The sequence below is a fragment of the Cryptomeria japonica genome, chromosome 5 (assembly GCF_030272615.1).
Source record: "Cryptomeria japonica chromosome 5, Sugi_1.0, whole genome shotgun sequence".
Classification (NCBI taxonomy): Eukaryota; Viridiplantae; Streptophyta; class Pinopsida; order Cupressales; family Cupressaceae; genus Cryptomeria; species Cryptomeria japonica.
This window is the reverse complement of record NC_081409.1, coordinates 624,422,355-624,494,443: the sequence shown is the minus strand read 5'-3', so window position 1 is coordinate 624,494,443 and position 72,089 is coordinate 624,422,355.

Here is a 72,089-nt window from a genome sequence, read left to right as displayed (position 1 = left end):
GTGTTAGGGTTTAGGCAGATCTAAAGCAAATAAAAATTATCAATTACATGCAGATTCAAATACACAAAAAATGAAGATTCATACACAACACAAATAACACATAGATTTAACATGGTTCACCCAAGGTGGACGACATCCACATAACACATTTGTCCAATCTTTTCTTATTGTCTAGTAAAACAATACATCACCATTACCATGCCCTTTTCATTCCAGCCACTTATAACATACAATTTGTAGGGCAACATACAAAGTCATCTTTTTAGGGTTTTTTCCAATGTCAGTTTTTCAAAAAAGAAAAATTCCCAAAACATTTTTCTTAGGGAATACGCCTCTGAACCCCTGCACTCAGAGGTTGCTACCCTTGAATCCCCACCTAGGGCCTAACCTAGCCCTGAACCCCGACAAGGATACATTATGAATGTACAGTATTTGCATAATCATTTGCCACATACCAACAATCTCTCACTTAGAGACTGATCAGGCTCCACACTAAACAATCTACCACTTGGAGACTAATCTTGGATGATATTGCTGCACTTGTAACTCCCACTAGATAAAATACCTAGACTCACCTATTCCTTAATTCCAAAATTTTCAATCAAGAAGGCTAATAGAAATTGATGAAGAAACTATCTTCTCCCATGTGACTACCTTCGTGAACATAGCTATAGGATTTTCACTTCATGTGTGAATCTTTTCAAGCCGTAACTAACCATCCTCCAAAATGGACCATATGAAGTGGTACTTGAGATGAATGTGTTTTGTCCTTGAATGAAGAGAAAAAATCTTTGCAAGATGAATGGCTATTAGTGTACAATGGGCTATCCTCCTACGTCTTGCCCAATTCCTCCAAAAACTGTTGTAACCAAATCATCTCCTTGCTAGCTTCAGTAGTAGATACATAATCAATTTCAATGGTTGAAAGTGCAACAACCTTTTGTAATCTAGAAATCTAACTAACTATAGTTCCTCCTATAGTAAAAACATACCCTTTTAAAGAAGAGTTTTATCATCTAAAACATAATGCCTTGGTAGTAGTAGCTCTCAAATACCCAAGAATCCATTTGACAACATTCCAATGTTCCATTCCCAAATTGCTCATATACCTGCACAAAAATCCCACTGCATATGCAATATATAGTAGTGTGCATACCATCGCATACATTAGATTGCCAACAGCTGATGAATACAAAATAGATATTTTATTTACCTCTTCTTGTGTTTTTGGACACATCTCCTTAGTCAATTTAAAATGACTAGTCAAAGGTGTAACAACTGCTTTTGCATTTTGCATGTTAAATATTTTCAACACCTTCTTTATATAAGTTCACATTGGGACAAAGTTAATGCTCTATTTTTCCTATACCATTGCTGAGGGTGCTTGATTTAGATCATACAAACTCTTATTCAACCCACACACTAACTCCTCCTTACCTTTGACCTCATATCCAGGTGAACTCACAATGCTAGTTCCCACTTTTTCATGCATCCCGATTTTTGTTGAAATCATACATTTTTAAGAAAATATAATGATTTAAGCTTTAAGAGGTCATATTTGAAGTAATTAATTGAAGAGAGTTAGATAAAAGGATCTTAGATCAAAATTTCTTCGATAGAACCTCTTTACTTCTAAATCATACTTGCAATAGAGTCTCCTTTGCATCTGTCAAATGCTAATAAAAAACCAATTTTACATTAGCTTTTGGGGGGTCAAATGAATTCATTTAGAAGTTTTATTTTTTTAAGTATTTAGCCCTTTATATAATCTTTCCAAATAGTATAATTTTTAATATATTTAATTTAATTTAATTAATATATTATTATTATATTTTTTATGAATGTAGGGTTTTCACCGAACATGAACTTCTTTGTTCAATGCTTATAGAAAAATAGTAAACGTCACCCAAAAAATTCTGAAAAATATTTATGCACTAGTTATTGAAGTCCTCTTTCCAACCCCCCCAAAAAATTGATTTTCATTACATATGCAACAAGTTATGTAATATCAAATGGACATATGTCAAAATTACAATTAACTAGACTTCAAATCTTAATAAAATATGAAATATTAAAGATAATGTTCCAAAACCAATTGCAAACACTAGATAAGGATGTTACAAAACCAAATTCAAAAGTGATATCTATTATAGAAAAAAAGTTATGCTATATAGAGTGAGTATCACTCTTTAAAAATGTTGTTTTTTGAAAAAAACCTTATTTTTGAGGGAGATATAAAAATGAAAGTAAATTGATTCCAAAAATTATCAAAAAAATATTTTTAGAATCTACATACAAAATGACACAAATGACTAGTTCACATCATCTACAAGCTCCTTACGGTTTAGAAGTACTAGGTGTCTGAATCTGAAGTTTTTTTTTTTTTTTTTTTTTTTTTTTTTTTTTTTTTTCTGAAAATGAATATTGTAGTGTCAAAGTTGGCAAAAAATTGTAACCCACTATTGTGGGTTCACCCATCCCTGTGGTTGTTGTGTGTAGATTTACTCCTCCAAATCCCCATAGAGAATATCTATTTTAACATATATTTGTTCAAGATATAAGTCTTCTGTAGCCACAAGACTTAGAACAATTTTAATTGAAGTCATTTTTACCACTAGAGAAAATATTTCATCAAAATCTATACCTTTTTTATGTGCAAAACCTTTTACCATGAGTCCAGCCTTACTTTTTTTTCTGTCCTCCATCCTCCTGTTTCAACCTATAAACCCATTTATTTGGAAAGGCTCTTTTTCCTATAGGTAATGGGACTGAGTCCCAAGTCTACTTTTTGATCAAGGAATCTATTTCCTTTTTCATGTCTAGCTCCCACTGCTCTTGGCATCCACCTGCATTGTCTCATTTACAAGCTAGGGTTTCCGTTTCACCAAAAGATTGACTTGTCAATGCTCGATACAACCACTAGACTTATAGAATCCATAGGAGGCTGTTAAACTATGTCACAAAGCCCCATGAGAGATGTTGGCCCACTGCCAACAATCCCCCTCCCAGTGTCACTCGCAGTGGCCTACGTGATTCAAACCTATGACCAAGCTTTAATACCACTTGTTACAAGATAGGGTTGCTATTTCACCAAAAGATCAACCTATCAATGCTCGATACAAACACTAGACTTATAGAATCCACAGGAGGGTGTTAAACCATGTCCTGAATCCACGTGAGGGACACTGGCACACTGCTAACAACCTCTTCATATCCTTCTAGTTCACTAGAGTCAGTTAATAAAATAGAATACAAAGAAAGGAGAAAATATTCCAGGGGTCTACTTAACCTCGTAGAACGTCTAACACTTGCAGGAGCTTGTGGGATATTTTGTTGTTGTTGAGCATCAGGTACCAATGGCATTTTATTTTCAGGAATCTCATCCAGCACCAGTATTCCTTTTTGAACTTTTCATGATTCTTTTCTTGGATTTTTTTCTTTATACATGACCTTCTTATTGAATATAACATATCTACTTCTAATTATTTTCTGATTTTCAAAATCTCATAATCAATAACCAAAGTCATCTATTGCATATCCAATGAAGGTACATTTTTTAGATTTAACATCAAGCTTCCAATTATGTTTTCTTTATAGACATGGACAAAATATTCACAACCAATGGTTTTTAGAAAATAATAATTTACCTTTTTACCAATCCATGTCTCCTCTAGAATACCACCATCTAAAGGATTTGAAGGTCCTTTGTTTATCAAATAAACACCAATATGTACAACATCTACCCAGAAATTTAGGGGTGGTCCAACATGAAATCTCATGCTCCTTGCATGCTCCATGATGATCCTATTCATTCTCTCAGTCACACAATTTTCTTGTGGGGTTCCTAGAACCATCTTTTGCCTTTCATATTTCATTGAAAGGCCATTAATATTCAAATGCTTTGCTGCGATACTCACCCCCATTATTAGATCTGAGACACTTCAACTTTTTTCTTGTCTCATTTGTTAATAAGATGAGAGGGGGGGGGGGGGGGTGAATCATAAAAACTCACTATGCAATATATTTATCAGATTCAACCTTGATAGCCTTTACAACTATGCAAATACGATTGTAAATCATTCAAACTCATAAACATAACACATTTAACACTAGATTTAACATGGAAACCCAAATAGGAAAAAACCACTGTGGGATTTTCAACCCACTAAGAAATATACCCTTCTAGAGTATGCTCGGTTAAAAGCCAATCCTGTTATAGATTACATAAACACATTGCTAGATGTGACCCAGTTAAGGGATTTCCTTCAGACTTGTTAGAATATTGCACTTTGTTAGAAGTGACCTTGTCAAAGGATTTCAAACACTCATTCAGAATGTTACCTTGCTAGAGGATTTACAAATAAGACTGTTAGGTCCACTCGGTTAAGAGATTTCCTGTCACTTACAAAATAAATAATAGTATAAAATATATCTGCAACTTCACATCTGAAATGCTAAAGAAGATTCTATGTGCTCAAAATAATCTTGTCATAAGACTTATCTGGCTCCTTGCTGGGCTTCTCAATCTGTTCTTTAATCAGATATTCAATCTTCTGTGCTCAGTGATAACTACTGTAGTATCATTGTTCTTCTATTTTCCCGCATACATTGTTCATCAACAATTACTTATTTATAAACAATTCCTAACCACTTAATCTCCTTGATCACATTTCCCATGATCAATCTTAGCCATCAGATCTTTAAACTTGACTAGGCTCATTGTATCTTTTGATCTGAAAATGTTTTTATCTAACCTTGGAACTTGTATTCCTTCCTTGGAACTTGTACTAGGTTATGACCGTTCAATTTGCGCTGTAGATCTAACTCTTGTATTTTCATTGTCGTAGATCTTCTACAAACTTCTTTCATGACATACCAATCATCTATACATCTCTAGCTCATTGGCATCTTTCATTTAATAATGCTTTAATCCATCCAATGCATTCTTTTATTACTTGGTAAATACTGAACCTCACTCGGTAGATATTCTGCCTTCTTTAACCGATAGCGATAACCTTAGGGTTTACTGACTTAGCATCTTGCTCGATAACATAGAACAGTATCAAAACTTAACTCATCTAATGAATGAAATCTTTTCTTATTCTTAGAATATATATATATATATATATATATATATAAAATCTCATCATTGTCTAACTCGGTAATAGTTGCCTATTGAATAGCTTATTACTCCCCTTCATTTTTCATTTTTTCTGTGTCACTTACCGACATCTTTATACTTTTCAAAACATAATCATTAAGATATGGCAACATCATACTGAATCAAAAAATCAATTGCTTGACATCAATGACAAAATAATATTATTAAGACAGTAATCATCCTTTCTCAGTTATATCCACAATCTTCAACAACCTTCTCAATATCCTCATACCAACAAACTTACTAGAATGCCAACAATCTCCCTTTGTGAAATGCTAACAATCTCCCCCTTTGGCATTGATGGCAAAACCAACTTTTAATGGCCATACCTAACTTGATTTTATTTTAATTAATTTGGATTCAGATTGCTGTTAATATTCTCCTGTTATCCTTGAATTCTCCCCCAGTCATTAGTCTTCTCCCATATTCACCTATTAATCTTCACTAATTAGTCTTCTCCCCCTTTGACAATAATGCCAAAAAGTAAAACTAATTCATGATTCCTTCCATTGTGAAGTAATTTGCTTGCTAAAAATACAAATGTATCATCTCAGTCTTGGTCAGAGTAACTTGTCTTCAATCACTTTTTCTGTACAACTTTAGGTAACCTCCTAAAGTGTGTAAATCAACATCAACTCATAAATAGTTAATTTGTAGATTCATAGAATTGATGCTTTCATGGAGCTCTGTCAGTGAGTACTAGATAGGGGTAGGACCCCTAACTTACTTCTAAGATACTCAAAAGTGTCCCTTGGTAGTGGCTTTGTGAAGATGTCTGCTATTTGTTCCTTTGAACTAATATAGTCTAGCGCAACTTTCTTCTCTTGAACTTCTTCTCTGAGATAATGATACTTTATAGAGATATGCTTTGTCTTAGAATGCATTACCAGATTCTATGAAATGTTAATGACACTAGTATTATTACAGAATATAGTCACTAGCTCGGTAAATTTCTCATTCATACCTTCCAACAATTGTTTGATCCATGCTATATTGGTACAATTCAATGCTGCAGTGACATATTCAACTTCAACTATTGACTATGAAATGCATCCTTGTTTCTTGCTAAGCCAACTTACTAGTCTGTCTCCTAGAAAGAAAGCTCCACCGCTTGTACTTTTCCTATCATCAATGTTCCTTGCCTAATCAGCATCAGTGTAGACTTTTAAGTCAAAATCATTCCTCTTTTTATAAACTAAACCATAATCTTTAGTGCCTCTTAAATATCTGAAAATTCTCTTGACTGCTATCATATGGGTTTCTTTGGGATCTGCAGAAAATCTTGCAACTATACCTACTGCATGTGCTATATCTGGCCTGCTGTGAACCACATATTGCAACTTTCCAATCATAGATCGGTAAAGTGTCTCATCAATAGATGCAGATTCATCACTCTTTGATAGTTTACAATTGGTAGGCATAGGAGTACTTACAGGTTATTTTTGATAAAAAATGTAAAAGTACAAAATTTGCCTCCACCTCTTCTCTCTCTATTCTCCCCCTCTTTACATTTTACATCACACATATATATGTGGTTGAATGGTTTTCATACCCCTTTGGGTGAAAAGACCCCCCTTTTAAATAAAAATAATTCCAAATCCCGAAATTGCCTTAGTTTATGTAATTAATTGTCACTTTACTAGTTGTTTAGGCATATTAGAGGTATTTTAAGGCTATTTTATGGGTATATAATGGATAAATGGTCTTTAAATGATGTAAATACCCCCTTTGGTGCTTCACAATCCATTTTTTATGCCCATTATTGTGTTTATGTTATGGTTTCATATTGTGCAACAAATATAAAACATATCACTTGTACCTATTCAATATATATATATATATATATAGAATTTTTCTCATTTCTTATCTTGGAATCTGGAATTCTAAAAATTGCAAAATTTAGGGTTCCAATAGTGGCTCTGTCTGGGGATGCATGCCCAATGCGGGCATAGAAAGAGTCCATCTATCTCTGGTAAAGTAGACTAGATGTGTCAAATCATCTCCCTTATGTATATTATTCAAAACTGCATGTAGTGGCCCCAAGCCCCAAAAACTAAACACTAATTCTTTCCTCTATCAAACATCTGATTCTCATCATGAAGTAGTATAAAAACTTTGAAATTATTGATATCACCTAATTGGTAATTCCTGTCATAAGATGCATCATCCATCCTTATTTTATAGGGATTCTTTATTTCACCTGGATTACCATTATCCCCTATTCCATAGGAAATGGTATTTATACTTTTACAAAAGTTTGCTTCTTGTGGCATCCGCATATTCTTCATCTCTATTTTATTGGAATGCTGCATATTATCTAATAGGTACTTCTTTTCACCTTTTATTTTATCTCTATGTGATGTACCTTCCTTTTGTAACTCTGTTATTTTTGTGGTCCTTTTATCACGTGACTTAGTCATATTATTACCCATGTTGTCTTCACACATGTTTGTATTGTCCATACTGTCTACAATTTTTTCTTCATCATCATATAAAGGATTCGAGAATACATGAAAATCCTTTACACACATACCATGGCAGTAGGGAATATGATTTTCCTCTATCACTTCATCACATAAGGGGTTTGAAAATATTTGAAAGCCATTTTCAAATTTGCATACCTCTTCTTTATCAATTGTATCATCAAGGTACTCAAGTATGGATTCACTTTCCTCATGACTAGTACAATATTCTTCATCAATGTTAGCAACAATTTCTTCAGCTTCTGACTTGTACTCACAAACATCATCAATTGCTTCTTCATCAGATGGGACTTCCAAATGGATAACTGATTCTTTTATATATTCATCTTCATTTGCATCTCTTATATTGATGTTACTCGTCTCAACGCAAATCATGTAGTTTTTTATTCAATTCTTCAAGAATTGAACATGCTAATTCCAAATTGTCAGACCCAAATTCTCTCACGATCAATTCCTCCAGTATAGCTGAATTAAGTTGTATATTATCAGGCATTTGGAAATAAGTCAGCATTATTCTACCAATCAGTTTTTCTATAGATTCACCTTCCTTTCTTCTTATGTTGTATATTACATTGCCACAATCATAATCCGAGTGAATCTGATTTTGGTATGGAGAACCAATTGAAGGGCTAGCGGCTGAAGTGTTGTCCTCGATTACAACGTAGAATTCTTCCATGAACCACCACTCAAGTTCTTCCCATGATGAGATACTTTGTGGGGGTAACAAGCTGAATGACTGCTCTGCAACATCCTCCAATGTTAGCACAAACCATTTCATGATCATTTCTTCTGAGTAGATTCTGAAGGTCTCAATAAACCAATAAAATGATTTTAGATGCCCAATTGGTGATTCCCTTTCATCTCCATGGAACCTCGACATACAGATCTTCAACTCACAAGGAAATGCATATGGATACTCAGGGATGTTACTAAAATCCAGTGGCTTAAAACTTCTTACAATATTCTTACCTCTTTGTGGCTGTGGTTGCCATTGTGCATATTTTTCTGAAGATGCTTCTCCATAAAAATATGGATATTGAAACATATTGAATGCTACTGATCTTTTTCATTTAATTTTCCTTTTTAAAGAGTCACCACCTCTTTCATAGAGGACATAAGTTATTTCTTTCTTCTGAGTTCTCTCCCACAACAAAGTCTTAATAATTCTTCCCCAGCAGAGTCGCCAATCTGTTGGGTCTCAAATCAATAGATTGGATAGGTTCTAAGGAAATGCCAACTCCTATGATCAAACCCTCCAATTGACTTGGCCAACTTATAGAGTGAACCTATTGGTTACTAACTCTCTCACTTTAGGCTCTGCAAGACCTAGGCAGGTATACCTACTCACTAGTTGTTCCTTCAATTAATGCTTTTTATAGCAGATTTAGAGTCTTAATCTGATATCTCCTAGTCTCAGAATGGCATAAGTTTCTCAAACAGATTGATTTCAGATGTGTGTATTGATCTATGTATCTTACAAAGGTATATATGTTACACTTTGGCTAAATTACCTTACTATACCTACTCTACTAATCCTAATGCTTAAAAGTAAAGGCTAATTGGGATGGTTAAAGGGTTTGTTTACAAATGATTAGTGCCTTTCCTCTTATTTGGGCTACAGAGTCTTATATTTCTTCAGGACTTATTGTGTAAACTTATGAGAGAGTTTTTAAACCCACTCCCTCTCGACGAGTCTATCAGTTACTGTTTCTTATGAGCTCTACTTCAATGTCTATATTGTAAACTGCTTGAATGAATTTAACCCTAACTTTTAAGAGACCATCCAAGGAAGAAATACAAGGAACAATTACAATTCATGAGTAAATCTTTTTGATCCAAATCTACAATATGAAACACAAAATTTCACTGGAAGAACACAAATAACCTTATCTCCTTTAGATAATATCACAAGCAACTGCCTTTTGAAAATATGTTAACTCTCAACACATATGAGAAAGAAAATACAACTGGTTATTTTTGATAAAAAATGTAAAAGTACAAAATTTTCCTCCACCTCTTCTCTCTCTATTCTCCCCCTCTTTACATTTTACATCACACATATATATGTGGTTGAATGGTTTTCATACCCCTTTGGGTGAAAAGACACCCCCCTTTTAAATAAAAATAATTCCAAATCCCGAAATTGCCTTAGTGTATGTAATTAGTTGTCACTTTACAAGTTGTTTAGGCATATTAGAGGTATTTTAAGGCTATTTTATGGGTATATAATGGATAAATGGTCTTTAAATGATGTAAATACCCCCTTTGGTGCTTCACAATCCATTTTTTATGCCCATTATTGTGTTTATGTTATGGTTTCATATTGTGCAACAAATATAAAACATATTACTTGTACCTATTCAATATATATATATATATATATATTTAAAATTTTTCTCATTTCTTATCTTGGAATTTGGAATTCTAACAATTGCAAAATTTAGGGTTCCAACAGACCCCAAGCAGTTCGAGGATCTCAAGCGGTATGAAGGATCAAAGTGGCAGAACACATATTTCCCAGTCTTCTTTTTTATGAAACCGGGAATCGATATTTTTTATGAACTGGTAATACTCTGTGATGAGTTACCAACCGACATTTTGTGATGAGTTACCATCCATCGATTGTTTGATGATGCCGACACTTTAACGGTGCTTTTTGTGTCGTGTTACAGAATATGTCTAGATGCATTGAACCTAGGAAATTGTATTGTAATCCTATTGGACCAACATGAAATCAGATTCCTTTATAAGGACATCATGTCTAGGGTTTTAGTTGTTGCTAAGGTTTAAGGTGGTTGAAGAGTTTTTGTAAGAAAAAATATAGTAGAGAAGTTAAGGTCTACGAGAAGAGGTAGAGAGAGTAAATGTGTGGAAGACTGAAGTAATACTGGAATGCATTAGGAATGAGCTATCAAGGATCTAACCAAGTAATCTATGCTATTTGCTAGATCACTCACTTGTTGATTACTCACATCTTTGACAAGTCTGAAGTCCTTAATTGGGTAGGCCCAAAAGCCTTTTGTAAATCCTTTAACAAGGTGGTTAACATCTGTGCATCTAAAATCCTCTAGCAAGGTAGTCTTTAATTAGACTTATCTCCTGACAGAGATTGAGATTCCTAACAGGATCTATTCTGGTAAAGAACATTGTATGACCTTAACTGGTTTGACCTTAACCGGCCTGGTTCCTATTCTGCAGATAGTTACTTGTGAGTTCCATCTCACCGTGGTTTTTCCCATTTGGGTTTCCATGTCAAAATCTCTTGTGTTATGGTGTTTGTGCTTCTGTGGGTGAATGCATTATTTTCTATTTGGCTTGCATGTGTGCTAACCGATTTGTCTGCTAAACTATTTTACTAGTTTACTGCTAGACTAGTAAAGTGTTTAAGTACTGAGATTTTTGGCATACTAATTCACCCCCCCCTCTTAGTATTCATCAATTGGTATCAGAGACAACCTTTCTACAAGTCTAACCACTTGGAAAGAGATATGGGGGAATACACTATGAGGGAACTTACTCATCGGCTCACTATGTCTGAGCAAGCCTATGATGATCTTATGGTCAAATATAAGGCCTCTCAGGCAAAAAAGAGAGAACATGCTGAAAAAATGATGGAGCTATTTGAAAATAGTTCTTCTGATGAAGCAGACATGGAAGCCCTGATTCAAGAAGTAGAAAAGATGAATGAATCCAATTCCAATCTGAGAAAAGAGTTGGAAGGACTAACTATTCGAATGTGCCAAGAGCTTGAGAACCAGAGGAAATCTGAAGATCTGGTAAAAGACAAAGATCATGAAACCTCCAAGCTGAAGCAAGAGATCAGTACCCTAACTGCTCAACTCCATGCAAGCAAAGTGGAAAATGAAGACATGCGAGGAGAACTGAACATGTCCATCTTCGAGAATGTAAACTTGATGGAAACAAATGCTGCAATTTCCAAAGAACTCTCTGAGTCAAAGGAAATACTTGCTAAGTTCAACAAGAGTACTATTAAGCTAGAGCAAAAGCTTGAATCTACCAAACCTGTCAAGAATATTGATGGACTTGGTTATTCTGGTCATGAGGAAGGTGAGACCTCTAGTGCAAATGCTGGAGCATCGAAGAAACAACCGACATCAAAGGATAAAGGTAAGCAAAAGTTTAAACCTATTTGCTTTAACTGTCTTAAAGAAGGACATACCACCAATGTGTATAGGAGCAAAGCCTACAATAATTTTCCTTACTTTATAAACAATGTACCTAGATCCAATAAGTTCAATGGTAATTGTTATGCATGCAACAAGTTTGGGCATAGAGCATCTGAATGCAGGTCTGTTATGAACAACATTGGAAGATATCCTCAAAGGACTCAAGGAGTTGGTCTGGAACCTTTTGTGAACAGGAATTAGAACCGGTTTAATGCCTTTAATCATCAGTCAGGAAGCAATGGCTATCAAGCAACAACTGGATGGAGAGAAAACTGTTGGATTTGCCATGGTCATGGTCACACAACCACAACATGTAGAAGGAAGAATGGTAACATGAATAATAGACTTTGGAGAGCACCTGGAATGGTCTGCTATCATTGCAACAAACTGGGTCACATTGCCAGATTCTGCAGAACAAGAAAGAACATATTGGATGACCTGCCGGTCACTCCGGAAGGAAAAATTGATATTGAAACTATTCAAGCGGATATGAACAAAACCTGGAGAAAGAAACCAACAATGTTGCAAGAAGAACCAGTTTCTCCACCTAGTGTGGGAATCACGGAACCAACAAATTAAGCATCAGAAAAGCTTAGGGGGAGAAAATGGTAAAATGTTTCGAACCCCCGGTTTATACTGGTAAAAGACCTTAATCGGTATGTGATACCTGTCATTTGGCAAAAGATCAGAAATGGTAACAGGCAAATTAGGGTTTACGCCCTAATGGTGGAGCATTTATTACGGTAGGTGAGGAATATGTTTAAAATGAATTTTCAAATCATTTCTCACTATCATTTTTTGAGCGAAGAAGTTTTTCAAGTGCAGATCGAAGAAAAAGTGATTTGTGTTGCAATTCAAAGAAATTCTGAAACCCTGAAGAAGATTCAGAAGCAAATATCAAATAGTCAAGAGAAGAACTCAAAGCGGTGATTCAACAACCGACGAAGTGTGAGGCGAAGTGGAATTTGCAAGCCCTAAATTCTCGATTTCCAAAAGATATTTCTCGAGTTTTCTGTTTTATCATGGCTTATGCATCACATGCTAGCTCTAGTGCACCTATTGATTCTATGAACTTCATTCAACGCAAGTCCAAATACAATGCTCTGTCACAAGTACCTGTTGGTGTAATAGTGGAAGAAGGCATTTCTGATTATATAGATTGTAAAATTGAAGACCTAGGGTCTCTCGCAATCCATTCTCATCTAGGTCTATTTTGTGGGAAGGATAAAAAGATCAAACCAGAGTATAGCATCTTGGAGAAGAAGAAGCTTCACAATGCGGTTTACTTCCTAGAGGATTTCACAGATGACCACATTCGAATCATTCTAAGCAGAGTTCATGGTGACAAGATGTATCTTGAGAGAACACATGATATCACACCACAAGCTATTCATGTCGTCACCGGTTTCTGCAACGTCGGTGAAGTGCCAACCCTGAGGAAGGTCATCAAGACCAAAATGACAAATCTCACCAGTTCAGTGAGTGACTCATGAGGAATGACTGTCAATTCCATCAAGGATGACCTGGTGACATATGCGTGTATGGTGATAGGATACCAGACATTTCATGCTAGTAGAATTAACTCTGTATCTGTTGCAGCGGTAAATGTCGCTTACAGGATGATCAAGGAAGATGCATCGTTTGATCTGTGCACCTGCATGCAAAGACAACTTCTATTAATTCTCAAATGAATCAAACAAGATAATGCATTGAAACTTAAATTTGGACAACTACTGGTAGGGTTATTCTTCTACTTTCAAGGTTATTTCCCAGGAGTTGGAGATATTCAGTGTTCTGCTGACCAACCAGTTACCAAGCAGATCAAAGAGAGCCTGCAAGTAGTTGGAACCTGTTATCCTGAAGTTCTGAACAAGTACTTTGATGAGTTCAAAAGTAAGATGAGCCTAAGGTTGAGGATATCCAGTGACATTGTCAAGAAATATGAAGAGGACATTTGCTTTATCATCAAAGTGGATGAATGCTTAATGGAGGCCGTTGAGCCTAGGCAGGAAGAAGTAGAGCCTATGGGCTATGAGGTGATGTATGATATGCTGGATGGGTATGCCTCTACCCTACTTGCCTCGCCTCTTGATCTGAAGGAAAAGAGAATAGACACCTATCTGGAAAGGGTGACACCGGTTAAAGAACCCTCAACAAAGAAAGGGAAGGTAGTGCCTTCAGCATCGACATCGGTTACTCCATCAAGTCCCAAAGTGACCAAGTGGTCACCTGCAAAGAAGAAACTGGAAATGACACTTGCTAAAGTCTTCGAGAGGAAGAGGAAGACAAAGAATAATTCACCAGACTCAGAAGAAACTGTGTCTAAAGAAAAACCCAATAAGACAAGACAAGCAAGGAAAAAGACAAAGAATGAACCTGCATCATCGGCACCAGTAAATATTGACATTTCTTCCTACAAACCTTTGATACATTGTCAAAGAACTATTAAAAATATTAGGAGAAAGTTATTGAATGATTTATTAGATCATTTTGATGATTTCAATGATGAAGAAAAGGAAGAAGTTGAGCAGGAAATTATTAAGTATTTGTGTGCTAATGACCGGGCGGCTTCAGAAATTAGATCTGAGACACCAGATTCTTTGTATAAGTCTTTAGACAATAAATGGCACATTGCCATAGAGAAGGAATAGGAAATAAGGGAGAAATTTTTTTCCCAACACTTTCCTAACCTGTCCAATTCTGAGCTATTTGAAATCAACAATCAAAATAAAGGACTCTTCTTCACTAGAAGGAGAAGACTCTGGTTATTAGAAGGGAGAATTGATGATGTTGGAAAGGACACTCATCTGCATATGACAATTGTTGTACATATGCACAAAGTGCTTCAAGCCAACAAGAAGGCTGAGCAAGAACCAACAATAACAAAACTAGATGAAGTGTTTGATAATGAAGGAAACTCAGTTACTGAACCTATAGACACTATTGATGTCAATGCTTTGGATGTAGAGGATGTTGCTCAGGGTACACCATCAGAAGCAATAGGATAGAAGAAGCAGGTAGAATAGGTAGAAAAGAAAAAGGAAGCAGAGGACAAAAATGAGGAAGCAAAGAAGCAAGTGGAGGAGAAGAAAAAGGAAGAAGATGAGGAGAAAAGGAAAGAGGAGGAAAAGAGAAAAGAGGATGAGAAGAAAAGGAAAGAGGAGGAAAAGAGAAAAGAAGATGAGGAGAAAAGGAAAGAGGAGGAAAAGAGAAAAGAGGATGAGAAGAAAAAGAAAGAGGAGGAAAAGAGAAAAGAGGAAGAAGATAAAAAGAAACAAGAAGATGCAAAGAAGAAGAAATAAGAAAAGGATAAAGAAGAGGAGAATAGAAAGGAAGCAGAGAAGAAGAAAGCAGAGGAGGATAAGGAAGAGGAGAAGAGAAAGGAAGTGAAGAAGAAGAAAGAAGAAGAGGATAAGGAAGAGGAGAAGAAAAAAGAAGCAGAGAAGAAAAAAAAGGAAGAAGAGAAAGAAGAAGTGGCAAAAAGCACTCAGATGGAGACTCCAAAGGCAACTGGTAGTCAAGACAAACTAGCTGACCTCACCATTCCTATTGACCTCTAGTCTAAAAATGAAATGGAGATACTATAGAGCATTAAGGTTGCTCAAGAATGCCTTGAAGTGACAAGGAGGAAGAAGGAGCAAGATGTGATGCAAGCTGCGGTGGACACTCTTACTGGTTTGTTACCCAACACAAACCTCCCCAATACTGATTCATCATTGGCACAATTGAAGCTCCTATGCACCGTAGTGGATGATCAGGTGTAGAGCCTAGAAGAGGTAGTAGAGGTAAATGCCAAGAAAGAGCATCAAAAGGCTCTCAACATTGCCCTGGTGAAGAAGCTAAATGAGCTCCAGTCTGATATGCAAAAAGCTCAAAAAGATATAAGGGATGCTCTGGATGAGGGGAATCTACTATTGAGCAAGATTTTCCAACCCCATCTCTTCTGTGATGATGTGCTTGTATAGAAGCAAAAGCTACAATTTGACTTGCAATTATACATGAGCACCTTCAAGCCACCATATGACTCTTTTACAGCTTATGGGCAAACCATTCACCGGTTTCATATACAGTCTGCCAAAATAGAGTTGGAAATCAGCAACCGGACTCATGAATTGTAGGAACTAACACATATTTCCCAGTCTTCATTTTTATCAAGCCGACAACCGGTATTTTGTATGAACTGGTAATACTCTGTGATGAGTTACCAACCAACATTTTGTGATGAGTTACCATCCACCAATTGTTTGATGGTGGTGACACTTTAATGATGCTTTTTGTGTCGTGTTACAGAATATGTCTAGATGCATTAAACCTAGGAAATTGTATTGTAATCCTATTGGACCGACATGAAATCAGGTTCCTTTATAAGGACATCATGTCTAGGGTTCTAGTTGTTGCTAAGGTTTAAGGTGGTTGACGAGTTTTTGTAAGAAAAAATACAGAAGAGAAGTTAAGGTCTGTGAGAAGAGGTAGAGAGAGTAAATGTGTGGATGACTGAAGTAATGTTGGAATGCATTATGAACAAGCTATCAAGGATCTAACCAAGTAACCTGTGCTATTTGCTAGATCACTCACTTGTTGATTACTCACATCTTTGACAAGTCTGAAGCCCTTAACCGGGTAGGCCCAAAAGCCTTTTGTAAATCCTCTAACAAGGTGGTTCACATCTGTGGATCTAAAATCCTCTAGCAAGGTAGTCTTTAATTGGACTTATCTCCTAACAGAGATTGAGATTCCTAACAAGATTTGTTCTAGTAAAGAACATTGTATGACCTTAATCGGTCTGGTTCCTATTTTGTAGATAGTTACTTGTGAGTTCTATCTCACCATAGTTTTTCCCATTTGGGTTTCCACGTCAAAATCTCTTGTGTTATGGTGTTTTTGCTTCTGTGGGTGAATGCATTAATTGCTATTTAGCTTGCATGTGTGCTAACCAGTTTGTCTGCTAAACTATTTTACTGGTTTACTGCTAGACTAGTAAAGTATTTAAGTACTGAGATTTTTGGCATACTAATTCACCCCCCCTCTTAGTGTTCATCACATTTACATTAAGTGGTTGAAAGAACAAGTTAATAATATAAAAAAATGGAGAACACTGATTCACCCCCCTCTCTCAGTTCTCCTTGATTCCAACAAATGTATGCCCTTCTCATGGCTTGAGTGCTCGTTTAGGCTCAAGATGAGGTGGGAAGGCCTGAAATGACATGATCATCTACCTTGTCCTCTTGAAAGGTATGCTAGTTTCACATGAGACTTGAAGGGGGTCGGGGGTCGGGAGAAGCTACTAGTATAACCAAGGATGTGGGTCAGAGCCTATGGAGACTTGCTAGGATAACCCATATCAAGCTATGCGATGACACTCTCCCCTTGTGAGCACTAGTGTCTTGTCCTATGTTGTAAGCTTCTAGAGTATTCTTGTTATGTGATTCATCTATGTGTATCTTGATTGATTGGATTAATCCAGTGGGAGTGAGTTTAGGCCATATACTATTTATCCTTTGTTTGTGTGATTAAGGGCCTTATGTCTACTTGGAGGTTTAGACTATCAAGAGGTTCCCTATAAGGATTCTTGTAGATCTAGATGACAACATATGATGACACTTTCCCTATGTATGTGTCCTTGGTCTTAGCTTTGTTTCATGGAAGTCTCTAGAATTTGTCTTTGTTTTATTTGAGCCTATGTCATGTGTTGATATCTCTTTTCTATGTTATTTTGTTGTGTTCTGGGCATGGGGGTTGGTTCCTTTTGGTTCCACATGGTCGGGTGGTTGATGCCTTTCTTCCATTGGGATATTTTTTGTGCGTTGGATGTTCATGAGCATGCTGGATATTTCTATTATTCTTCAGTTCTTGTACTATGGATTCTTGGAGTAGTTGTGTATCATGATTTCCTAATTACTATAGAAGATGTATATTTGTATTGATCACTTGTACATGATGTAATATGTATTATGACTGATGTATTATTGAATAGGAATAAGTGGATATTGGTCTTAGTTATTTTAGGATTATTTGATGAATTAATAATAATGGATTCAATGTGTCAGAGGTGTTTAATGAAATTTATATGATTACTTTTCTATGTTGTTTATGGTGAAGTAATCGTGTTAGTAGAAAAAAATAGTCTTTGCTTGTTGTTGGTTGTAGTATATTATCTTAATTGTGATTTGGTAATGATGTTATGATGCCCTAGGGAAAAATAGAATAATGCAAGATGTAAAAGATTATCATATGTTTATATGATTATTCTATTTGTGCACTTATTTTCATATGCTCATATTTAATTTGTGTATGCAATTTATAATGAGTAATGATATAATGTAGTTGACATGTTGTTGTAATCTTTTAAAAAAAATTGTCCCTATTTTCCTTGATTAAGTGTTAGATTCTCTAGGGTTTTGTGGCGGGTATTACAGAAAAGATAATAATATTAGATAGAAAATACAAAAATGGCAAGAAAAAACCTTATTAGGACGTCCTCAACCCCCATGTAATTTTCTATTGAAATAGATATCATAGTCTAGAGCCTTCATGATTTTCTGCTTTTGCTTGAACCTTTTACCAATTGGTATCATGACTTTTGATGTCTTGAGACATAATTTTTCATATCTTGGGTTTTTTTGCTTCTATATCATGGGGAGACTTGCAACTTTATTATCAACTGTTCATATTCAGAGCATCATAAGTTTAAGGGACTATTTTTTGAATGCTTGATTTTTTTAAAAGTTAAAGTAATAGAATATAAATAAAATTTTGATAATTTTATTATTAGTATTGTAATATCAAATAAATATTATTAAATGTTGATGTGTGGTATATCTCAAATATTATTATAAGCATTGTATTTTTTATGTTATGAAGTAAAGATATGACTCAACTGGTTGTTCTTATACATAAGTATTATTGATATTGAACATTTCCAAAATTGATAGAGGGAGAGTAATTTTTTTAACAATTTATCTCATATTCTCAAAGGAAAAATTTCTTTGAAAAAAAAAAGTATCAAATTTTTACCTCTTGTGTGCAATCCCAATTTTAGCTTCTTTGCTTTCAGAAAAATGTTCTTGTAATCATGTTTCTCAAATAATGTAATATATGACACATTTTATTCCTTAAAATAGAGTAGAAATGAATGATTATGTCACTTACAAATATTTGTGGCATGGATTGTATGGATTTGGATAGAAAGGTTGTCCATCAAATTCAACATATCTTTGAATATAACCTGCAAAAATGATTAGTGTAGCCTAACCTACTTTAATACCATGTTAGAAATTAGGATCTTAGGATACTAATCATTATAAACAAGATATAAAATAAATGCACTAAGAATCATACAACCATAAATTAACACATTATACAAGATATACATAGGGAAAAACCTTTTGGGTATAAAACCCAATAAAGCGTCATTTTATTAAAACACTTACAAATGCAGTCTATCATAAAATAGACTAGAACCTAGGGACATTCCTCCTATAATTCCATATGGCCAATAATACCTCTTGTGCATAGTGATAAAATGCACCATAAAGCTTCAAATTCACACAAATCTCAAATGAGAGATAGACTCCTTAAATATAGGAGGAAGGGTGAATTCACTAGTCACACCTTTTCAATAACCCCCATTCACAAATAATTTATAATCTAATATTTATTAGATTATACTTATTTCATATGGGATATGCTTAGTAAGCATATAATATATATGTTTTTATAGGCTTATATTATAAAATAATATATAAATGTTATAAGGATGTGACCCTATATAACATTGTCTTCTAACATCACCTGCATAGTGATAATAGGGGATCACATGTCAATTCCCATAAAAGAAAAAAAGAAGTACCCCAATAATGTAGGTCTTCTTTGATAGTGATAAATAAGGACACACATATATGTCATCATGAAGATTATGCATTCTAGACTACAAGAAAGTCATTTTGTTATAAGTAATAATCCTAGTGTTTTAAAAATGATGCTATGAGATCTTAAAAATTTATAATAGAGGCATGGTCTCCTCAAATTAGCCTCTTCCTAGGTTCATGACATAGTGCCCATAGGAGTTAATGCAATGTTTTCACAAGTGAAAGATTTACAAGGAGAGGAATTTACAATATTCTCATAGGACTTTAGCACACATGTGCGTGTAGGACTTACTAATACCTACTTGTAGTATTTAAAACAAAAGGACTTACATATGCCTACCTATAGGCTTAAAGGACTTACTAATGCCTATATAGGTCTTATTTCATACCTTTTAGGACATACTTATTCTTACATGTAAGATTTAAAAATAGGATTTATCCATTAGGTGGTGTCATTGACATGCAAACACCCCCTCATATGGAATCACCTAAGGCCAAGCATTAATTTAAATTTGGAGCATATAATGCCTCAAGGTCTTATGCCTATTAGGTCATACATCTAGGATTAGCCAGTAGGTGGTGTCATGTACACTCCCCCTGAATGTCATCACCTAAAAACCAATAATTGCACAAATGTTTTAACATGTGATGGCTAAAATTCCAATATATAGCATGTGCCCATGATTTTCAAAGTGTCTTTATTATGGAATGATTTCACTTGAGTGAGGTGCCCATAATCTTTGAAGTTTCTTCATTATAGAATACTTTCACTTGAGTGAGGTGCCCATTATCTTCAATGTTCATTTTGACTTTTAGAAATAATATTCTTTGGAAAGAGTAAAATATATTCAAGTAAGATTATACTTTTACATGTATCCAACTCGAAATCTTCCATAAATCTTCAAGACCATATTGATTCTTCAAGAGCTACTTCCATATTTTACCCTTTTGGTTCAAGGAAACATAGAAGATAGCCTTTAATTAAATGTATTGCATCATCCATGTAATAGCACGTACACCATATGCTTTGAAGGCATAATTTTCCCATAGAAGAAAAAATATAGTTAGTAACATAGTAATCAATTAAACTTGATTTTTGGTGCAAAGAAATAACATAATATTATGCATTTTTTCATTTGCCAAAGATCATATAATATTCCTCATAAATATTAAATATAGTCCAATAATTGGTAGAAAGGAGTTCAACATATATTTTTGTGAGAATAAGCATGAATAAGTAGTTATCTTGTTTACAATAAAAATATACATGTTACTACATATAGTAATGATCCATAAAAATTTAGGCAACAAGAGAGCTATCCTTTCTAGGTTTGCTCCCCATGTAATTTATAAGGGCGATAGCCATCCATTATAAGATCAATATAATGTGTTTTATTTTTCAAAATAGAATAATTTAAAAAAGGATCAAATATAAAACTAAACAACAAGGATCAAATATAGAATAATAAATTTGAATGCGAATTTATCTTTGAGAATTGAATGGTGTATGCAAATAAAGATTACCTAGAAGATTTGACTAGAAAGTGTAGACACCCAAAATTGTCATGTCTAATTAAATAAATATTTTATTTATTTAATTATCTAAGCCTAATTCTTCTATTAATTAAATGAATCTTTATTTATTTAATTAATTAATTTATCCTCTTCTAGCCTTATTTCTCATTTAAATAAATACATTTATTTATTTAAATTATCCTTTTCCTAAATTAAATAAATATCTTATTTATTTAATTATCCCACTTCTTCTATTAATTAAATAAATCTTTATTTATTTAATTAATTCATTAGCTTTTTCTACCCATGACACATGTCATTCATCTCTTAATTCCTACACTACCTACCCATTTCATTATTTTATTATTTTCTTTACCTACCCTCTAATCCTAGCCGACCTCCTTTTTACACCTCTCAATCTTATCCCTCCATTTCATATAGTGTCTTCTATTTAAGGAGATGCTTTCTTCATTATCAAACCCTAATCGATAATCTTAAGGACTTGATTACACTACGATCCTACTTGCAACCACATTCCGTTCTTTGTTGAGCTCTTGTGCACATAAAATCTGAGAGTAAATATATCAAGGAAGATCAATGGAGATAGGAAGAATGGAGATCAAAACCCTATTGGACATGTGATGGTATAATATTTGTGATTTCATTTGATTTGCATTGTCTTAGGTAATCTTCATATGTTATGGTGGATCTTTGTTGTTGTTAGGCTAGGGTTTGGTGGTTGAATTCATTTAGCCTTTCAATTTTGTTATTATTGTTATCCATTTTCACCATATACATTTTGGCACGCCCGGTGGGACTCTTGTCCCTTTGTATTTAACCTCCTTGTTGCAGATTTTGTGTTTCTGAAGTTGCAGATCGGACGTTTTCCACAACATTTTTTGTATTTCCGCGTCTGCGTTCATTCAGATCGCGTTCCTGATTTTCTGGCGCGTCTGCGACAACCTAAATCACGTCTGTGTTATTGGTGACATTTTGTTTTACAGGTCTCGAAACCTTGCATTTTTGTCCTGAAGTCGCGTTTGTGAAGCTTTTGGCCGCGTCTGTGTTCTGGAATTGCATCTACGTAATAGAGCCGCGTCTGTGTCTATCAAAACCGCGTTTGTGTCACAGAGCCGCGTTTGTGTAGAGGGTAACCACGTCTGTGTTCACCAGTTTTGAATTTCGGATTTTTCATTGATTCAGTTTTTCAAATTTTGCATTTAGGATTTCGGATCTGGTTTATTTTGAGTTAACATTTTCAGATCTAGCTAACGAAATTGGTGCAGCTTGTCTTGAAGGCAAAATCATTTGGTTGAAGGCCCCTATTTTCACAAAGTCTTTTGGGTTTTAAAATTTACCTAACTTGTGTGCTTGCAGGAAGGGGTGATCATTTGAAACAACCCAAACTACTAACAACTTTTTGTTGCAGGTCCTTGGCAAGGGTTTTGGATTTTTATTGTGTGCCTTGTTTTCATAGACTAGCAAACACTTCCATTGGTGCACTAAAATTGAATCATTGTCTTTTGTGTCTTGAGCAATAGGCTCTTTTTGTTTAATCTTTAGAGGGCCTGTCTTCCTGTGTGGTCATTAGGACTACTAGTGAGAAGAGAACAACCCAAGTGGTAGCGAGGAAAACCCACCTCTTCCAAACTACTATAAACAAATGTATTCATGGTGAAAACTATGGATAACATGTGCTGATTAGTTCATACTGACACTATGTCTCCCCATAAACCCATTTGATCAAATTTATTTGATCATTTGTAGGGCGTAACCCCTACCGGCTGGGAGCCTTCTGTATTTACAGAGCTGAAAGTGCCACATGTATGGCCACACGAGCGGATGCCCTTACTAGCACCTTTTTGTTTTAGAAGCCCAAATCCTTCTAGTTGTTGGGGTAGGAGGTCGGACCTCTGGTAGCAGCCCACACACATACGGTTCTTAGTAGAGATACAAAGTTTTCCACGGGGAGTTTTCGTGGGGACTGATGCTTGGCTGACCCGAGAAGTGAGTGCCGAGGGTGGAGCCAGTGAGGTCAAGCATCTAAGTATCCGCTCTGAATAGCGTAGCCTCAGGGGTAAAACCCCATGTGGGATCAACAACTATTGTCTTGGCCAGCCATAAGAATTGTGCTTGACTTATTTTAAACATTTAAACATTCAAGACCAAACAGCAAAACATTGTGTCTTTTGTGTCTTCAAGTGTATGCAAAACAAATTTTACATCAAACAAAACACACTTTTTCTTTGAGTCATTTTTGAGTCTAGACACTTGCAAACATTGAGTCCTCATCAACACTGTGTCCTCTTGTCATGAAAAAACAGTCAAACAGTTAGATTTGGTCACAACAAAACAACTTCACAGATTGGAAAAATTGCATAAAAGTTGCAGAAACGCGTCTGTGTCTGGCATAATAGCGTCTGTGTTGTCTAGCCACGTCTGTGCAGGGCAGAATCGCGTCTGTGCTTCAACAGAAAACATTACACTTTGCAAAAAAGTCTCAGAAATGCGTCTGTGTGGATCCGAACCACGTCTATGTCTGGGAACCGCGTCTGTGAAGTATACAGGCGCGTCTGTGTTCAGAATTGCAAAAAATTTCACAGTCCAACAAACAAAAGAAATCAGTTTCAGAATTCTTGAGCTTCCTAGGTCATTTCTCCAGGGTTTTCATTTAGCATTCAACTTGTCCTTGGGTCTCACAAAGTCCATCATTGCTTTACATCTCTCATTACATTCACAATTGTCTAAACTTGAGTCAAAAGGTCACTTGCTTGTCCTCATCATACTTTGTCAACACACTACATACAACAACACTTTGCTAAGTGGTCCCTCATCAAGGTTTCTTACCTTTGGGTCTCATTTGGTCTTACTTAGAGTTAAGGTCAACTTACCTCATCAAGAGAAACTATCCTCTCTTTGGAAGCCACACCTACTCTACTACATACATACTTGGTCTTACACTTTGGACATTGCAAGTACACCCCAGATTCATTTACACTCCATCCAACTCTTGGTCTTCCATACTTTTTCCATTTTCATCTAGTCTCACACATCTTGGTCAATACCTAGTTCATGGTTGAAACCCGTCTTCAAAAATCTAGGAGAAAAGCTAAAGAGGCTCAAGAGTCCGCAAACATGAGTTCTTATGAGTATGACAATGATATCTTTTTCAATACTGATCATAACACATTACCTGACATGGATGTCTATAGAAACATTCCAAATGTTGAGAACATGGACACTACAAACAACAATGAGACACACAATGATAATGTGGACAACTTTTTAGTACATTCAACAGATGTGGAAGAATCCATTATGAACCCCCATTTCAATCGTTTGGTTGAGGAAATAATGAGAAGGGATAGAGAATACTTCCTACAAATGATGGCACAAAGTGGAGCCAAGATACCTCATGATTTTGACATATCTCAAATAATGGAACATAGACCTTTGCAACAAACTCACTCCAACATGGATCAAAGGAGACCTAATAGTGGAGGACATAGAGGACCACATATGGTTCCGGAATCACCATCGTCTTTGCTTCAAAAACCAGAGGTCCCACATACACATGGTCAAGCATATGATATTCACCTTCGCAGACCATTATGGAAGTCTTATGCGGAAAGATATGCTCAATTACATGACAATGCTAAGGATCAACCACCAAAGCAATTGGATATTCAAAGGCATGCTCAAAATTTGGACACAAAGAAACCTCATGTCAAATTTGGGGGCAACACAATAGAACATGACATGCCTGTAGAGTATGGTATACATGCACAAAATAGATATGGCATTCCTCAACATGAATCTATACCAAGTGGTCCATATACGTAGCATCATTATAGACCTCCTCCATATGAACATGTGTATGATCAATATCATCCATATATGCAACATGCTCCTCCTCCAATGGGTGCCTCAAACATGGGGTATGGTCCAAGAAGTCGATCTCCACCTAAGAGCAATTTGGAACAACAAATCAGGGACTTACAAAAGAAAGTGGAGGACATAAATACACCGAAGCCAACATACACAATGAGAGACATATGTCCTTATCCATTTGACAAGAGCATTCCAATGCCTCCATTTCCTACACACTTTGTGATGCCTAAGTTTGATAAGTATAGAGGAAAAGGGGATCCTAAGGCACACATAAGACAGTTTTTCACAGCTTGCATTGAAGTAGCTTCAGAAGAAACATATTTGATGAGATTATTCCCACAAAACTTAGGTGATCAAGCTATGGAATGGTTCTCCGAACTCCCACTTGGTATTAAGTCATGGGGTGACTTAGCAGAGGCATTTATTCAACATTTCTCCTACAATATAGAGACAGATATATCCATCACTACTTTGTGCAACACCAAGCAAAAAGAGGGAGAGTCTTTTGCATCATTTTTACAAAGATGGAGAAATCTAGCTAGCAGATGCTCTTGTGAAATTCCACAAAAACAAATGGTAGAGATGTTCACACAAAACATTAACAAAGACATTGGTTATGATCTAAGAAAAGCTTGTTTGTCCACTTTCAAGGACGTCATTGAAAAAGGCCTAGCAACAAAAAAGGTCCTAATTGAGCAAGGAGTCATTAAGATATTTAAGGAGAACAAAGATGACTTTAAAGGAAAAGACAAGCCAAGATTTTGGAATAAAAACAAGAACACAGTCAATGATGGTGTTGTTGATGCCAATATAGTGTGACCCAAATTCATCTTTTCGGGATCAAGTTCTACAAACAATCAAGTGAATACTCAAACAACTTCTAGATCACGAAGGAAGTACACTCCATTGGGGGAACCACTTGAGTCAGTTTTCAAAAAGCTAGTGGCGAATAAGGTAATCACAGTTCCAGATTTTCCTCCATATGAACCAAAGGTTAAACCAAATTGGTGGAACGATGATGACTATTGTGAATTTCATAAGAGCAAAGGTCATAAGATAGGAAATTTTCATCAACTGAAGAACATCGTACAAGATCTCATTGATAGAGGTGACATTGAGATTGAGGGACACTCGTCCAATCAAGAACATGAGATGTTTAAGGAACCATTCCCAAAGCATGACAAGGGAAAAGCTAAAGTCACAGATGATCAAGCCAACTATACTAGAGTACCTTACAACTATGATTCAATTATCAATCATATCTCGATGGACAAATATGTTTCTACTATCATCATCAAGGACAAAACTCCTGAGAGTTCTACCCAGTGACCCAAGATTGTCCTAAGAGGTGTTGGATCTTCTTCCGAACCTACTTCTAAATGTCATGTTACAACCCGTCGAGGAAAGATTACTTTGCCAGGTGCCTCCACTAAAAATACCACTTCTTCATCAACCAAACCTGAGTATGATCTTGTAGAAAAGTTAGGGAAGACACCCGCGCTCATCTCCATCCTTGAGCTCTTACGCATATCCCCCACTCATAAAGCTATTCTTGACAACATCTTGAGAGAAACCGTCGTTCCTACTAATCTGAACGTGGACCAGTTCCAAGCCATGGTGGGATACCTTTCTATTCCACACTCCCTTACATTCACAGAAGCCGACGATGCCTCTGTAATTCAGCCACATAATGCACCACTACATGTTTAAGCCTTCATACACAAACATAGAATCAAACGAGTCCTGATAGATGGAGGAGCAGGTCTAAACATTTGTACATTGAGCACTATTAAACAATTGGGATATTCGGATAAAGTTGTGAATTCTACAAATCAGATCACCATCAAGGCATATGATGATGAAGAGCGCTCATCCAAGGGCGCAGTCACCTTACCTCTAAGAATTGGGCCAGTTACAAAGGATGTGGTTTGTCAAGTCCTAGATCTAGACCTCACTTATAATATATTGCTAGGACATCCTTGGATTCATGAAATGAGGGCAGTCCCATCGACATATCACCAATGCATTAAGTTTCCTCACAATGGAGTCGAGGTAACAGTTAACGGTGATCCTAATCCGTTCATATATTGCAATAACTTGAGATCACATACTGAGACCATCATTCCTAGTAATCATGAAGCTATTCCTTCTTCGACATACATTGATCCTGAGTCATTGAAACCTTCGACATCAAAACAAGGTGAGCTTAAAGGCAAGTTTTAGGACAAAGGCATGGGGGAATATACTTTCAATCAGACCATGTACTTACGACAAGTCATGAGTTCCCCAAAAGAATATGGAAGACCACATCCTAACAAGCAAATCTCCATCATGATGCTCAAATGGGACCCTACTACTTTTCAAAGATGGGGCGAACTGGCAGAGGAAGACTTATACAAAATGCTCTACAAAGACATTGAAGATGATACACAAGATCACATCAATCTACCATGTGAGAAATATGGCAAAGGTTTCAAGATTCTACAAAAATTTGGGTATGATGGAAAAAGCCCTCTTGGGTTACGAAAGGAAGGCATCATTGAACCTTTACAACCAGAATTGATTGTCAAAAAGGAACGCTCAAAGGGACTTGGTTTTCTGACTTCCAAGGTCCACACTAAAAGGACAGAAGAAGCATTACAAATCACAAAAGCCAAAATTCAACAAGAGGATTGCTATTCCACAGATTCTAACGAATGGGAATGGGGTTCAGACAAATCCTCCAGTGATTACAAGCTCACCGAGACATTCAGAGAGCCAGATGAACCCGTAGAAGAAGAGGAATTTTATAAAAAGTTCAGAGTTGGTCAAGAAACAACTCATGAGGATTCTACACAGTCCTTGTCTCAAGGTTCTAGGTTGAGATCACATAGGATGAGAACACCTGTCCCAGAATGCACTACTAGTAATGTCAATTTGGATTCGCTCGCGATCAAAACTGATGAGGAGAGTGCCATCGATGACCTCGATAATTACCTTGACATACCCGAATATAACCACATCTTCACTCTTAGCCCTGCTAACTCCAAAGACATTAAAGGCCTTCCCCTTGTTCACCACCAACTCATGGACTGGGATCATGAAGGACCTGCACAATTTGATACATTCCAAAATGATGAAGCTTTTATTGACTATCTTGGCATACGAGACGATCTTCCCCCTGGGGACCATAAAGCGGGGTACACTATAGAACTCAACAGCATGGCATATTTTGGTGAGGGTGTCGGACCTTCCAGTTGCAAAAATGTGAAAATAAGAACAAACCAAGGGTCTTATGGAGAAAACCACACTGTGGCGCTGTCTGATCCCAAAAAAGTAAAAAGAAAGGACATATCTAAGGGCGAAAACCTCTCTGAGGCACCCAAAGATGGAAGGCTCAACATTCTCCTAGCATCATATGAGGAAAAGTCATCCATGTTGGTAGAGGAGACTATCAAAACAAACATTGGTATAGAAGAGGTTCCACACAACATATTCTTAGCTCAATCATTGATAGAGTCTGAAAGGTCAAAATTCATAAGTTTCTTCAAAGAATGACAAATCAACTTTGCATGGTCATACGCTGATATGCCTGGACTGGATCCCGATTTGGTAATGCATCATTTGACAGTCAAACCGGGGGCAAAGCCAGTAAAACAGAAATTAAGAAAAATGCATCCACAAGTGGCATTACTCGTTAAAGCAGAACTTGAGAAATTATTGGATGTCGGATTCATACGCCCAATTGATTATCCCGAATGGATCTCCAATTTAGTACCTATTAGTAAACCAAATCACAGCATCAGAATATGTACAGATTTTAGAGATATCAACAAAGCTTGTCCAAAGGATGACTTCCCATTACCAAATATTGACTTGATTGTTGATCTCACTGCAGGTCACGAAATGTTATCATTAATGGATGGATTTTCTGGTTATAATCAAATCAGGATCGCACCCGAGGATCAACACAAAACATCATTCACTTGTCCTTGGGGAACTTTCTGCTAGAATGTCATGCCCTTTGGGCTAAAAAATGCAGGTGCTACATATCAAAGAGCCATGACTACTATCTTTCATGATCTCATGCATGTAACCGTGGAAGATTATGTTGACGATCTCTTGGGTAAATTAGTAGATAGAGATACACATTTGGACATACTTTCAGTCATCTTTGATCGATTGGAAAAATACAAAGTAAGATTAAACCCCAAGAAATGTGTCTTTGGAGTAACCTCCGGGAAGCTCCTAGGATTCATTGTGTCCAAAAGAGGAATCAAAGCCGATCCAGCAAAAGTCAAGGCCATCTTGGAAATGCCACCACCCAGAAATATCAGTCAACTTTGATCCTTACAAGGCAGACTCCAGTCCATACGAAGATTCATAGCACAACTTGCAGATAAGTGTAATCCTTTTCAGCACTTGCTACATAAAAACATCAAATTCAAATGGGATGATAATTGTCAACAAGCTTTTCAGACGCTCAAAGATTATCTTTTGAATCCGCCAGTTTTGATGCCACCAGTTCCAGATCAGCCTCTATTGCTATACATATCAGCTACTCCAACAGTACTGGGGGCACTCTTAGCACAACAAATTGCTGAGGGTAAGGAAAAGGCAGTATACTATATCAGTCGCACATTGGTGGGATATGAGCTAAACTACACACCAATCGAACGTGCATGTCTCACCGTGGTCTTTGCTTCACAGAAATTATGACATTACATGCTCACTCATAAGACCAAGTTGATTGCAAGGATAGACGCATTGAAATATCTTCTCAACAAAGAAACACTTACTGGGTGACTAGCCAAATGGGTAATGATCATGAGTGAATTTGACATCGAGTATGTAGACAGAAAAGCAATAAAAGGACAAGCAATCGTAGATCAATTGGCAGATGCTCCCATAATTGATGATGTTCCTCTAAGCTCAGAATTTCCAGATGAATCCATTTTAACAATGTCACATGCAAAACCATGGCAACTATACTTTGACAGCTCATACACACAGCATGGAGCAGGAGCTGTTATCCTCTTCATAACTCCTCAAGGAGATTCTATACCAAAATCATACTGCTTATCATTTCCTTGCACTAACAATATAGCAGAATATGAGGCATTAACAACGGGATTAAGAATTGTAGTTCAGTGGAAGATCCAGGAACTTCGTGTTTTTGGGGATTCTCAACTGGTCATCCGTCAAGCAACTGATGATTACCAAACAAAAGATGAAAAATTAATGCCTTACAAACAAATGGTGGATGACCTAAAACAACACTTCACAAAGATAGATTTTGAGCAAATCCCAAGAGAGCAGAATCGCGCCGCAGATGCCATGGCTACAATTGCTTCATCGATCGATCTACCTCCAAATGAGACCTGCTATGAATTCTTGGTGGATAACCTTTTGGTTCCTTCATATGAGATCACTCCTACTAAAAAGATATGTGTTGTTGGTCCTGAATCCCAGTTATATGGTTCCATCTTCACATACCTTCACAACAATACCCTACCTCCTGATCTACCAAATAACCATCGTCGCACCTTCATTCGCCAATCCTCTCGATATATCATTTTAGCTGATATCCTATACCAGCAAGGTCTAGATGGCACTCTTCTTAGATGTCTAAAAAGTGACGAAGCTCAGATTGCGTTATGTGAAGTACATGAAGGGATATGTGGTCCACATGCTAGTGGTCCTACCTTGGCCAAGAAACTTATTAGGACTGGATATTACTGGCCCAATATGGAAAAAGACTCATATCAGTTTGTCAAGAAATGTAAGCAATGTCAAATTCATGGAGACCTCATACATGCGCCGGCACAAGAACTACAACCACTTGCGTCTCCTTGGCCCTTTTGTCAGTGGGGACTCGATCTCATAGGCAAGATTCACCCTCCTTCTTCTAATGGTCATAAATTCATTATCACTGCCACAGAGTATTTCACAAAATGGATTGAAGCTGTGCCTCTCACACAAGTCACTGGAAACAGATTGCTACCTTCATCCTTAACTATATCATTTGCCGATACGGTATTCCTATTTCCATTATCACTGATAATGGGTGTCCCTTCAAAAATCAGGATGTTCGTGAACTCTGTGATCGCTTCCATATTTCCCATCATTTTTCCACACCATATTACCTCCAAGGTAATGGCCAAGCTGAGGTGTCTAATAAAACAATCCTGAAAATCCTTAAGAAGACATTCAACGACGCTGGCCGTAATTGGCATATCCAACTCAATCCTATACTTTGGGCCTACTGCACAAGTGTCCACACACCTACAGGAGCTACACCCTATTAACTTGTCTATGGTGCTGAAGCTATCTTGCCTATTGAGGTTGAGCTACCCTCTTTACGGGTCTCTTTACAAAACATTATCAGTGATGAAGATTATAGGGTCTCTCGCTTACAAGAACTGGAACTACTGGATGAACGAAGACAAACTGCTTTTAATCATCTCAAGGCTTAACAACAACGAATGAGTCGCAGCTACAATCACAAAGTCAAGCCTCGTACATTTGAGGTAGGTGACTTGGTTCTCCGAGAAAACCCCAAGAATCAGCAAGACAGAGAGAAGAAGGGCAAGTTCGAACCAAATTGGCTTGGTCCTTACATCATTACAGTAGCATATGGATCTGGGGCATATCAGCTCTCAACTACAGAAGGTGAACCTTTGGAGGATCCTATCAACAGCATGCACCTTCACAAGTTTTACACATAGCTCTTCAGAGTATCCTAATTCAAAAAATACAAAAAAATCAAAAATTCAAAAATACAAAAAAAAATTATAAAACAAAAAAAAATCGTTACTTGGTGAAAACCTGGCAAACAGGCGCCTTGTGACAACAAAAAACATTGAAAAATTGAAAAAAGTAAACAGAAATAATTTCGTCCAACGGTGAAAACCACTTCGGTGGTGCCCTGGGCAAGTACCATGGTGAAAACTGGGTCACCAGCGCCATGCATAGAGACATTGCTCCTCCCTCCTTCAAGATTCACTTTCATCCTTTCACTTTGCACACACTCACAACCTATTCGTTCATAATAAACTTACCCATTCCCATCATGGCTTGTTATTGATCTACCCAAGATTGGTTAGCCATTCATAATAAACCTCCCTTTTAAACCTCTCTTTCCATCCATAATAAATCAGATCCTATCTGTGGCTAAGGAAAATCCTACGTCTCGTGATGGGTGTGGAACTAAGAACATCACATGTTTCGAGGAGTACAGTTTCTTCCAGCTTTCTTCAATCTATCCACGCACAATCCGCAATAAAGCAACATTTGCATCGCCAGTCCGCAATAAAGTTTCATCTTCTCTGCAATAAAGTATCAGCTTCATGGATTCAGTTAGTTTCAGATGAGACAACAGCAACAATGGGCTTCACAAAATCAAATCTTTCAACAGACTCAGACAACATTATGGTTTAGTGCTATCTATCCTTTTTGTAAGTAAACATTGTGACCACAATCAAATAAGACTTATACAAGTGACAAGAGACACTAAACTTGAGGACTACAGTGGATGTTGGTGTTGAGTCTTGGTTTTCTTTTGATTTTATCTTTTGGTGACATGTCTTTTAGCTTTTCCAGGATGTCTCTGACTAGAGATTCTATCTCCAGGATGTCTTTGACTAGAAAGGCGAGGATGGGGTATCGTCACCTATTTTTCTTTTGTTGTCTGTGGATTGTCTTTTAGTAATGCTATGACTTGTCCAAGGATATGAGGACACTGTGAGTCTAGTGTGAACTGGGGTATTCCTTGTTTGTGACTATCTTGTCTACATGCAAACAGGTACAATGACTTTCTGGGTCGAACATATGCCTCGATTGTCATAACCTACTTGCCATAATAAAGCTCAATGATGATAACGCACAAGAAGCTCTTTCACGTTCATATCTTCTGTCTTTCATCCCCCTTTCTTGATTGACTTCCATCATCCTTCTCGAGTCCATGTAGCCTGCTATCACATGATTGAGTATAATGACACACCAAAAAAACATTTGCATGTCATATAGTTACACCTGCATTACCACATATAAGCATTTCATACATACATATAGATATCACAACTGTATCACATCCTGCACACAACACCTGTTAGCACAATTTACAGTTGCATTATCATATTCATCTGCATTACATACATTCACATTTGCATCACGCATCACATATAAAACATAAAAGAACAATAATATTGCATTACATCATATACATCTTTGCATCCATATTATAAGCATCACATAAAAACATACATCATAAGAACATCTCACCACATAAGTACACATGCATATAGCTGCTACAAAAAAGTGAATCATCTCATATATATAATCAAAAGTGTCATGATACAATGATGTCCAAATCATATGGCTACAATCACCTGCAGGTGTCTACATCATCATACAAAAAATGGTACAAAAACTGATACAAAGGGAGCCCTCTATGGCTATGATGAACTCCCTCCCTCGGTGCCGCCTGGCCTCAGTGGAATCTGAGCCCCTGAAGGACCCACCCCAGGATCATCCTGTCTGTCTCCTCTATCTGGTGGTGGCGGAGGGCCCATAACCCCACCACTTGAAGCCTATCTCCTCCGGCTCCCTCCCATAGTTGTCGCTGTACGCGACGGTCTATGGAAGCTCCTCACTCGCTGATCTGCTGCCACTACACCATAGTAGAGGTCCCTCCAGTAGGCTATCTCCTCCCCTGCCCATAGGACATAAGCATATCCGGCCCGCCCCTATGTCCTCTGCTGCCTACCTCCCAGCCCTCAGTGTTGTCTCAGCCTCTGTGTAGCACTGGATAGCCTGATCCCGCTCTCGCTCAGTATCCCTGAGCCTAGTCCTAAGCCGATCCCTCTCCCTCTCCAGCTCCTAAATCTCATCTGCCTGGCCCTGGCAGGTCTCCCTCAGATCCAGTAGCTCAACCTCCACTGGGTCAACCCCCTCTGCCTCTGCCTTTGCCTATGGCTCCTCCTCTGCGAGTGCCTGCCCCTGTGCCTGTACTAGTACCTATCTCTGTCCCTGTCCCTGTATCTGTACCTGCCTGGGACCCTGTGCTGCTGGCACCTGTAAAGGAAATCCATCGTGACCCCTCACCACCTGAGCCTGCCTCTCCTCTCCAGCCTCCCTCCGAGGTGCAACTCGTCTCTCTCCAACTACTCCTCTCCTCCTCTGCCGGCCTCTGCCTCCATCGCCTCCACCATCATCCTCGTCACCACCACCATCTCCCTCCAGTGCCTCTCCTAGATCTGTCAATCAGGGGAATGGATGCTCTGCCCAATATGCTATATACTCAGCATCCATCCCGGTGTCCTTGATCTCAGGCCACATATCCCAGGGTAGGGGCACCATCTCTGCTAGCTGTGTCACTGCCTGATCATATGGCAGTAGAGGCCCAAACTATGCCTGATCCCTGATAGTCCGAGCATACATACCTGAACCCCGTGGAATCCTCTGGATCCTACCATACTGCCTGCACACCCTGTCCACCAGCTGTCTCTCTAAAACATAGGGCATTCGCCCAATCAGGTACCTACTCCGGAAGGTGTAAGGCAGCTCAACTACGTCATCCTCCCACTCCTCACAGCCCAGATATGGTCTCCATATGACCACATCAATGTTGTCAATCACCCGCCACCAATGGTCTAACCTGCCAATCCGCAGCTATGATGTGATCATGTCATACAAATCTACAAAGCTGCATCCATGACCCCTGCCCCTGAAGTGTATCAGTCGGGTAACCGGCAGATGCTCGTAGGCCCATACCTGCAGCAGTGTCACTCCACAGACCAATCCCACTGATCCATGATAAACAAACTGATGAAGCTTGTAATACAAATGGGCCAGCACACATGGTCCCTAGGCATATCTGGTGTGCTGCATCACCAGTGTCTCCAGTGCTCCCCCCCAACCCACCGCCAACCCCCGTGTTGCCCTGTCCGGACACAGGAACCCACTGATCACTCCTTCGATCATTGCCGACAATGCTAACCCTGTGGCTGTCATCGTGTCCCATGCCACGTGTCCTGCCCTCATCTCCAATCTAGGGTCCTGAAATACCCATCTCAATGCCTCCCGATCTCCATCTCAATCATATGGGATCAGATCCCCATCAATCGACACCTGCAGTATCCTGTATACATCCTCTAGGGTGACTGTCATCTCACCCATCGACAAATGGAATGTGCACGTCTCCGAGTGCCATCTCTCAGCCAGCGCAGTCAGCAAACCCATGTTTGCCCAAAACTCAAGCACATACAACATGTGTCTCAATCCCATCTCCTCGATAGCAGCTCGCTCCTCGACTATCAGCTCAGGTCGCAACCTCTGCGTTGACCGGAATCTCTCCCGTGACTCTAGCATAGGCAAATACTCCTGTAGTCAAGCAAATCAAATCATGTCAGTCATAGTGGTATTCACTGTTTATCACAAAATGCTACTCGCTATCTAAATGCATATGCCTATCTATCCTAGTGACACTCATTGTTCATCACAAAGTGTTGCTATTTATCCTAGTGGTACTCCCTGTTCATCACAAAGTACTACGTGTGTGACACTCACTGTTCATCACAAAGTGTTTCTCACATTTGCACTCCCTGTTCATCACAAAGTGCTGCTCATATTTTAGTACTCCCTGTTCATCACAAAGTACTCTTTCTTGGTACTCACTGTTCATCACAAAGTGCCTTGATCTATTCTAGTCTTCCCTAGAGGACCTGCTTGAGTGTATCCTCTCAGCAGCTTATCCAATCGACAGCGTATGTTCATCACAAAATTGCTGATTTGACCTGGAAGACAAAAACTTGCATTTTTTGACATATACTCGCTTGCATGACATAAACGTGCTCAAAGACTGCATAGACGCGCCTGAAAAACACAGACACGCCTTCTTGACACAGACATGCCTATGCCCTGCATAGACGTGCGTGAACAACATAGACGTGGCCGCATTTGACATAGACGCAGGTCCAGACATAGACACGCCTGGCACAAACACAGACGCGCCTATCGAACACAGACGCGCCTGGCACCAACACAGACACGCCTGGATGTTTTTTGACACTTTTTTGACTCTAGTCTAAGTGCATTTATTACCCTATTCGACATGTATTAATGACAACATTAAATGCGTCAAAGTACGAGGAGGTTTGGTGGTACTTACCGGCTCTCCTGCCTCTGCTGGCCTCTGGAATCGGCAAACGCGGTTGAATCTATGAACGAAAGCCATCGCTGCTGACTGCTCCTGCTAAATTTTTGCTCTGCACTTTGATCTCATGGACGTGTAGATGACAATGAGGATGTATTCCCCCCGTGGTCTATCTTATAGCCTACCCTACCCCTCGCCCTCGTTTCACGAGTCAGTCTTCTTTGTCCCGTGACTTTGTCGCTTTATCCGGTCAGTCCATTCTATCCCGTCTTTCTTATCGAGAGATTGTTTGCAATCTTTTCAGACATTTTCATCCAATCTCTCGAGGGGGCATATCATTCCCATCTTGGGGGAACTTTGTAACAGTTCATATTATCTTCTTTGAAACAACGTGACAAGCCGCATTGTCTCAAAGAGGGGCAAAATGTAGACACCCAAAATTGTCATGTCTAATTAAATAAATATTTTATTTATTTAATTATCTAAGCCTAATTCTTCTATTAGTTAAATAAATCTTTATTTATTTAATTAATTCATTTATCCTCTTCTAGCCTTATTTCTCATTTAAATAAATACATTTATTTATTTAAATTATCCTTTTCCTAAATTAAATAAATATCTTATTTATTTAATTATCCCACTTCTTCTATTAATTAAATAAATCTTTATTTATTTAATTAATTCATTAGCTTTTTCTACCCATGACACATGTCATTCATCTCTTAATTCCTACACTACCTACCCATTTCATTATTTTATTATTTTCTTTACCTACCCTCTAATCCTAGCCGACCTCCTTTTTACACCTCTCAATCTTATCCCTCCATTTCATATAGTGTCTTCTATTTAAGGAGATGCTTTCTTCATTATCAAACCCTAATCGATAATCTTAAGGACTTGATTACACTACAATCCTACTTGCAACCACATTCCGTTCTTTGTTGAGCTCTTGTGCACATAAAATTTGAGAACAAATATATCAAGCAAGATCAATGGAGATAGGAAGAATGGAGATCAAAACCCTATTGGACATGTGATGGTATAATCTTTGTGATTTCATTTGATTTGCATTGTCTTAGGTAATCTTCATATGTTATGGTGGATCTTTGTTGTTGTTAGGCTAGGGTTTGGTGGTTGAATTCATTTAGCCTTTCAATTTTGTTATTATTGTTATCCATTTTCACAATATACAGAAAGTATTATTTGAATCTCCAAATTTCTCAGTGATAGTATATAGGTCATATTTAAGAGATCAAATCTTTTAGCATGGTCCTATAAGTCTCTCCTTTTGTAAATGAAGCCATATCCTATCACCAATCTTATAAGTACTCGGTATCTAGTATTGGCATTAAATTTATGAATAATGATTGCATTCAATATTATTCATGGCAGTAGTGCTAGTTGACATTGTATTTATGCTTAATGATTTGCACCTAAAAAATGAATATGCTACATGAAGTTAAGAAACTTAAAAGGCTTTGTCAACTTCAGTTTAAATTTGAGTTACCACTATTTTACTGTAACTATATCAATGAGGGTCCAAGAGTAGAACCAAATGAGATAGAAAAAAAGACAGTTTTGGATAGCTCTATTGTAGGTAAATTGAATTAATGAGAAGATTTCATCACATTTGTAATCTGTGTGATCATCTTATTAACTACGCATGTCTGATCACTATGTCTATCAGTTTGATGATAGAATCACAATAGACTTCAAAATATTTTGAGTCCATAAATGACTAAATGATTTGGTGCTTCAATGAAATATGATAATGGATGGTAGTCTAAAATGAATCCATTTCAAATGAGTTGTTTCTATAGATGAGATTTATTTCTTACTGTATGCTTAGATCCTTGCACGTGCACAAGAGACACAAACAAGACAAGAACACCAATGGGACATTGCATTAGAGATCAAAAATCAACAAAGCATATTTGTCAATCTAAACCTATCAAAATCATCTCATTGTCCTCTATCTCCAAGGATCTTCAAGATTCAAGGTGGCCCTCACTTAGAAGAGCACTTGATCTTTAAGATAACCTAAAGAATGAGATTTGAAGGATGAACTAGAATCGAAATGGATGCAACTAAGATCCTAGTTGATTAGATGATCAAAACTATTGATATGAAGATGATATGAAAAATGGAGGCGTGTTTCCAAATTGAAGGATTAAATGATCTAGTTAAGCTAAGATGAAGACGAAAATGCTATGGAAATGATATGAAATTAAGCTAAATGATTAATCTAACACAAGATATGATCTAAATATGATGCAATTAGGATGGCCTAAATGCTTGAGAGAGGCACAATGAGAACTCCTTGATAACCTGCAATAATAAGGATGAATAAAGTGGATTGGATATTTGAATGAAGAAATGGGCTTTATTTATAGAGAAAATAGAGAAATGGATGGTTGAGATTGAGTAATATCAACAAGGGCTAGGATTGAAAGTTGTCAATCTATGAGGGGAATTCAATCCAATCCCAAGTTGACAAATGTCACCTTGAGATGGTCTGAGAGGATGCTAAGGAAGCATTAGATGCTAAGTAAGTATTAGGTGTAACCTCAAGAGATGACATCATTGGATAATTCCATTATCCAAGGGAGCATGCTATTATCCAAGAGGTAAACTCTTGTGCAAAGTTGAGGGATGGCCAAAGGGACAACCATCATGGGCTAGGATGATGACTAGTAAGAGGCATTAAATGATCTTTGAAGACTTTAGAGGTTAACTTATTGAAAGTTAGATAACCTTACAAGTTTGGAAGACTCAACAAGTTAACTTGTTGGAGAAGGTAAAGTCTTCAACACATTTAGAAGACTTTCTTCCAAATTTGGAGAAGTGACTCCCCCAAATTTAGGGATCTGACATGATTAGAAGAATTAGGCTAATTAATGAGGGGTTAGAGAGGTTCTAGAAGAATGTTAGCATGCTAATGGGAAATGTAGGAGAATGCAAGTGGAGGGGAAAAGGCATTTTAGATAAAATAAAAAGATTTATTTTAGCCAAAAGGGATGCAACTTGCATTTTTAGGATTTTGCAAGTGGGGAGAACTATTTACAAATAAATAATGATTTATTTAAATGCAAAGAGATTTTTAATCAAATATAAATTCATTTAAAAGGGAAAAGGGGTTTTAATTAAATAAATAAGATTTATTCAATTAAATGGATAGAGGGGATTTAATCAAACCTTAGTTTAATTAATAGGTTAGGCTAGAATAAATGGATTTTAATCAAGTGTTTAATTTGATTAATAGGCTGATAGGGATATTAATTAAACCTTAGTCTAATTAATGGATGAATAAATGATGATTAAATGAATTTTGTTTAGTTGTGCAAGTTTTAGCTATCTACATTTTGCCCCTCTTTGAAGTGATGTGTGACCATATGTTGATTCAAATAAAAATGCTCGTTATGTCACCAAAATTCTCGTTATGGTGCTATCATGAAAATTGTCGATGTGAAGCCCTAGATATGAAAAATCGATATGAAGCTGGTGTCAATATGAGACTGATATGAAATAGATGTCGATATGAGATGGATGTGAAATTGATGTCAATATGCCCCCTCAAGATAAATTGAGAAAATTTACGATTATTAGGGTAGGGTCGCGATGTATGACGATTTTTAATTTTTTTTTTAATTTTTTAATTTTTGGATTTATTTGGATTTTTAAATTTTTTGATTTTTTTGGAATTTTTTAAAATTTTGGATTCTTTTGGATTTTTAAAATTTTCAACTTATTTGGAATTTTTAAATTTTCAATATTTATTTGTCGATAAATTTTATTAAAAAGAATATTGAAAAATTGATGAAGAACTAATGTGGGCATAACACATACATGCCCCACACGTCCACCGGGGCAACACAACTATCTACGTCAACATGGGGTATATAAACCCTTAAGGGGCCCATTTCCACCTCATTTGTGCACTTGTCATTTGGAGATTGGAGCTTGGAGAGGAGAAAAGAAATGGAGGCCCCCTACCATAGAGATCGATTCGAGCACGTTCGGTGATTCTAGTGGCCTCCGAAGTACAACCCACTAGTAAGTTCAATTTTTGAACCTTTCTTGAGAATATTTTAGCTAGATTTTCCTGTTTTTAGGCTAGATTTTTCAATTTTTCGCATGTACAGATAGGGTTTTTTCTAATTTTTAATTTTTTTATTTGTTTGACGCATTTGTCCCTTTTCGAAGCGCATACACCCTATGGCGTACCGCATTGGATTTTTTTCTTAGTGCATTTGCTCATTTAAGTACCACATACATTGTACGACTTAGCGCATATGCTAAATTGTACAGTGCATACACTTTAGTGCATTTGTTGATTGTATTAGTGCATTTGTAATAGTTTTTAGTTTTTAAATTTTTTTGAAAATTATCACATGTGCAAATTTAATTTTTAGGATCGTTATGATGTTTGTCACCTTTTTGATGTGTTGGTAGGCGTCGATTTTGTCCATTGAGATGCATGATGTCAAAAAGTCTGTCTAGAGTTGATATGAGTCATCGTTTGATATGAGTCAAGTTGATATGGATTATGTTGGTACGAGTCTTAATTGTCGATATGGGTCACTGGTCGATATAGGTCAATTTTTGATATGAGTCAATTGTTGATATGAGTCTTGAGTCGATATGGGTCCTAATTCAATATGGGTCACTGGTCGATATAGGTCAATTGTCGATATGGGTCTTGATTCGATAAGGATGAATTGCAATATGAGTCTTGATTCGATATGGGTCAATTGTTGATATGGGTTAGTTGTCGATATGGGTTAATAAGTCGATATGGGTCCTAATTGCCATATGAGACTTGGCTTCGATATGGGTCAATATCAACATGGATCCTGATTGTCGATATGGGTCTGATTGTCAATATGAGACTTGGTTTTGATATGGGTCAAATTATCATCGATAGGATGCTTGATATGTGTCCTTGATTGACTTATTGCGATATGATACTGGATTTTGATATGATGCTTGAATTTGATATGATTCCTGATTTTGATATGAGACTTTGATTGCGATATGATTCTTGCTTTCAATATGAGATTGATTTGGATATGTTGCTTGATTTCGATATGAGACTTGAATTGACTGATTTTTGATATGAAAGTTTGATTGCGATATGAGACTGATTGATTGGTTTTCGATATAAAAAATTGATTGCGATATGAGACTGATTGATTTATAGATAGGTCAAGTTGAAATTGCCTAATTGTCAAGAGTGTTTGATTTGGAACTCTTTGTGTGATAGTGTGACTGTCATCACTTTGATAGGTGCTCCTTTTTTATTGAGATTTGATGCTTTATTTCTTAGATTAGGTGAAACTGTTATGGTACTCATGTGTTGATATAGGTAGACCTAGGTGTCATACAACTTCGGGAGAGATACCCGAAGACGCTCTGCTTAGATAGTCGATTGATAGACGATGATCGAGTGGTGCTCAAGGCTTGTGGTTTTATTTACCTATTGTGCATGCCTTCCTATCGGAAGAGCAGAGTGTTTCTGATAGATTTAGCGGAGCGGTAGCACAATGAGAACATCACCTTCCACTTTCCAAAAAGAGATATCATGGTTACTCCTAAGGATGTCTATCAGATTTTGTAGATTCCAATCATAAGTGAGTTGGTTGTCTATGATGTGGAGGAGGTTGGGGGGACAGATGCACTTCGAGAGATTTTTCAGTGATCCTTATATTGCTGGGTACTCAGTGGGTTGGCATGAGATGGTAGATAGATACGACCCACTTCCAACAGTGCTACCAGGATTGGTTGGTGGTTTCCTCCTTCTGCACAGGAGATCACATGAGTTATCAATTGGATAGGGCTATGTGCTACGATGGATGGTTCAAGAGAGGACCCTCTATGCATGGGGTATATGTGTTTTATCCCACCTCTATCATGAGCTTCATCAGATAGTGTATGACAGAGATCAAGGGTCTAATTTGGCAGCAAGATGTACATTACTTCAGATTTGGGTTTGGGAACACATGGCCATTACTTGCCCTATTGTATAGAAATATCAACCTGTTGGATATCCTTATCTGTATATGTATAGACAAGAATCTTCCCATCCTATGATAGGGAATCTAGATTATTGTAGGCGCACCTTAGATGACATGGATGCAGTGGTTTGGCACCCATATTTGGATTACGAGCCTTGGCCCGAGGATGTGACAGAGGTGTTGGTTTTGCTATAGAGTTGATACTTGATTGGGTAGATGCCCTATGTCTTGGAGAGGTTCCTTTTTTCGAGGGTATACCAATAGTTTGGTCGCTGACAACTGATGCCATAGGGGAAAACCTTGTATGTGAGAGTGTACAAGGAGAGAGCAGAGTGGGGGCCTCCCTTAGATTATGCCATTGCCCGCACAGAGTTCTACTATCTTCTTGTTGTTGTGTGGGATTTGAGGCTTATAGTGATAGATGTGGGCATACACTAGGATTATGCCCTTTATTTCATGAGTCATCCTTTTCCTTGATTGACAGGGCTAGGAGAGATGATACCACCACTAGAGGTAGTTGATGATGATGATGATGGTGATGATGGCGATGGGGGACGACGAGGGGGCCAATGGGGCCGAGGTATGGAGAGAGTGGTGAGAGGCCGACAGGAAAATTGAGGAGTGTGTCGGGGCTGAAGATAGGTGGGCCGAGGTAGGGATGGTGGTGGGGATGGGGGTGGAGATAAGAGAGGAGGTAGAGAAGGATTCAATGGGGTGAGGGTTAGAGGTGGTGGTTGGTAGAAAATTCTAGGTCATGGGGGCCCTATACAGGAAGAGGATATAGCAGCAATGGGAGGTAGAGATGAGGGGGAGAGATCTAATGATGGATCCGATGAGGAGACAAGGTTAGGGGAGTTGGGTTGTGGGAGGGTAGGATTGGACGAAATGGGATTTGATGAGGAGGAGGAGGAGGATGAGGATGTGCAATCCTTGGTACATCGGAAGAGGTTGGATATGCCCTCACTAGCTACAGGACAAGTGAGAACTTCACATGCATCGATAGTACAGGTCTTAGAGGCACCATGACCTTCTTTAATGAGGATCACAGTGTCGTCACACCATCAATAGATAGAGATAGCTGGATTGCAATCCCTAGTGTAGAGATTACAAACACAACTAGCATAGGCACAGGGACAAACTGCTTAGCTATAGGTGTATGTAGCACATGTGACTGCTGAGAGAGACACAAAGATAGAGCGATGAGGCCGCATAGAGGAGACAATGCGATCTTTACAACAGACCATCACACAAGGTGTTTTTGGGGAGACTATCAGAGGTCTCATAGATCAGATGACGTGAGCTAAGTACTACCGGACTTTGTATCTTTAGGCTGTACCACCAGATCGTCATTCCCCTAGTTATGCTACCAGTTCTCATCGTGGGGGCTCTTAGAGACGTGGAGGCAATGAGGGCGTGATGGGTCCAAGGAGAGATCCTCCTAGTAGAAGTGTAGGTGCAGGTGGCTCTGAGGCCAAGTAGTCGGTGTCAAGACACAACCACTCTTAGCCTCTCACATGATGATGATGTACCATTTTGTTGATTATACATAGATCATTGTTTATCTAATGATTCCTCTAAGATGGATATTGTTGTATTTTATTGATCTCTTTGATATGATACACACTAATTTATTGATAGATGTCTCCTGATTCATAGACTTAGTTATTGATGTGATATCCAGGGACTTTGGACATTTATTTATTCATTGATGATTTGTTCGGGCTTATGTCTTTGATTTTTCTTTGGATCAACATGTGTCACACTTGTGCACGATGATATGATACAAGATATGCTTGTATATGTTATGGATGCTTTTGATATGCATGATCTATATGATTTTTTTTTAATGATCCACATGATTGCCTATGTGATGTGTGTGATGATGTGATGTTATGATCTATATGTTTTGCAAGCGATATGGTCAAGATGTTTTGATGATCATGCCTAGCTAAATGTTTTTGTAGGCAATATGTGATGAATGCATTTCTTTATTTTCTTGCTAAATGCAATGCATGTATGTTCATGGATGAATATGTGAATTCAATCTTGTTTTGGTTCTTTTTGTATGCTTTTGATGATGTCATTTTATTGTGCAAAATGTTCTTTTGATATGATATGGAATTATCATGTATGTGAATGTACTGTGATATGAGATGTAATGATGATGTATTCTAAATGCAATCTAATTAGGGTATAATATGATGTGAGGTGTATCTTGAAAATGAGATGTAAATGATAATGATAATGATATGAGATGTATCTTGAAAATGAGATGTAAAATGAAATGATAGTGATAATGATATGAGATGTATCTTGAAAATGAGATGTGAAATGAAATGATAATGATATGTTTATAATGCAACTAATGCACTCGTAAATGATATAAAAATGCAACCAAATGTGATTGAAATAAGATGAGCTATGGGGATGATAATGCAATCTAATGCACTTTAACCATGATGTAACTAAACATGATATGATAATGCACCTTAATGCAAATTAAAATAATAATGAAAATGTGAAGCAGTCACCGGTGAGGAGGGACCTCAAAGAGATCAATCGAGACTAGTTAGCAAGAGTAAACACAAGGGGAACACAAAGATATGATGGAGGAAATGCAGAACATATTGTTTTATTGCATGAAATTTGATTACATCCAACCGGTAATAACAAGGTTACAACATATCGACTCACAAGCCTAGTAGAATAGGTCACAACCGATAACTTGAATCTTATGATCTAACTTCTACGCATAGTCTAGCTACTTGATTATCCGATTGATTAAATTCCAATGCATAATTACAAATATATATATTGATCCAAATGATCTAGTTGGCCCAAAAGGAACCAAAACCCGAAGAACAAGACCTAACATGAAAATAACAAGATCGACCTCCACTAAGAGATTCCTCTGAAAATCCAAAGGATGAAATGTTGATCATGGGAAAAGTTGGCCACACGCCAAGGAACATCAGAATCAATGCCTAAGGCTCCGCAAGATTTAGAAGGGGTTGTAGTATATTACCAGGATAGGTCTAGGCAACTGGTAACAAAGGACTATCAACCAGTAACAAAGGACTGTCAATCGGTAACTGGAAAGTGTCATGGAAACCGGTGGTGATATCTTGTCGAAAAATGATCCAAATGTGATGTAGTCTACAAGCAAGAAAGATGATCAAGTCTTCAAGTAGAATCTAACTCCACATGATCAAGTGAGCAAAAACTGAGACACATAGAAAGGAAAACTGAAACTACAAATAGAAATGAAACATAAAGGAAAATGTTTTTGGTTGATGCAAGATTGCTATGAACCAGGGATACTCCTACATCAAACATCCAGGGTTATTGAAAAAGTGAGCCTCTCACTTTTCTAGGGTAAGAGGAAAACCAAGGCGGTCTACCTCTTCCTGAGAAATCCAAGATGAATCTTGAACTGGTGTGTCCTTCCACTTCACAAGATATTCCTTATACTCACTGCTCCGGGTACTATGCCCAATCCTACTGTCCAAAATCTCTTCAATCTGATCCGGTTCCTTCTGGGGCAACTATTTCTCAAAGTTTGCAACACTATCCTCACTAAATTTTGGTTCATGATACTCACGAAGATATACAATTTTGAATATAGGTGAAATACTTAGACTATTCGGTAACTCCAATTCATATGCATTTCAAGAACTGAACTTCCTCAAAATCCTGTAAGGTCCAAACTTCTTCATCTGCAACTTGTTATAAGTTCTAACTGGGAATATCTCTTTTCTCAGATATACCATCACTTCATTTCCAACTTCAAATTCCTTATGTATCCTCTTCTCATTTGCCTTCTTCTTATATTTGTCGTTCATGTCTTCCAAATACTTCTTAACCTAAATATGCAATGCTGCCATGTGATTTGCAAAGTCTTCTGCTTCTGAACTCCTCTAGTCTTCACTGCCAATGTCTCTTAACTTTGATATACCTCTAGGATGCACTCCGGTAACAATATCAAAAGGTGTTTTTTTGGTACTTCTATTCACTGAATTGTTGTAGGTAGACTCTGCTTGTGCAAGGATCAAATCCCAACTTTTGGTTTTATCTCCTAGTAAACATCTCAACAATTTTCCAAACTCCGATTAACAAATTTTGTCTATCCATTAGTCCATGGATGAAAAGTAGAACTGAACTTCAAATATGTCTTCATCTTCTTCCAAAGTGTACTCCAAAAAGAGGCAACAAACTTAGTGCCTTTGTTTGAAACTATGCTCTTAGGTAATCCATGCAATCTCACCACTTCCTTGAAAAATAAATCTTTTACATGTAATGCATCTTATGTCTTCTTACAAGGTATGAAATGAGCCATATTTGAAAATCTATTCACTACCACAAATATAGAATCATTCCCTCTCAGTGTCTTAGGCAAACCAAGTACAAAATCCATGCTTATATCCTCCCAAGGTCTTACTAGTACTACCTTTTACAATTTGACAAACTCTACAACTCTGTACATATCTCTTAACATCCTTATGAATTTGGGGCCAAAAGTACTGCTCATTCACTAGTTCAATTGTTTTGTCAATGCCAAAATGTCCAGGTAAACCTCCACTATGTTTTTATTTTATTAGGTTCTCTCTCATGTAACTCTTAGGTATGCACAACTGAACTACCCTAAATAACATCCCATCCTGAATGAAATAATCCAACCATTTGCTCCTATCAACCATAACCGGTTCTCTACATGTTTTCCAAGGTTCTGCAAAATCCAGGTCATCAACATACAAGATCTTCAAATCTTCAAATCCTAATACTGTCACTCTCATCTCTGTCATAAAATTCCTTCTCCTACTTAATGCATCAACAACTTTGTTAGATTTACAACTTCTATGTTTCAACAAAAAGGTGTAACTCTACAAGAATTCTACCCATCTCATATGTCTCTAACTCAACTTACTCTGACTGTTCAAATACTGCAAAGCATGATGATCTATATACAACACAAACTCCTTAGGAAACAAGTAATGTCTCCACTTCTTAAAGGCTTGAACTATGGCATAAAATTCCTGATCATACATTGAATATGTCATCCAGACATAATTCAATTTCTCACTAAAATAAGCTACTTCTCTCCCTTCTTGACTCAAGACTACTCCTATTTCTATTCCACTTGCATCACAATCCACTTGAAATACTTTATTGAAATCCAGTAAAGCTAACACAGGCTGTTCAGTCACTTTTTGTTTCAACAGTTCAAAAATTTTGTTGGCTTCAGTGGTTCACTTGAATTCCTTCTGATCTCCTCTCATGGTCTGAGTCATAGGGTTACAAACTGAACTAAAATTTCTAATAAACTTCCAATAAAAACTAGCCAATCCATGAAATGATCTTACCTCTCCAATGCTTTCCAGTGTAGGCCATTCAACAATTGCTTTCACTTTCTCAAGGTCCATCTTCAAACCATCCTTAGATATCACAAATCCTAAATAGACTAACTCATCCTTCAAGAAATTACACTTCTTGATATTTATCAACAACTTTTCTTCTCTCAATCTCTGCAAAACTTGTCTTAACTACAACATATGCTCCTCTTTTGTCCTACTAAAAATCAGAATGTCATCCAAATACACAATAACAAACTTACCCAAGAATTTCTTCAATATCTCATTCATCACCCTCATGAAAGTACTTGGTGCATTAGTCAATTCAAAAGGCATCACCAACTATTCGTATAGTCGTTCATTTGTCTTAAATGCTATGTTCCACTCATCACCTTCTTTGATCCCGATCTGATGATATCCACTCTTCAAATCTATCTTTGTAAAGTATCTGACTCCACTCAAACAACCTATTATGTCATCCATCCTAGGCAAAGGAAACCAGTATTTCATCGTGATCTTGTTTATTGCTCTTGAATCAGTATACATCTTCCATTATCCATTCTTCTTAGTTGCTAATATTTTTGGTATTGCACAAGGGCCCAGACTTTCCTTGATCAAACCTTTCTTCAACAACTCTTGCACTTGTCTATTCAGTTCATCATTCTGTCGGTGTCAACTGGTGTGCAACTTTGTTAAGAAAACTAGCTCTAGGAACCAATTCCATGCAATGACTAATACTTCTCATAGGTGGAAATCCATCAGGTACATTATCTGAAATGATGTCCTCATATTCTGTAAGCAAATCTCTTATCTCTTCCGAGTGTTCTCATTCTAGTTCTGGTCTCTCATTCTTCTTAGAAATTAAGGTAAAGAACACATTCTCATGTCTTAGTCCATCCATGAATTTCCTTCCATCTACCAAGCATATTCTTTCTTTTGTACATACTTCATTCTTCAAAGGTTCCTCCAAAGGCAACAAGGTTTGCTTCATCCCATTGGCCACAATAGTGTGTATTCTTCCTCCCATCATCTACTACCAAGGTCTACCCAACAAAAGGTGACAAATATCCATAGGCATAATATCAGACAAGACTTCATCATTATAATTCCCAATTTTTAATTTCACCAAGTATTGTTCACTTACTAACAACTTATGTTCATCCTAAATCCATGCTATCTGATAAGGCTTAGGGTGTTTCAATCTCTCCAATTTGAACTTATTCACCATTTCTTCTGAAACAATATTATCTGAACTACCACTATCAATTACAAATTTACAACACTTTTCGGATACCTTACACCTAGTCTTGAACAGATTCTTCCTCTGCAAGGGCTCTTCATCTTCTCCGGTATGACACAAATCTCTCCTCCATTAATAGTTCTCTATCTTTCGGTTTATTATCTGATTGGGTGGGGTTTTATTCCACCACTACTGCTCTTCCAGTAGTTTCTATCTTCTTACACTTGAATGCACGATGTCCTTCTAGTCCACATGTAAAGCAGGTTCCTTTGAATGTCCTCTTGTCTTGACTTCCAAAATTTTCATTCCGATAACCATCCAGTTATCTCCTCTAGTAGAAATTTATATCATCCTTCTGATATGAATTACCTTCTTTTCTCACTTCCTTGTCCTTGCTCTGATCTATACTAGTTCCTCTTCCTCCTTGAAATATTCCTTCGGTAAACCTTCCACCTCTACCTCTCTGTCTCTACTCATGTCTTTTGTTTAACTTTTCTTTTTCCTTTAGGGCATACTGGTAAGCCTCTTCAACACTCTCCAATTTGATCAAAATGAGGTCATCTCATATAGACATTCGTAATCCATTCAAATATCTTGCAACTTATTCAACTTCATAATTAACATGTTTAGATCTAATATTCAACTTGTAAAATGCTTCGGTGTACTCCTTCACATTAGATTCCTTCTATCTCAAATTTTGCAACTTCTAGAACAAATCCACTTGATAATTTGCCACCAAAAACTTTGACTTAAAATTAGCAATCATTCGATTCCATGTCTTAATCTTCTCTTTACTTCTTCTTTTTCTATCGACCTGCAAATGCTCCCACCAAAGAGATGCATGATCTTTCAACTGGGTATAGGCATATTTCACCTTCCTCTCTTCTGCAGTGTTTTCTAAATCAAAATACTTCTCCATCTGCGAGATCCAATCCATCAATTCATCTGAATCAAACTTCCCATCATATTCTGGTGGGGTAAAATAAGGTTTAATATTCACCCTACTCAAAACCCTCAAAAACCTTTCCTCATGCAAATTAGCCATTGGTAGGTTTGCTTGTTCTACTGGGGCTTCTTCTCCTTCATCTTCACTTATATCTTCAATATGCCAGCCTCTTCTCTGGGATGTCTCCACGTCTTCTAACCAGATTGCTATACCTCGCAACATATCCATCACAATAGGGTCTACATTCCCACATGCTCCACCATTCCTAGCTCCTCTCTGTACCATCATTCACGCTAGTCCTATGCAACTGCAGGTCAGATCCACAATTTGCCACCCTAAAACAAAATTTTAGGACATGCAACCTCTAGAATGAAACTTCACTTTGATACCACTTGAAGCAGTTAGCGGTGAGGAGGGACGTCAAAGAGATCAATCCGGACCGGTCAACAAGAGTAAACACAACAAAAACACAAAGATATGAAGGAATCAATGTAGAACACATTATTTTATTGCATGAAATTTGATTACATCCAACCGGTAACAACCGAGTTACAACATACTGGCTCACAGGCTTGGTAGAATAGGTCACAACTAGGACCTTGAATCTTACGATCTATCTTCTACGCAAAATCTAGCTACTTGATTCTCTGATTGATTACATTCCAATGCATAATTACAAATATATGTCGATCCAAAGGATCCAGTTGGCCCAAAAGGAATCAAAACCTGAAAAATAAGACCTAACATGAAAATAACAAGGTCGGCCTCCACCAAGAGATTCCTCTGAAAAATCCAAAGGATGAAATGTGGATCATAGGAAAAGGTCGACCACATGCCAAGGAACATTGGAATCAATGCCCAAGGCTCTATAAGCTTCATAAGGGGTTCTGGTAGATCACCAGAATAGGTCTAGGTAATCAGTAACAAAGGACTATCAATCGGTAACAGGAAACTGTCATGGAAACCGGTAGCGATATCTTGCCAGAAAATGATCCAAATGCAATGCGGTCTGGAAGCAAGAAAGATGATCAAGTCTTCAAGTAGAATCCAACTCCACAAGATTCGATGAGGCAAAATCGGGACACACAAAAAGGAAAACTGAAACTGCAAACTGAAAGCAAACAAAAAGGAAATATTTTTTGGTTGATGCAAGATTGCTATGAACCGGGGATGCTCCTGTATCAAAATGATAATGCAATCTAAATGCATCCTTAACTAGATATGATAATAATCTAAATGTAATCAGAATATGATATGCATTCTCATTCACAATATTTCCATCCGTTTTGATCAAATTGCTAGTGCTTCCTCTTTTTTTTTTTTTCATTGAGCCTTGATTTGTTAAAATTTGATAAAAGTGTTATGGTATGATTGAACCATAATGACCTGAATATGACTTAAATGGATTTTGATATTGCAAGATGACACAAGTGTTGAGGTATAATTAAACCAAGATGATCCGAGTGTTTCTCACGTAAAACAGACAAGAGTTAACTTCAGTGATACAAATCCAAAATATCCTCAGTGATATGCCATCAGAACACATCGTAGAACAAATTTGCATAGTAAAAGACTTCACTCCCAAGAAGCAGACAAAGAAAGCATCACATTCCTTCCTTGCTTCTCTTGTCTTGGAGACATCCTTGAGTTGCTTAGGAGATATGATAAGAAAAAATTAACAACCATAAGTAAGCATGCATGCTATCCAAAATGTATTCTTGTCAAATAAAATATCTTGCAAATGGATCTACTGTTTAGTAGAAATCAATTCAAGTCTATGATGTCTATCCTTCTTGCATTGTTGTGGTAATTGTTGGTTGTTCTGATCCTTGTTGTCCTACTATGTGTTTGGTCTGTTGTTTAAAACCTCAAGGCGAAATGCCCCCAATGAGGTCAGGATGTTTTCCCCTTGCTGCCGATACTACTTCGATAGGGATATGTACATTGATCACCAAGCCATGGTGGGATATGATTCAGATAACTGAGTTAGATAATTAGGGAGAATGAATACGCTAAGTATGTAAAAGATAATGCTGTGTGTATAAATTTTGTATGATGGCTATGGGCTTAGATCAGATGGATCCAAAGATACGATGTGAGTACCAATAGATAGATGAGCCACTCTATCACAAATAGCTCCTATTGCTAGGTTTTCACCACTTATTTTTATTGCACTTTTTGATTTGTTTTTCATTTATTTGTATTTTTCTTAATTTTTTGAATTTTTTTTTGTGCCATAGGGTGCCTGTTTACCAGGTTTTCACCCTAGTGATGATTTTTTGATATTTTTTGATTTTTTTCCTTTTTTGCTTGATCCATGCATTGGACATCTCAAGTGTACAATTTCTTCAGATGGATTTCATTTGTTGGTTCATCGAGCACATCCCCTTTTGAAGTTAATAGCTGATATGCCCCTGATCTATAAGCCGATATGATGACAAAGGGTCCCAGCTAGTTGGGTTCAAATTTCTGCTTCTTTTCTCGATCTTGTTAATTATGAGGATTTTCCTTTAGGACTAGGTCACCAACCTTGAATGCCCTTGGGATGACCTTGTGATTGTAGCTTTGACACATTCATTGCTGATACACCTTGAGATGATCAAAGGTACATTGTCGACATTCATCTAGTATCTCTAGCTCTTGCAATCTATTGAATCGATATTCCTCATCTGGAATGAGGCCTTTCAATGACAGCTAGAGTGATGGAATCTCTAACTCAATAGGTAGGATTGCTTATGATCCATACACCAATGAGTATGGTGTAGCTTCTATATGTGTGTGGATACTCATTATGTAGGCCCAAAGTGCATGATTAAGCTGGACATGCCAATCTTTACCAACGTCATTCACTGTCTTCTTGAGGATTTTTTAGGATTGTTTTGTTTGAGGCCTCTGCTTGGCCATTCCCTTGTGGATATAAAGTATTGAAAAGTGATGTTGGATATGGAATCTCTCACAAAGCTCTCATACATATTAATTTTTGAAGGGTTTTCCATTATTTGTGACAATAGAACTAGGGATGTTGTACTGATCGATGAGGTAGTTTAGAATGAAGGAAGCTATCTATTTGTCATTTACTGTAGTCAATGGAAATGCCTCAATCCACTTGGTGAAGTACTCAGTGGCTATGATGATGAAGTTGTGTCCATTTGATGAGGAAGGATGAATCTTTCCCACTAGGTCAAGTCCCCATTGGAAAAATTGGCCATGATGTAATGAATGGTTGCAACTCCTATGTTGGAGCATGTATAAGATTGCCATGATTTTGGCATTTAGGACATTTCCTAGCAAACTGGTAGGACTCTTTTTCTATTTCCGGCCAATAATATTGCATCCTCAGAAGTTTATTGGCAAGAGTAGGACCACTTGAATGTGTGCCACAAATACCTTCATGAAGCTCATGTAAGGCAAAGTCAGATTCATTACGATCGAGGTATTGAAGAAGAGTACCATCTAAACCTCGACAATAAAGTGTATGAACGGTTAAGATATAGCGGTCTTATTTTCATATAAAGCTTCATTTTTGGTTACAAGATAGGTCTATTGGAAGGGTATTGTCTTTAAAGTAGGTATAGATCTTCTCGTATAGGGGTGAATCATAACCATGTAGGGCACAGATGACTTGGGATTCCAGATTGTCATAGGCAGGAGAAAACAATTACTCAAGTAGGAATTCATAACGATTCTATCTGTTTGGAATTTGCAGGAGCAAGGTAATGGTGGCCATTGCGTCAGTAGCTCTATTGTCTAGCCTTGGAATCTTCTCAAAGGTGATGTGTACAAAGTATTTCTTAAAATCCTCCACCATGCATTTGTAAGGCATCAACTTATCATCCTTTGTTTGATAGTTATCATTGATATGATTGATAACTAATTGAGAGTCCCCATAGACTTAATTATGTAATTTTCCACTCCATAACTACTTTGATATTTGTCACTAGAGCTTCATATTCAGCAATGTTATTGGTGTATGGGAACAACAATCTATAGGATCTCAAAATTGTGTGTCCTTTTGGAGTGACAACAAGATTTCGGCACCTGATCCATGTTGTGTATAGTATCCATCAAAGTATAAGGTCCATTGCTTCGGTGTAATAGTGAGCATTTCTGTATCTAGAAATTCCACTTGTAGTGGATGTTTATCTGGTAAGGGTGCTTCGACCAATTGATCTGCTATTTCTTGTCCTTTGATAGCCCTCCTTTCTGTGTATTGAATGTCGAACTCACTTAGGATCATGACCCATTTGGCTAACCTCCCTATGAGAGTGGCTTTGTTGAGTAAGTATTTTAGTGGGTCAATTTTTGCCACTAGCCTGATAGTATGAGCTAACATATAGTGTTGCAAAATTTGGGAAGAAAACACCATAGCTAAACAAGATTTTTTGATGAAGGTGTAATTGAGTTCGTAGCCATTCAACATCCTACTAATGTAATAGATGTCTCTTTCCTTTCCTACCGAGTCTTCCTGTGCTAGTAATGCCTATAGTGACACTTCCATTACTGATATGTAGAGGATGAGTGGTTTACCCGCTATTGGTGGCACCAAAATAGGTGGACTCATGAGATATTGCTTCAGCTGATGGAAAATTTTTGCACACTTGTCCTCCCATCTAAAAGGTACATTTTTATGAAGGAGATGGTTGAATGGGAAACATTTGTTTGCTAATTGAGCAATGAAAATGATGATAGATTGTAGCCTGCCTTGAAGAGATCATAGATGAGTGATTTTCTATGGAGGTGGAGTTTCCATGATAGCTTGAACCTTTGTGGGATCCACCTTGATGCCTTTTTATGATACAATGTAGCCCAAGAGTTTTCTGGATGTGACCCCAAAAACACACTTTTTAAGGTCTAATCTGACATTGAATTGTTCTAGTCTCTGAAAGATTTTATCAATGATGTCCAGGTGTCCATCTCTTGCAAATGATTTGGCTATCAAGTCATCTACAAAATCCTCCACAAAATTATGCATCATGTCATGGAAGATTGTTGTCATTGCTCTTTGATAGGTTGCACCAACATTTTTCAAACCAAAGGCATGATGTTTCAGCCGTATGTACCCCATGGATATGTGAATGCCATTTTATCCTAATCTTAGCTATCTTGATTTGGTTGTAGCCTGAAAAACCATCCATGAGTGATAGAATTGCGTGCCCTGTTGTGAGATCCACAATTGTATCGATTCTTGGTAGAGGAAAATCATCTTTCAGGCAGGCCTTGTTGAGGTCTTCAAAGTTTGTACAAATTGTGATTCTTTTATGTGGTTTAGATACTGGCACAATGTTAGAGATCCATTTGGCATAGTCTATAGGTCAGATGAAACCGACATCTAGCAGTTTCTTTAGGTCTTCTTTAACCAATATGGCGACATATGGGTTCATCTTTCTCATTTTTTGTTTATTAGGTTTAGCTCTAGGAGTTATAGATAAATGATGCATGATGAGATCCGGATCAACACCTGACATATTTGCATAAGACCAAGCAAAATTAATTTGCTCCTCCTTGAAGAATTTGACAAAGTCTGGTCTTTCTTGTTTCGTTAATGATTCTACTAGATGTATGGTTATTGTTGTTGTTTCAGTGCCGATATTGATTGATTGAGTTGGTTCAATCAAAATTGGAGATCTTTACTGATAATTTTCAAGAAGAGTGTCAAGTCTCTCATCCTTAGGCACCTCAAAGAGGTTATCACCATTGGATACGTCCTTTTTTCTACTTTTTAATAATCTAATACTGCCATTAAATGGTTTTCACCATTAGATCAATTTTTGATTTTGTTCATTTTGCGACTAAGAGACTTGGCACTCTCTTGATTGCAGGCATTGTTATGGGACTCACTGGTGGAGCATGTTTCTAGGTTGACTGAGAAAAAGTATTGGATAATGGCATCATAGTTTTGAAAGGTTGGTATCTCGATGTGTTCAATTGGTTCCTAGTTTATAAGTTCAGGATATATAAGTGGTATGGAATCGTTTTGTGGGTTAAGGTCTACCATTGTAAGAGCCATGATGGAGACATTGCTATCGTTGTCATTGGATGTTATAAAGTATATGATAGTATCAAGGTTTTTGATGGTACTTTCTTTGATATTTCCTCTTTCATATTGATGCTTCTCATTCTCACTAGCCTCATAAATATGTTGATGGACTTGAAAAGCACTGAGAAGGGGGGGTGAATCAGTGACACCAAAAAAAAAACTACTTCAAACACTAACTGGTAGATGAACTTAACCAAGCATTTAAATAAAATACATGCTATCCAAAATGAAATAACAACATCCACAATAAGTAAAACATCTACCATAACACAAGTGTTTATATGTGGAAAACCCAAATAGGTAAAAACCACAGTGAGATGGAACTCATAAGTTAACTATTTGTAGTAATAGATAATTGACCGGTTAAGGTCTTACAAAATGCTCTGCTAGGAGTGAATCTTGTTAGAGATCCCAAGCTTGATTAGAAGCTTATACCCTGTTAAGAGTACTACCATGTTAGGAGTAACCTTGCTAGAGGATTTGAGAATCCAAACTAGTGGATCACCTTGTTAGAGGATTTGTACATTGAAGCTTGTTAGAGCTTACCTAGTTAGGGGATTTGATTATGTTGTAATGATTAGAAAACAACAAGAATGGTTTGATCTATTATGAGTAGCACAATACTTGCTTGATCAAATCATTCTAAGTACATTCAACACTACTCTTCATCTTAACAATTATCGCTCTTCAACAAATGATTTCACTCTTTATGCATATCAATATTCACATAATCTCCTCTTCTTATCTATTAGTTTCAAATGATTTACTAAGATGTCTTTAAATAGACATTCAGATCTTCTGTCGGCCATAGGAAATCAAAACACAATTTCCTAGGTGCAGTGTATCTAGACAAGTAAACATAACTCATCACAAAAGTGACCGCCACAAACACGGTGCTGGTAACTCATCACAAAAACATATACCGGTTAGAACAGTCAATACCGGTTGGAACAAAACATGTGAACCATTGTCCTGGAATCTTCCGCTTGATCTCCACCTTCATCTTCATCTTTATTTTGATGTTAAATTAGTGTAACCATAGGTTATCTCTTATGCAAATACCAGTTGACACAGAGTACCAGTTAGAGATGAACCTTAAACATAATGGTTAACAGTGTAAACCAATGAAGTTACACCGGTAGTCAATGTAATCATATGTGTGTGTGAGAGTGTTTCATCAATGACAACAAGTGATGAATACATAACAATCATCATCAAGCCAACATATGTAGTGGTCCAAATTCAAATGATCAAGTCCTCGAACCTTGTCCTTTAGAAGGTATGGGTGTATATGTATGGATTGTATCCACCTCAATGTCCTCAGTGATATCAGAACAAGTGTGTCATTCATACTCATTGGAGTCTATTTCAAAATAGTTGTCCAAGGTTACCCCACTAAATCTAATAGGAATGTTGTATGGCAAGAAGAGGTCACTGATAATAGATACAATTTTTGTGGCTTGTGCTAATTCAAGTTATGTGCTTGCTTGTACTCTTTGGACTTGTTCATAAACAATCTCCTCCCTTTGAATGGTAGGTTCCTTTTCATGTTGTGGCTCAGATTCGGCTTGATTAGGTCCTATTACATGATGTATCTGTTTATAGGAGGCCTCCTCTCTTTGAATAGAAAGATCCTCTTATTGATTCTCATATTATTCATCCTCTTATTCTTTGTTTGTCTTCTTAGCTACTTGGTGTGTCACCTCCTGTCATGATTCCTTGTTATATGTCCCATTTCTTCTCCGTCAGGGATTTTGATGATCTCGTTTTTGTACAAGTTGGATATGTTGGCCATACCCTTGTCCCAATTTATCTTTTGCAAGTTTTTAATTAGGCTAGATCAGTTTTGTGATGCCCTCTTGACACTTGCCAATAGGTCCTTTTCCTTTGTACCCCATTCGTTTCATGATTCTGAATCCATTACCATATTTTTCTATGGGGATGAAAACTCCTATAGAAGCGACTCTTATTTCTTCCTCATCCTTGTTTATCCAGTTGAGGATATCATTGTCTTTTGATTCTTTTGTAAGTGTGTCGATTTGGATAAATTTTCCATCAAACTTTTTGATGGGTTGTGTTGCTTAGTGCCTTAATGCTGAAGGTTGTCCATGGGATCTTGGCAATATGGGCAATTTTGATTGACATAGGGGTTCAAAAGAGTACTCCCCCATGCCTTGGTCCTTTATCTTCATTTTCTTCTTAAATTCTATGGATAAAGACTTGAGTTTTTCTTGATTATTTGATGATGAGGAAGCTTGGGCTTCCCTATTGTGGGGTACCAAAACATTTTGAGTTGCCCCCATAGTGTTGCAATACTGAAAGGGGTTAGTGTCTGCTGATATTGAAATCTCTTGTCTTTTGTAAGGGAACTTGAGACATTGATGATATGTGGAAGGTACCACTTGCATTTCATGGATCCAAGGATGACCCAAGAGTATGTTATATGTCAAGTTTATGTCTAAGACTTGGCACATTATGTCTTTTTTCCCAAGTCCTACCTGAATGGGTAAGACCACTGTTCTTTCAGTCAACCTTTCTTCATCATCATAGGCCTTGATAGTGATGTTATTTTTGAGATCATTATCTCTCTCGAAGAATCCCAATGCACGAATAAGCTTTAAGGTACATATATTTAGAATAGCTCCTCCATCTATTAGCACTCTTTTCACCTGATGTTTGTAAACTAGGACTTCGATATGGAGTGGGGTGTTGTGTGAATGACTCAAAGAAACATCATCATGTTTTGAAAAGGATAAATTACGTGGTACCATCATATGCACCACCATGGCTTGGAATTAGTCGACATCGAGGTCGTTTGGAACCATAGTTTCTATAAGAGCTTGCTCCAAGATATCCTTATGCTTTGGTGAGAGTTTTAGCAACTCTAATATCGATATTTGGGCAGGTGACCTTGGTAGTTGATCTACAAAGCTATATTGAGTCTTGTGGAGAGTTGTTGCTTTAGATGTGCTCCCTTTCAAGACATATTTCTGGGCCCTTGTTGTCACATTCACCGATGCATGTTCTTGTTTGTCCTTGACTTTTATGACATTCACTTGATTGTCATATGTTGATATGTGAGTTATGACGTTGTCGTATATGTGGTTGATGCGGGCTCCTTTGTTGTTGTTTTATGTTGATGATCCTCCCTTGTCATAATTAGGAAGAGGATTTTTGAATGCCTCGTGATCACCATTGGTTTTATGACCATCGACCGTTATGTCTCCCTTGTCTATCATGTCTTGAACTAGGTTTTTCAACCTCATGCAATTATTTGTTCTATGCCCCTTGTTTCGATGATAATCACAATAATGTGAGTCATTCCACCATAATGGTTTGACTTGGGGTTAAAAATTGCTTATGACTGGAAATGTGATGAGTTTGTTTGCCAATAGTTCTCGAAAGACAGATTCTAGGGTTTGTCCCAATGGTGTATATGTTCTTCGATATTAGGGAGGTGGAGTGTTGGTGTTACTCCCTTGATTGTTGTTGTTCCCTTGGTAGTTGTTATTTCCTTGGTTGTTGTTGTTGTTCCCCTGGTTTTTGTTGTTTCCTTGGTTGTTGTTGTTGTTCCCTTGGTTAGTAGTACATTGATAATTATTAGTGCTTTGATTAGCACTTCTCTGATTATTGTTGGATGGTGTGTTACTTGATAAAGTCAACACTAGTTGCTTATACTTTATATTATTGGCATTGACTACACCATCATTAACAACATTTTTGTTTCTAGTCTAAAAATTGGATTTGTCTGAGTTGTTGTTATATTGATTTGTATAGGTGTTTTTGCTTGATGAACTAACACCTTCCTTGGAACACTTCAAGGTCCCTTTCTTGATTGAGGCTTCCTCTTCTTGGATGCCATTCACGATTAAATTTTGGAAAGTAGGTAGACATTGTAGTTTGAGTTGATAACTCATTTCATCATTTAAATTGTCTATGAAGATTTCCATTTTTTCCTTTTCAGGTACATCACGTGGGTACCTTGAGACCATGCGCCTCCATCGTTGTAAGAACACCATGAATGTTTCATTGTTATTTTGCTTGGTATTGCATATGTCAAGCATGGTGACCTCATGTTGGATATTATAGGAGTATTGTGTATTGAATTTATTCACCAACTCATCGAATGATTTGATAGGAGGTGTGAATTTTGACAACCACTCCTTTGTTTTTCCTCCCAAACATTGGGAATAGCCTCATCATGTATGTATTGTTATGAGAAAACTCCAAGCTCATAGTGCAGAATTCCCTGACATGATCATGGGGATCACTCTTACCATTGTATTTTTCATATTTGGTATATCTAAATTTGGTGGGAAGGGTATCATATTTATCCTTCTATCGAAAGGATAAGGACAAATGTCCTCTAAAGAATATCTTGTTGTAGATCCTTGTTGCATATCCTGCATTTATCATTAGAGTTCTTGGAGTTGTCGGGTGATGTGGGCCAAGGAAATATTTTCTTTGTTGGACCTTTGGTGATGGGCCTCCCCTTGTTTACTAACATTGACATAATTATAAGTATCATCTCAGTTGTAGGTGTTGTCTTGATCTTGTGTGTCCTCTCCTCTCAAATGCTCTTGATTGTGAGTATTATATGTGTAGGTCCTGGTCCTTGTCCTTAGGATCCTTTTTTTGGTATTCCTTTAATTTTTCATGTCATAGTCCTCAAGAATCCTGACTCCTTTACTATTTAGTATGAGGAGGTATTTTTATTTATCCACTTCTATAAGCCTTTCCATGAGCTTTTGGAAGGTGATGCTTTGTTGGCATTGTTGGACGAGTTCCTCGGTGATCTCATCTTCCTCCATATTTGCGTATTCATCAAAAGGGTTGGACTCCCTATGACTCATGCTTGATTCTAGTTGTGGATCCAACTCTTTGCCTTTTCGAGATTGAGTTCTAGCAGGCATCAATATATTTCTACAGTTGTGAATTCCCCCTCTTCTATCAGGGTTCTTGGTGGAGTTGGTGGCTTGGGTCGAGCCTCGTTATAGGTGATGCAAATTTTTGGAAAGAAGGCGGGATTTATTTTCCCCCATTTGTTAAGACATTGGTTAAATGCTTCCTTTTGAGTATAAGCCCTACTTCTCAAAGGCTCTTCATCAAATTCATTAGATTTTCCTTGAAGGTACAATCTCATATGATGCAAGAAGATACGGTGTGACAAAAAGAGTTGACGATTGATATAGAGAAACTTTCTCCTCTTGATAAGATCCTTAGGAATAGGTTGTCTCTTCTTCAACTTAGTCTTTTGATGAAGGCTTCTTCTTCTCAAAATATGTGGAGTGGTCATACAAATGATCAAAAAGTTGATATGGATACTTCATTTTGATACTAAAGCTTACTAAGTTGAAAGGAGGGTTTTTTCGATAGGCCCCTATGACAAAGAACATCAAATGATATGGATAAAGTCTCTCGATATGGAAACATGATTTGACTATCTTGAATACCTAGCTAGGTATTGTTGTTGAGATAGTTGGATGATAACTTCTTGATCACTTGGTTTGATACTCCCCTAATTTTGTTGGATGAAAGTCTTGCCTAAGATAGTTGATAAGCTGATAGCCACCTCCAAGGTGTTTTTCCTTGGATTTGAAAATCTCTTCCACTTATGACTTCTCTTTGTTTTAAACTGATTTTTGAGCTTGATTGTTGGATATTTTTGCAAGATATTTTAACATTTATGACAAGAATACATAGCACACATGAAGACAATGGTCATCCTAATGCTAAAAATTTAGTGTATGTTCTATTGAGGATGTGTTTAAATCTTTGATGTTTTCACAGGTTTGGATACAAATAAGACACATCAAGTAGACTCTTTATTCAAGGGTCATTAATATCATAGCCCACACTCGATACTCCTTCAGCTCAAACAACCTTGTCACCCCCTAGAGGGTGCCCAATTTTTTTCCTTTGTCTAGAAATAAACCCAAAGAGAATTTATCCTCAATTGAGTAGGTATCTTGGGATATGTATGGTGAGTAATCTTGGGGGCAGATTCTTCCCCACCCTTGCACTATGATATTGCCAATGTATGACAACTGACTCGGCTCAAGGTTTCTACTTCTATGGTTCCTAATAAGGATTATGTTCGGCGTGACAAATGATAAACTCAATTAAGAGGATTCCCAATGTTTAGAACAAAGGTTTTTCACATCACAAGGATACTAGGGGAAGACTATCAAGTACACACTTCTGTTGGAGGGGATTTTCATCAGCCTCCACATTTGATTATAGTGGGTTGGTAAACTTGACGATAAAGTCGTTGCCCACTTGGGTTGTACCATTATCACTAGCCCCCTCAAGGATTCGTGAAGGAAGGCCCTCTAAAGGTTTTAAAGGCTTGAAAGTAAATAAAGCATGAAAAGAGTGGGTTTGGATTTTTGGTCACCCAATTAAGGGGAGAGCATATACCTACCACTCAAGACAAAGCATACAATTTTCTTTTTAACCTTCAAAGCAATGATTTTCTAAGTCCTAATTGGAGATGTTGTTCCAATCAAACATGGTGTTCTTTTTAGTTCCTCATAGCAATGATTTTCTAAACTAGGAATTGGAAATCCTAGTCAACAAAATGAAAATCGTTGCAATAAAGTAAATCGATTTGTGAAAATGGACAAGTTGATTGTTCTTTTTAACTTTTTAATAAAGATGTTGATTATGAATTTTACCTTTGCAAGAAATAAAAGATTTCTTTTTAAGCCCAAATGAAAGATTGTGTTTTTGTTCCTAACTTGCAAGAAAATGAAGGTTTGATTTTGTGATTCTTTTTAACCCTTGCAAATGAGGTTCTTTTTAAGCCCAAAAATTGAAGTGTGATTTATTTTAAGAACACCAAAATGAAGTGTGAAGTTTCTTTTTACCAAAATGGAAATGTGAGTTCTTTTTATTGAAGTTTGAAAAAAAGCTAGAAAGAAAACAAAATCCTATCTTAAACTCCTCCAACCTCCAAGAATTTGTTAGAAACTTGCAAAAAGAGAGTTAGTGAAAATATTAATTACTAGGTGGGCTAGACAAGCCTAAATTTTCAACCGAATTACAATTTTTCTGCCTTTGTTACAAATGCACTAAAACAGAAGGTAAATGTGCTAAGCCATATTGCATATGTGCTAGAAGAATGGACAAACACACTAAAAGACTGTGTGAATGTGCTATTCTGTCAAAGACCCAAAAAAGACAGATAGACAAATGCGCTAAAAAAGGCAGTGTATGCATTATTCCATACTGCAAACACACTAGAAGAATAGACAAATGCACTAAAACAGTCAATAAACATGCTAGAATAGAGGACACATGCACAAAAGCGTACACCGTATATGCTAAAAGAGTCTTCAAACTTCTGGGCCAAACCTGTGCAAAAACATTAAATTTTTGATAAATCAAAGGTCTAGCCCCATGGTGGCCACCAAAAATGTATGCTTAGATCTATGTACCTGCACAAGAGACACAAACAAGACAAGCACACCAACGAGACATTACATTAGAGAAAAAATCAACAAAGCATGTTAGTCAATCTAAACCTCTCAAAATCATCTCATTGCCCTCTATCTCCAAGGATGTTCAAGATTCAAGGTGGCCCTCACTTGGAAGAGCACTTGATCTTTAAGATGACAACCTAAAGAATGAGATTTGAAGGATGAACTAGAATCTAAATGGATGCAACTAAGATCCTAGTTGATTAGATAATCAAAACTATTGATATGGAGATGATATGCAAATGGAGACGTGTTTCCAAATTGAAGGATTAAATGATCTAATTAAGCTAAGATGTAGATGAAAATGCTATGGAAATGATATGCAATTAAGCTAAATGATTAATCTAACACATGATATGATCTAAACATGATGCAATTAGGATGGCCTAAATGCTTGAGAGAGGCACAATGAGAACTCCTTGATAACCTGCAAAAACAACTATAATAAGGATTCATAAAGTGGATTGAACATTTGAATGAAGAAATGAGCTCTATTTATAGAGAAAATAGAGAAATGGATGGTTGAGATTGAGTAATCTCAACAAGGGCTAGGATTGAAAGTTATCAATCCATGAGGGGAATTCAATCCAATCCCAAGTTGACAAATGTCACCTTGAGATGGCTTGAGAGGATGCTAAGTAAGCATTAGGGGTAACCTCAAGAGATGACATCATTGGATAATGCCATTATCCAAGGGAGCATGCTATTGTCCAAGAGGTAAACTCTTGTGCAAAGTTGAGGGATGGCTAAAGGGACAACCATCATGGGCTAGGATGATATCTTGTAAGAGACATTAAATGCTCTTTGAAGACTTTGGAGGTTAACTTGTTGAAAGTTAGATAACCTTACAAGCTTGGAAAACTCAACAAGTTAACTTTTTGGAGAAGGTAAAGTCTTCAACATATTTAGAAGACTTTCTTCCAAATTTGGAGAAGTGACTCCCCCAAATTTAGGGATGTGACATGATTAGAAAAATTAGGCTAATTAATGAGGGGTTAGAGAGGTTCTAGAAGAATGTTAGCATGCTAATGAGAAATGTAGGAGAATGCAAGTGGAGGAAAATAGGCATTTTAGAAAAAATAAAAAGATTTCTTTTAGCCAAAAGGGATGGAGCTTGCATTTGTAGGATTTTGCAAGTGGGGAGAACTATTTACAAATAAATAATGATTTATTTAAATGCAAAGGGATTTTTAATCCAATGTAAATTCAATTAAAAGGGAAAAGGGGTTTTTAATTAAACAAATAAGATTTATTCAATTAAATGGCTAAAGGGAATTTAATCAAACCTTAGTTTAATTAATAGGTTAGGCTAAAAGAAATGCATTTTAATCAAGTGTTTAATTTGATTAACAGGTTGATAGAGATATTAATTAAACTTTAGTCTAATTAATGGATGAAAAATGATGACTAAATGAATAAAATTCATTTAATTAGTTGTGCAAGTTTTAGGTGTCTACACTTACAAGGTATGAGAATTACCATCTTGAAAGCTCATCAAACACTACATCATTACCATGCTTGTGACCATAAAAATAAATCCTAAAAATTCATTACAAGAGATCGGAACAAGAACTTATACTGTCCATGTTTCTTGTTTGTTGATTTAGAAATGATATATCTTTACATGGAATGCAACATTTGTAATATCTATGCAAAATGAATTTGATGGAAAAGGGCTTTAGAAATTATTAACAAAATACAATTGGTAGGTATAATGTAGACTTCATCATAGACTTATCCATTCCCTTGGGGTCGAGGGAGGTGCAAAAGGTCCTTGCAACAACCCAACCCAACCCATGTTAGCCTTCTACACATCAAGCCCCCTAACACATCGAGCCCCTTCACTCAGCTCTTCTGCTCCTCCCTTAATATTATAATAGTCTCCCAAATTTGTCAAATGCGAACACTATCTATTGGTGTGCATATCAAAGATATGGTAAAGGCAACTCGAAACTTTAAAGCCAAACTCCTCAACCTTCATCAGCATATTCCTCCCTATATCTTTATCATGTTATACAACAATGTCCCTAAATCTCATGCATAAAACCAGTTATTTCATGCAGTCGATGACCATCCATCCTGCAGTATGGAGTTAAATAACAAGCATGGCTAGAAGTCATCTTACACAATTTTGGATAGTTTACATCCTCTACATAAGAATTGGTATGGAAAGTGCTCATTTACGTAGGTTTCAAGTTTGCTTGGTTACAACGTAAGAAGCCCCGTTTCTAATTGGTGTATAACTTTTCATTGTGACCCAATGAATATGTGCACCATGTTGTAGATGGTACTTCACCATCTATATGAAAGTAAGTGTTCATATTTGTTATGACCATTTCACTACACATGCTTTTATCATATGAGAAATGAAAGGTGTCAATTCATTGTCTCCCCCCCCCCCCCCCAAAAAAAAAAAAATGTTTATAATTAAGTAGTGTCTAGGCTTGATTTTGTAAGGACACGAGAAAAGATAATTTTTATATTGAAAAAATATTATAAAATAATAAAAGTATTTTTGAAGAAAAAAAGATTACCTCTTCTTTAATGCAACGTGATAAATATCTTTTTAATCAATAATTTTATGTAAATTATTAGAATTATTAATAAGGATTATGTATGTCATTCTATAAGACTTATTTAGCTAATTTAGATATTCTCATTTTGATATGGAAGGTCACTTAGACCTATTATAGACATATTGAATCATTATAGAATTCTAGGTCATCTGATCTGATTTATGAAAACCAGATTACAATACCTAGTGTGATACTTGCGGTATTGTAGATTTCAACAAAAAGAAATTGACAACAAGAGGATTGCAAACCAAAAACTGTCTCCATTCTATTCAAAATTGGAGTTTATACAAGTCGAATGTATCCCAAGGGTCACACAAATCCCTTGGAATTGAAACGAAGAGTCACCATAATGTTTATTACAATTAAACTACTAAAACTATCAAAATTATCAAAATACTAAATATAAAATTTTAGTCCACTTTGAGAAGGCATAACTTTCTCATCCTAGCTTCGAATTACAAACCGTTTGATGCGTTGGAAAGGTATTCAAATAATCTAGAACCAAATTTTGAAAACATCGAATATGTCTTTTCATGTTTCCAGCCGCAACATTTGTCCAAAAATGCACCGAAGACCCTCAAAATTGCAATTTACTAAAACATAGAAAATTTTGAAAAAATTAGATTTCAATATTTTCCCAATTTAATCCTGATCATTCCTCCCCCCTTAAGAGGCAATGGGCCCCATTGCACTAATCTGCTGCAACAAATGAGGAAATTGTTCTTCAATTTGTTCCTTAGTAAGCCACTTGCCTTGATGAGAATGCTGACCAGCTCGAACCACCCAATACAAAGGGATTTTCTGATTTCTCAAAGTCTTTAAAATGGCTTCAGTAACATGGTCACACTGGACTGGAGCAGTAGTAGAGGGGTTTAACTCTGCAGCTTGAATGTATTCAGTAGCTTGGGAGATATCCAATAAAGGAGGAAAATAGGGTCTCAACAACTCCACATTGAAAACTGGATGCAGTCCCAAAAAGGATGGCAAATTAAGTTCAAAAGCATTCTCACCAACTTGTTTCACAATAGTGTATGGTCCATAACGAAGAGGTTGAAGCTTCCTATTTGGTCCATGCAGGCGCTCTTTCTGAAAATGTAACCATACCTTGTCACCAACCTGAAACTGATGGGGAGTTCTATGTTTATCATGTCTTTCCTTATACTTCTGATTACTCTGCTCCAATATCTCATAAACTTGTTGTTGTAGGTGTCTAATGTTATCAATGAATTTTTCTGCTTTATCTACCTCCTTGTCACCATTCAATGGACTACTAGACTGTAGAGATGGTATTGCCACATCCATAGGTGCCAATGGCTGGTACCCAAGAGAAACCTCAAATGGACTGTGCCCTGTAGTACTATGGAGTGCACAGTTGTAGCTGTGTTGCACATAGGGTAAGCTTTCATCCCATGTGCGAGGATGTTTTGAATGATACATCCGTAAAATATGAATAATCATTCGATTCACTACTTCTGTCTGCGGTAGCGGTGTGCCTGGAATTAAATCAATAGAGTGCTTGACTTGACAGTGTGTTGGTACTCCCACTGGTGGTGTAAACACACTGTGATATTCTTTCAAAATTTTATCTATTTGATTTTGTTGATTCTCTGTTACCTTAGCATGTGTATTAAGAACAACTGACTTTGTTTGTTCAGGGCGAATCATGAGTACAATAAAAGCTCCAGTTTGAGCAATCAAGCGTTTACATTGTTTAGCACTAATTAAAGATGCAGTTTTTGTTGGACATACCTCTGGTATTCGGTACCTCTTCTCACCAAGCTTGATTGTAACACTACGTGGCCTTGACTCATACACCCCATGCCTCTGATACATGTATGGCTGCCCCAGCAAGACATCGCATACATCCAATGGTGCTACATCACATATCACTTCATCCTTGAAAGGCTTGATTGAATATGGCAAACGACATTGTTGATTGATTTGAATATCTTGTCCCTCATTCACCCATCCCATAGAGTATGGTTGTGGGTGTCTTGTCACTTTCAAATTTAATCTTTTGACTGTCTCCCTAGAGATCAAATTCTTTTGACTCCCACTGTCAACAATAAAATGTAGAGGCTTTCCATCAACCCACATCTGTGAATGAAAAAGTCTCTCTTCATCTTCACGGGGAAATACTTTAGCAGTTCCAACTACGGCATATGGGTTTGCTTCTATGATGGAATCATTCTCCTCTTTCTTAGAATTATCTATTGGTGACGATTCAGGTTCAGCTTCCTCCCCTCGTATTTTTGTCATCAAATTTTTAATACTTCGACAATCCTTTGTATTATGGGTTGGGGACCTATGCAGCTCACACCACATTATGGAAAGGTATTCAAATAATCTAGAACCAAATTTCGGAAACATTGAAGATGTCTCTTCATGTTTCCGGCGCAACATTTGTCCAAAAATGCACCGAAGACCCTCAAAATTGCAATTTACTAAAACATAGAAAATTTTGAAAAAAATTAGATTTCAAAATTTTCCCAATTTAATCCTGATCATCATCTTAGTGAGATTTTGGTTTTAAATGAGTCAAATTTTATGTCTAAGGTTGTTTCCTTGGAAGGGAGTTTTAAGGTTTTGAAAGTGCATTATGTGCCCTTCAATGATTTGATGATAAAAAATATTGTAATTTTGAGGATGATAAATAGTCTATAATTTTAACACAATTATTAGTATATATTATTTAAAAATAATCATGTGCTATATAAATATGTTAAAGAAAAAATATTAATACAAAGATTCTATTGAATACAAACTTGTTTATGTGCTGATTGCGAATAAGAAGGTTTCCCATTAAGTTCTGCATATCTTCTAGAATCGCCTATAAAAATGAGAGTATAGCTTAATATGCTCTGATACCATGTTAGAAATATTAGGATCTTAGCATACTAATCATTATAAACAAGATATAAAATAAATACATTAAGAATCATACAAACATAAATTAACACATTACACAACATACACATGGGAAAAACCCTTTCAGGTAAAAAACCCCATAAATCATCATATTATTAAAACACTTACAAATGTAATCTACCATAAAATAGACTAGAACCTGAGGACATTTCTCCAATACTTCCATATGGTCAATAATGCCTCCTGTGTATAGTTATACAACTCACCATAAAGCTCCAAATTCACACACCTCTCTAATGAGAGAGAGCCTCCTTAAATATAGGAGGAAGGGTGATTTCACTAGTCACATCATTTCAATAACCCCCATCTATAATAGTTCTTAGATTACGGTTATTTCAAATGGGATATGCTTATAAAGCATATAATATATAACAATTTATAATTTTATATTATAACATTATATATAAATGTTGAAATGATGTCACCCCTAATAACATTATGTTCTAACAAAGCACTAGCTAATTAAGATTAGCTAGTCTAATGCTTACTTAGATGTATACATTTTTAATACCTGTATGTATAAAGTTTTTTATTGGGAGTTAATTGACATTTTCTATATTATTCTAGAAATTAGGTTTCGAAGTGTGCCTTACAACCCATGATGACAATAGGATACACAATTTGGTCAAGCCCAAAAAGAGAAACAAAATTTAATGATTCCAAGAAAGATAAGATGCAAGCAACAAAATGGGTAGAAGATAATAATACTAGATAGAAGACACAAAAATTGAAAGAAATAACCTTACCATGATGACCTCGACCCCAATGCAATTTGTAGTTGAAAAAGATATCATAGTCTACAACCCATATGGTTTTCTACTTTTTCTTGAACCTTTTTGGGGTAGTCACAACTTTTGACTCTTTTTCATATCCTATATTTTTTTGTACTATATCAAAGGGAGACTTTCAATTTTATTATATCAAATGTTCATATTTAGAGGATCATAAGTTTTAAGAGACTATTTTTTGAATGCGTGATGTTTTTAATGGTGAGTAATAGAATATATATATATATATATATATATATATATATATATATATATATGTTTTTGATAATTTTATTATTAATATTATAAATATTAAATAAATATAATGAAATTTTGAAAGTTGTGTATCTTAAATATTATTATAAGATTTTTTTTTTGTTATGAAGTAAAGAGATGATTCGATAGAATGTCCTTGTTAGAACAAGACCTAATGTGCAAAACCAACAAGGTCGGCCTTTGCCAAAGAAATTCCTCTGGAAAATCCAAAGGATGAAGAGTAGATCATGGGAAAAGGTTGGCCACATGCCGAGGAACATCAAAATCAACGCTTAGGGCTCCACAAGCTACGGAAGGGGATTCTGTAGATCACCAATGCAAATAGGTCTAGGCAACCAGTAACAGCAAAACTGTCAACCAGTAATAGGAAACTGTCTTGAAAACCAGTAGTGATAACTTGTCGAAAAATGATCCAAATGCTCCATGGTTTGGGAATAAGGAAGATTCTCAAGTGTTCAAGTAAAATCCAACTCCATAGGTTCTGGTGAACAAAATCCGGGATACACAGAAAGAAATATTGAAACTGCAAATAGAAAGCAAAACATAAAGGAAATATTTTTGGTTGATGCAAGATTGCTATGAATCGAGGATGCTCCTACATTAGGTTGGAGAGTGTTTCGTTAAATATAATAAATTGTTTGAACAAAAAATCTCCTCCTAGCTGGATGATTAACCATTTATTGCAGGAGTGTTTTGAAATGATGACCAAATTTGAGGCTATTAAAATCTCGCACGTTTTGAGGGAGGGTAACAAGCTTGTAGACCATGTGGCTAATTTCGGTGTGGCTAGAGATGATGACACATGGTGGCGGGAAGGGAATTCCTTCCTATTCCAGTTGTGTGAGTTAGCGAGGAAGGACGCCGAAAATCTCTCTTTGCTTGAGCATTAATGATGAAAAATCACATGTGTAGGACTTCTCATAGAAAGAAGAGAAGGCAAATTTCTAGATTGTTCCTATGGTTTTGTTTGTTTTGCGCATGTTTGAAGCTTGGTTTTCGTATTGTCAGAAAGACTTACAGAGGTAGTAACCTAATGTGGGGAGACAAGAACAAAGTGGAGTGTCCTTGTGTGAGCTTTGGGAGAAAAATGAGGAGGTCTGGAGGGAAGTCGTAGATGAAGGAATGGATCCCTTTGTTCAAAAAATTCATGGATGAAACCACAAGCTCACATATTTGTTTGTGAGAAATTGGGATAATGGGGTGTTACGTGCGTATGAGGCAGAGTTTAGAATTGATGAACCCTTTATTGCTGAGATTTTTGGGCTCAATATGGAGGGTAGGAAATTTTTCAGGGAAAGGAAGAATTTAGAAGAAGCCCTCTCAGTTTTCTATGAAAAACAGAGTGAAAGAAGAAGGGTTAAGAAGAACCCAGATGACAGCTACAATAGGTTGGACCTTCAAAGTCTTTGGGCAGACATGAAAGAGTTCATAATGAGGCACATAACCCTCAATGGATACTTTGCTATCATCTTTTCTTACCATTTTATGATTCTGAATCATTTTAGGCATGCCAAAATAATTTCCATTCCATTTTATTTGTTATCTTCTCTGGAGCTATCCATTCGTAAGCATTTTAAGAATGAGGATAATTCAGTTCTGCATGAGGGTTTAATCCTCCTAATTATGGAGTATGCTAAAGCTCATGAGGTTAAACCCTAAGTCTTTAGCTATCTAGGTGTTGGGATCCAGGAACACTGAGAGGGGGGGTGAATCAGTGTTTTGCTGGTAAAAGAAGATTTTAAGCCTTTATACCAAACACATATAAACCGGTAAACAAATAAACATTCAACTTGAAGCAAATAAACCATCCACATAAATGAACACCATAACACACATAATTTATACGTGGAAAACCTCAATGAGAAAAAACCACGGTGGGATTTGTGACCCACAATATCAATTCACTGGCTATATGAAAGGATATTACATATAATGGGGGCCTACACTTGCAAGAAGGCACACTGCCTAGAGCACATTGCTCATCGCTAAAGAACCTCACTGACTACAAGCTTCTGTTGAAGTAAAACAATGAAAATGAACTCAATAATACATCGGCTATGCCAAATAGAGTTCCAGTTATAACTCTGCTTTGTACCGGTTCATAAACTTGGACACTTCTATCGGTATCTCTTTTCCTCCAAAAATGCTTTCCAACCTATCCACATATCATTGCATGATATGATATTCGCATACAAATAATCTACATACATGTACTTCACATTATATAGTTTTGCTAT